This window comes from Desmodus rotundus, chromosome 2, assembly GCF_022682495.2.
Source record: "Desmodus rotundus isolate HL8 chromosome 2, HLdesRot8A.1, whole genome shotgun sequence".
NCBI classification, from domain to species: Eukaryota; Metazoa; Chordata; class Mammalia; order Chiroptera; family Phyllostomidae; genus Desmodus; species Desmodus rotundus.
Window position 1 is genome coordinate 103,920,997 of NC_071388.1, and position 72,089 is coordinate 103,993,085.

Genomic DNA, 72,089 nt, shown 5'->3' on the forward strand with positions numbered 1-72,089 from the left:
AACCAACTAAACTACCCGGCCAGGGCCTAGATCCTTCTTAAACATTCTGGCTCTTGGCTCTCTTGACACTTGACCTTAGTTTCTCCTACCTACGTAGTTTCTCCTATGTAGTTTCAAGGAGGTTGCACCTCCTTGACTGGGCCTCTTTATGTTAGTGATCTCCAGGCCTAGTTCTGGGCCCTTTTTTTTGTTTTTGTTTTAATTTATTGATTTTAGAGAGAGAAAAGGCAGGGGAGAGAGAGATGAGAGAAAAACATTGATTTGTTGTTCCACTCAGTCACACATTCATTGGTTGCTTCTTACATGTGCTGTGACTGGGGATTAAACCTGCAACCTTAGCACATCAGATCGATGCTCTACCAACTCACTACCTGGCCAGGACCTGGGCCACCTTCTTTTTCCCTAGGTGACCTTATTCTAATGGTACTAAAATGCACCTATAACCCTGGCAACTTCTCAAATTGCTAACTCCAGTCTACCTCTTCTTCAGACTCAGACTCACATACCCAACTTCCCATACTATACCTGAACTTGGAAGTATCACAACACAGCCAAAATGCTTTCTACCCACCAACCCTGCTTGATGTACCAGTCTTCCCGCCTCAGTAATGATACCACTACCTAGTCACCTGCTAGAAAACTTGTCATTCTTGGTTTCTCTTTCCTTCCTTCTTTCACATCTAATCCAACAGTCTTTTAATTCTACCTTCAAAATGCATCTCTAATTTATATACTGCTTCCCAGTGCCACTGCCACTGGTCAGGGCAAGCCATTTTGTACCTTGATCATCGCAATAGAACCCTGCTCTCTTCCAATCTACTCTCCGTATGAGCGGCTTCTCATTGCACTCGAGACACCAAGTCCCTTACTGGGGCCTAAGGGGGCCTTCTGTAACCTGGCTTTTACTCATTTTATGCCATTCCCTTAGCTCACTACACGTGACAGACATACTGGCCTTCTCTAAACACCTCAAAAATGTTCCTGCTCCACAGCCTTAGTATTTGTTTTTTGTTTGGAAGTTTTCGTCCTACTTTTAAACCATGGCCTTCTTTTCATCCTTCAAGCCTCCACCTAAATATTATTCCCTAATATCTTATTTAAAACAAAATTTTCTACTGGATCCTTAGTTTGTTCACAGTATTGGAATGATATCTGTACTTTTTCATTTGCTAATTGTATTTCTAGCTAAAAAGAAAGTTCCCAGGGGGCAGGGGCTGTGTCTGTTTTGCTCATCACACCTCTATCATTTGGCACATAGTGAGGCTAGTTAAGGCTAAGACAGGTACTCTGTTGCTGGAAGAATGGAAAGGGTGCCCTCTCAGCCCAATTTAGGTAGGATGCCACCCCATGACCAGTCTGTGTCGCCAGGAGACAGGTCTTGAAAGAAGATGGCACGTCCCATGAGGGCATGCTGCTGAAGCATGGAGATGAGGAATAGTTCCACCAGAGGAAGAGAAGCAGCACAAACTTGTCCTGAGGGGACTGTGAGCTGGACACCAATCCCAACTTCTTCTACACAATTTAATCCTATCTCCTGACTTTTCTCCCACTACTTTAATAATTATTCTTTTCCTTCACTTACTTGAGCCAAGGCCTCATTGCTGATTTGAAGAACTAGACACCTGAATTGTCCAAATAAGTCAAATATAGAATCTTACTTTCCTAACAAGGCCAGCAAACCCAATGATTTCATGACAATGAGACCAACATTTATAGAGAGCACTTACCATAAAGGTCCAACATACTACTGAGAGCGGAAAAGAAGCTAGCAGACATTACCCTCGACAACGGGACTATGAGCTGACTTATGCCAATGCTACTGTCTTAAACGTGAGAATATGAGGTGAGATTTCGAAACCTGGTTTGTATTAATATCCGGACTTGTCTCACAAAACAAAAATACAAAAAATACTGAAAAGTTTTTATTTTATTTCCAAGATCAAATATTACAACAGGAAATTTACATGTATTTATAAAAAATGCAGCAGTTGAATTTATAGATCAGAGGTTTCCTTGAGTTTGGTCCCTCTCTCAGCACAGTGAGCTGATGTCTTCAAAAGATTTACCGTCCCATTCCCCTCCTTCCCCCACCCCATTTGTCCCACCCCCTCTCCAGGTCAGGTTGCAGTATCAATATAGAGCAACTGGTTACAACACAGCAAGAATATTCACAATTTGGTACAGCCAAAACCAGAGGATCACCAACCGAGAAAAAGATCCTTATTTTAGAAATTTACCTATAGACTATGTGTATCTATAGATACATCACACCCAGTTATCTAAGATTTCCCTGGTTTTAGAGCAAGTGGAAGTTCCATTGAGTCTTAGCCAGCAGTCACAGCTCCGCATTATCTAATGGCATGTTTTTCTCCTCCTACAAGTTTAGATTTTCTATGGCCTCCTCCGTGTGTCTTCAAATTTAAGGCTTTCCCTAGCACCTTTATTATCACTTACTAGATATACAGGAGGGTCTCTAGTGTACCATGAACAAAAAAAAATCTAGTGAATGATCCAGCTCCTTACTCACTGGTCCCAAAGCCTTCTTCCCATTTTTGAGAAGAGCTGCAGAAACAAATGGTATCTCCTAGCACCACTGGATTAAAAGCCCAGAAAACTGAGAACTACATGTGCATTTTAGGGAGCACTTGCCAGAAACACTACAAATAGGAGCACTGTCTCTGGCCATTATCTTCTTGGACTCAATTAACAAAGTTTCGCTACAGATTAAATTTAGAGCCGTCTTGCATTCCGAATGCAAATCTAAGACCACCACTTTGTCCAGAGTGAGTTGAGTACACAAACATCCCAGGGAATCTCTAAATACTGTTAGGAACTGCTTGAGAAACACTTTAAAGCAAATACCCCAAGTTGACTTCACTCAAGTCCCCAACCCACCCCCATCCCTATCCCCGAATAAATTTCATTCCTTGATTAACCTTTCTCAGTAAGATGGGAAGTGAGGTTTGAAAAATGTTCAAAAAACACAACTAGTGAAGTCATGCCAGAACTGGACATCCCGGATGATTTAAAATGCATTGTGCAAACTGAACTCACAAAGCATGCACAGAGCCTACGAACGCTCCTGAGTTTCCATGAAACAGTCAATACCTACTCAAAAACAGACTTTTGTTTCTTAAAGGGTAAAAAAAAAAAAAAAGACACCAGATGCTTAAAAATTATTAACAATCAATCAAAAGGAAAACCATCCTAAGATTCTTACAGAAATGAATAAAATTTTGTCTAACAGATTCATGCCAAAGCTTGGATGGAAACTCTTCAAAGTCTAAGAATCATGTTAGCATAAACTGGTGCTCATCTCTCTAAACCTAAGACTAGTGGGTCATCTCATAGATTTACTGCTTCCCAGCAGGATTTTAAGTTGCCTCTCCCAACCGAAGGGACAAACCTAGGAAAGTAACAAGGCCCAAGTTCCAAAAGGGGTAAGATAAATGGCCCCTACTACAAGGTTACTACTCATTAACTAAAAAGTGGAGATCACACACTATTTTCATTCTAATCAGTAGGTAAAATGAGATTTTCTGGTGGTAGTGGTCACTCCATGTGAGGTTTAACTTACAGGGAAATAAATTATCAAAGTTGTAAAAGCATGTAATTAGTGTCAAAAACCTATTTATGTTTTGAATCACACCATTTAATTTATTGATAGTTTCCATTATTAAGAACACAGAAGCTTTGAGAAAACATACTATAAAACGATTTTGTTAAACAGCAACATATCCAACCGAGCACCAACATTTCAATGCCATTAACTTGAAATAGATCCTGGTGACATGTACTCTAAAGCCAGTATCTGTGACAGGAAAAAAAGCAGAATGGCAGGGATGGTTCCAGTCAAGAATCTCTCCCTTATCAGTTAAGATGCCCATACTGAATCTATTTTAACAAAGGAAACAAAAAAGATTTTAAGGAAGGGATAATTCATTTTCAGGTCAGAATTTATCTAATGATTTGAAATGTTTCCCATTTTATTTACCACATTTAATAAATGAATGATTCATGATAGTTCAGTTAGATTAATAGTTACTTTTAATGAAGATAAACTTTTTATGTTCACTTCAGCTTAGCTTGACTATTACTTGAAAACCCAAGTGACCATGTAAGGGATAAAAAATTCTTGGGGCATTCTGATCTCTGTAGAGGAAATATCATTAAGCAAACAACAAAACCTTGCTGTCTGTTGCAAAAGAATTAAGTACAGGCAACTTCCCATATTACTAGATTAATATATGACCGTTCTCAGGCAAAATACTACCCTTGGTATTTGTATCTCTATTCCTGCAAGTAAATGTGGTTATCTTTTAAAAATATTTTACAGAAATGCTAAACTGTTTGATTAATGTAGTTTATATTGGATTACCCAACTCTACTTTCAGATCATATGGCAAAGAAAGGCCTGTACCAAAAATCAGGTTTATGAAGATGACCGAGGTCCTAAGCAATACAAGAGCATTCTGTAGGCTAAAAATGGGGTAGGGGTATCATGGAGCTAGCCATTCTGTATTTGGAATAAAAGAACTCTTAAGTAGAGAGAAAATGAGCTATAGAAATTATGTTTGCCTCAAATTCTTCCTTTGTATATTCATTTATTAAAAAAATTTTTAATGTTACATATTAAAACTTAGAAATGAATTTCTTAAACACAGCCAATTTCATTAAAATTATGACTCATTTACAAAGAATGGATTAAAAGATTTTCTAATTAAGGGTCCCATATCATTATGTCCAATAGCTGGAACCACAAGTTCACCTCAATGGGAAAACCACCAAAGTCATCATGTCTCTGTGAAAAATGCTCTTTGTTCTAAGCTGCCTCTCTAGCAGGACTGACACACAGCTGAGTCAAAGACCAAAATAAACATCACTAAAAATAGCAAATTTCTCCTAACAGGAGAAATCAACATACTGGCTTGGTATTCTCTGTTGATTATTTGCAGCAATAAAGAACATTTTTGCCACTATTCTAAAATGTGTACAGTGTAATTAAGTTTTATGGCAAGACAATAACTGAAATGCTAAGCAAGGCAAATCAATAAAGTTGAATATTCACAGTACACAGCTGTCTTTAAGTAGCCTTTTCATCAAGGCTTATATTTTTGGAAAACTGCCGTGTTCATCAGAGGGTTGATTCTTCCACTCTTATTTACTCTTACAACATTACTTATTCATCACCCTGCATCCTATGATTTACTATTAACCACTTAAATGAGAGAGGGCGCGAAAGAGAGATTGATATAATGGAGATGCACTCTATGGGATAAGAAACCTTTTTAAAAGTCAGTTTAACTGGATCTAAAAAAGTTGTTTCTGCCAAAAGTAAGTAAATTTTACAACTCACACAAATCTATTTCCTAACAATTGCTCAGTACAGTGCTTTGTTTAAGCACACAGGTAAAATAAAATTTAACTCTGGTATCAGTGAAATATTTGGTTCTCCTTAATTACATTTTATTCATACTCAACAATGATTAGGAATACTGCATTAAGTTTTTTAAATTAATGACTTGTGTTTAAAAGATCTATAAATATTATCCTTTTTTTTTTTTTTTTGAGACTTCAGTCAAGTGAGGTTAGTTATTGGGCAAATGAAACCCGGACAGAGAAAAAGCGAAGGAAATGATCAGGAAGCAAACTTTTAATTAGCTTAGGGGTAATATATAATAAAGACGACTGGAAACATCAAGTTTTGGAGTGGAATGGGCCTCAGAGATAATTTAATTCAGCAGTCTACCATTTGTGGGTTCTGCATGGGGTCTGCAATTCCATATGCACACTTACATTTTCTCCATCTATAAAGTTAATGATATTAATTATTTCACAGTTCCCCACCCCTGCCAAAGTTTAAAATCACAAGTCCTTTTACTTGAACAGACAGAACTCTTGATCTAGTCCAGTTCACTGTTAACTAGCAGCAGAGCTGTTACACAAGTCTGCTTATACCTACAGACAGTGCCCCTTCTGCATATCATATATAATATGCATTTAATCTGTACCTGGGTCGAGAAATTAAATCTTTCCTTCACTTTTCAGTCACTAGTGGCTCCCTCTAGTATTTTCCTAAGTGTCCAGTGAGATCTCTGCTAGCTAAAATCTTTAGTCCTGGGATCAGTAATTCTTTCCTATTTGGGTATTGGGTATGCCTTACTGATGATAAATATAAGCCCTAAGTAGTTACAAAAGTTGGAACTAAAGAATACAGGTGAGTCAAAAGAAAATGTGAGCTACAGTATATGCCACTTTTCAGCTTCATATTTTTGTGAAGAACGTCCTAACTGAAGAAGCGTACACTAGTCTTTCTCCTTCCTCCGCGTGCACTGAAATGATAGCTGAGCTCCGGAAAGGCTAAGCATTTACCTGTTCTCCCATTACCTCATGTGTAGTGTGTTTCTCCAACTGGATAAAACAGGAAGGAACTAGATGTTAGATTTCAAGATGTTTGATTAAGGACTCAATAAATAACTGATTTATACAGTCAAGGAAGGAAAATTTTATACAATATTTAAAAACATATACATAAATGGGTTCAATAATTTGGTTATGGGTGGGATACAGAAAAGACAACTGTATCTTTTCTGAAAAGTGTTTTAAAAAAACATATCATTTTTATCCTTTTTACTTATTCTTGGCAAATAATGCCACATAGTTATTTTCCTTTCACATTTCTATCAGTCCATCATTTCAAGAAAAGAATAATTAGCCCCTCAAAATAATGTTGTAAATAAGAATTTATAGGCATAGCACATATCCCACAAGCTTTAGGGAAACGTAACCAAATGATACTTTACAGAGCCAAACAACAGGAAGACAACCTTTTGGGCTGATGTCCCTACTGTAGGAGACAACAGCATGTGCGTGAAAAGAACATGGACTCTCAAAATGCCAATTTTGATTCTGCCACTTACTGGCTGTGACATCCTGAAACAAGTTCTCTGAACTTCAATTCTTTCCTATCTATAAAACGGGGAAAATATGAATTTTGTAGAGTTCCAATAAAGGTTAAAGGAGAAAATGCACATCAGGTACCTAGCACATGCTAGTTATTCAAAATTAGTTCCCTGTTCTTCCCTCATTTGCCTTTTTTCTCTTTTCTGGTTCCTTCCTAAATCAATTTCAACAGAAGTTTCCTGTCACTTTTTTCCCCACTAGTTTTCATTTTATATCCCTGTATTTGTGTTGTCACTTACTCTCAAAATCTATCTTGTTCTTTTCCTCCCTTTTATAATCTTTCAAGCTGTTTCCATACCTACAAGGTACTTTTGATTATCTTACTAACCTCATTTAATCTATTCAATAAAACTTCTCCAAGAGCAAAGCAATTTGCAGAGGAAATAAGACAAATGAGAGGAAGTATACTCCCTAAGTGAATTAAATTCTTGAGTAAAGCAATATTCCTTATTCACTTTTCCCACGTACAATCCATAATCCTTCCTTCCCAGGACCTCTGTATCAAACCCAGGATAATTACACTCCTGCCTCAAAATAAAATCCTCTACATCTTGTACTCTGAACACCCCAGCTGTACTGAAGTTGACTCATGCCTCATCTCTTTAATATGTTTACTTAAATCACTTAATATATATACTTGGTCATTTCATAGCTGAAAAAGTCACTTTGGTTTTGCATAAATGGATATGCCAGGGCTGAGCTTATCCAAAAGAACTACATCCTATCATTAATGAACATGTTGTCTTGGGTTCTCTAGACATGTTTTATAGAGACACTAATAGGTAAAAGAATAAAACAGAGTCCTATAAAGAAAGCTCTAGACTTCACATTTTTGACAGATTTGGGCTTTAGCTGTGACTTGACTTTGCTGAGAAGAGATGGGTGCCATCACAGCACCAAAACTAGGCATAGCCTCACTTCTTACCCTGTACCTCCCTGAATTTTAGATTCTGACCTTGTTTACCACATCTTTTTTTTTACCTTCTAATGCATCTTTGACAGTATACAGCTCTATTCCTTAGATAGTAAGTCTACTAACCAAGTTCAGAAATACAACTGAGGAATCAACATGAAAACCATATTTCCTCAATAATTCAGAAGCTGCTAGTTAGCCTGAAGAGCCTATATTACTCAATCACCAATCTAAAGAGAGAACTTTGACTCAAGATATAAATGAAATTGTAATTATATAAATATATTTATAAATATTTATACAATTATATACTTATACATAAGCACTTACACAGACTTAGAAAAAATGTAAGAACATTAATCCAAAAGGACTCACTGAAGAATAAACAGAATTTTCCATGATTTCCTTGAGGAGAAATATTACTCGTTCCTTAGGGAGAGTCCCTCAAGATTCAACCATTAGAAACCATATTCTTTAATTGAGTACTAGCAACACATAAGCATCTTTTAAAAAAAATTCCCTAGTTACTAATTAAGTGACCTTAAAAGAGATGGGAACCTTAAGTTCTCTGAGCAATAGCAATGGATGTTCCTCAAGTAGATGAATCAATCAATCTGAATCCCCAATTGATGCAGTAGGTCCATCTTATATTACTGTTTTACAGCAAGTTAAAGTCTTGATTTTGCCACTAGAATCACCACTACCCTTTCAGAGGACTCTACTTAAAGCTCAAAGTAAGAACTGAGCATACAGTGAAGCTGGTGGGTCAAATAGTGTCATGTAGATTCAAGATGGCATCTTCCGAACAACACTGAAAAGAGCTTTCACTAACTACAATTTGAAGAAAACCCACACCTTAAGGCTACTGGCAATCTTCCCCACCTCACTAAATGTTGTCTTATGAGTTGAATTTAAAGGTCTTCACCCTAGACGGGCTTTCAGTTTTGATACCTTTTGCAAGAAAAAGCATGAGGAATTAAGCTCATTTAGTCACCAGAGCCTTTTAGAGACTGTTCCAACTAGGGGTAAGAATGAACTATTATTTCTAACCAAAGGAACATAGTTAGCTACTCTCAGCTGCATTCTTTGCTTCGACCCCCCGCCCCCAGGACATACGTAAGTATGCCTAAAGCACATAGGACAACCCATAACCACTGCGGTTCCAACTACAAGCCACTGTATTGCATGATCATTGAATAGCTGCCTTCTTTTAGATCACTTGGGGACCCAAACAATGGAAGGGCCAAAGGAACTAATATGCTGTACTGGCAAAAACAGCAAGCACCTTCCTATCCTAGTTACCACAATATGCTCACTAAAAGTCCATTCTAGGACTAGTAGGATCAATATGTTTATAAAGTAATAATGAAGAAAGCTGTCTCAGGCTAGGATATTAAAAGCCATCCCATGCTACTCACCCAACATTTAACACTCATTCTGCCAATAACACATCTCATGGAAATAATTCTAGCTGGGAGGATGGGAATCCTTTAAAAATTTTTTTTAAATATGATGAATAGTAATTATAAGGGATGCTTTCTCCATGTAAACAAAAGCCTGGTATTTTGTTACGTGATATTTCTTACAAGAACAATAAAACAAAACAAAACACGTGTTAAAGAATTTCTTCCCCCTACTAAAAATGGGGCTTACAAAAAACAGAGGTGGTTCTTATTCTGAATCTAGCCTTTCCTTTACCAAAGAAGTCTGAGGACTAACATTATCATTTGATCCCCTAAAAGTGCTGTGCAAGAGACCACTTATTGGAACACATAATTTCCTGCTGCCAGTACTGGGAGGCCTTATCCTTACATTTCCATTTGGTCACCAGATTACGTAAGAAAGCAAGAAAAACAAAGAAAGAAAGAAAGAAAAATAGGAAAAAGACGAAAATGGGAAAGGAGAGAAAAAAAGGTGGTAGAGGGTGAAAGAGACTGATTATAGGAGAGAGCAAGGAATAAAAGAGAAGGCAGGTGACTTGCTTGCCCAACTTTGGCTCTATGGTCCTATGAGCCAAAATGCATACTCAGTGACTTGGTATCTCACAGGAAAAGGGAAAAAAGGGGTAAGCTGAGAGAGGTCAGGCCATGGTGTTAATTTCTTTCCTGTACAAAGACAGTCTCTTGAGGACAAAGGCCTGCCTCTTGTAATGTAATGTCATAGTCCAGATGAGAGAGCTTCCTTCGAGGGAAGTTGGTGAGAAGTTCGAAACGTTCATTTGGATATCCTTTAGACTGGACATGCTTCACCAAAGCCTATGAAAAACAAAAGAAAGTCAAGGCTGTTAGATGGAAACAGAAAGAGCATATTAAAGAATTACATATATAATATTCATTTTAATCATATTAGATAAGATAATGAAGTTTAAGTTACTCTTTCAGAAAACCAAAGCTTACATAAGCCTTTGGAAGGGCCAACATAACCCTTGGGATGGGGAGATAATAAACCTGCATCCAATAATTTAGGGCCATTAAGTGTCACTGCAATATACAGGGTTATTAGTTTCCTCAATAAACAAACCCACTATCTATTTATAAAATTATTGTCCTCAGTTTTAAACATTTGATCAGTTTTACCTTCCTTCATTCTACCTATAGCCAATCTTGCCACCTGTGCACTAAATCCCTTCTTGTCTTCTCAGAAACCTTGCCACTACAGGTCGTCTCTGCTTTTACAGGTATCTTCAACATCTCCCTCTCCACAGGCGCTTCCCATCAGACTTAAACATGCTCAGTCTCTCCAATCATTTTTCTCCCTCTGATTACCCTCACCCACCTCTAGCTTCACAACCAAACTTCTCAAAAAAGTGGTATTTGCTCCATCCATTGTCTCATCTCACATTCCCTTCCAAATACTAGACCTGGGAGACAGTTTGGGTATCAGCACCAGCAGCCAGATCGATCTCACTTCAAAAATCAGACTGTCTCTAGCTAGAGAAAATGGCCAGGTACAAATACCTGACCCAAGGGGAATTCATTCATAGGCTAAACTAAGTTAGACTCATTCTCTTTTCCAGGAGTTGAAAAAGACAAAAGACAGACCCATCAGTTGTAGACTTTAGAGTGAAAGGTCCTCAGCATCACTATGATGATGGACAAACAAATGCCACCAGTATAGAGAGAGAAAAGTGGTGTGAAGCAGAGAATTACAAGAGGGAAACCAAACAAGCCCCATGACAGAAATACACAGATTTTTCTTGGTTCATAACCATTTTGCAGTTCCAGTTACTAGGAAGGTCAGAAGCCCCACTATAGTCTTAATTCCCCATTTCCGGATAAGATGTTACATGAAATGCAGCCATGAAATAAAAAAGCCCTGATTGGAATAGACCCTATGTGACTTAACTAAGATAATTAAGGAAGGAAATATATTAATTAAAATTAAGATTAACCTCAGTTAACTTTCCAGTTAAAGAATGAATACCTAATACTGATTTCAAAGAATCAAGCCAATTACACCAATTAATTAGTTTCGCTCTTTTAAGCAAGCATTTCCAATTAGATATACTTACTAGCAATTTAGCTTGCTCTGGAAGAGTGATCTGTTCCCTTTTTCCATCTGGATACCGTAACATCAGCTGTGCTTTTGGTCCTAGGGTAAAAAAACAAAACAAAACAAAACAAACAAACAAACAAAAAAACCAGAGGCTTAAGATAAAAGACTAATTTAAACAAATAAATACACCCCTTCAGTAATATTCAAGTTTCAAGTAAAGTAAGTCTAGAACATAACTCACCATTTATATCTGTGCCCTCTACAATTCCATCTGATTTTTCAGGTGACATCTCCAATATTTCTGAATCCATGGCTGGCAATCCTTGGTGGTTTGTGGTTGTTCCAGGCTCAGTTCTGGCTGGGGGCTCAGTCAGCAGCCTTCTGTTCTCTTCTTTTCTATGCCCCAAATCTTTGTGGGGAGACTTTCTGGACTTGGCAAGATTCTCTATTTCCTCCTCTTCATCAGAGCCACAAACAGATATGAATTCCTCACTGCCAGAAAAAAGTTCAGATTCAGATTCTTCATCTGAGCGGCTATCCTGTTTTGCCTGTGATGAATCAAAATGTGTCTCTTGCAAGGAGGCTCTGATGGCAGCTTCTAGCTGGCTGTCTTCACTTGCATCTATAAGGCTCTCCTGCAAGACGCAGTCATAAAACATGGGTGGAAAGAAAAAGAAAATAGTTATACCAAAAAATAGACAGTCAAGTCAAACAGGGCATAAGAAATATAATAGCTTGCCAGTACTACTTTCTACTAAATGTGTCTCTTCTACTAAATTTTCAGCTAGTTGAGGGCAATGACTTTGTCTTACACAGCCAAATTGGAATGGATAGTTTAAAAGCAAAAATAAAAACTGTCATACCACCTGGCATAATAATGTTGCAAGCATAGGGGAGTTTTCTGCTTCAAAATGGGTAAAATTAAGAAAATAGTTTATTGCCTGCCCAGAAAAAGGTAAGAATTAAGGTTTTAAAGATTTTTTAAAATTTTTATTTATTTTAGAGAGGGGAAGGGAGGGAGAAAGAGAGGGAGAGAAACACCGATGTGCGAGAGATATATCAATAGATCGATTAGCCTCTCACATGCCTCAAACTAGGGACCTGGCCTGCAGTCCAGGCATGTGCCCTGACTGGGAACTGAACCAGTGATCTTTAGATTCACAGGCCAGCACTCCATCCACTGAGCCACACCAGCTAGGGCTAAGGTTTTAAATATAAAGCTAAACATTAGCCTTTAAAATGACTATACAAAGGGGCATGTCTACCTTGCTCACTGTTATATTCTTCAATTAGCATCGTTTGCCACATATATCAATAAATAACTCAACAATTATAATTTTGCAAAAAAAACCTAACAGAACTCTAACTTTCAAAACACCATACAAAAAATTGGGAAAAACAACAACTATATTTGCCCAAGCTTAATTACAATAAGATTTTCATTGTGATCATGAGAAATGCAAATTTAATAGTTTCCCTTTTGATAAAATTCTTTTTTTTTTAAAGATTTTATTTATTTTTAGATAGAGGGGAAGGGAGGGAGAGGAGAGGGAAAGAAATATCAGTGTGTGGTTGCTTCTCGTGTGCCCCTCACCGGGGACCTGGCCCACAACCCAGGCGTGTGCCCTGACTGGAAATCGAACCAGTGACCATTTGGTTCGCAAGGTGACACTCAATCTACTGAGCCACACCAGCCAGGGCCCTTTTGATAAAGTTCTAATGTCACAGATTTCACTAAACTTATTCAATCACAATATATGGGTTGTTTGCCAAAGCAATCTTGAGAAAGAAGAACAAAACTGAAGGTGCCACACTCCCTGATTTCAAACTGTTTTACAAAGCTATAGTAATTAAACTGTACGTACTGGCATAAAAACAGACACACAGAACAATGGAAGAGAACTGAGACTCCAGAAATAAACCCATCCTTATATGGTCAATTAAACTATGACAAAGGAGGTAAGAATATACTAGTGGGGAAAAGACAGCCTCTTCAATAAATGGTGTTGGGAAAACTGGATATTCACGTACAAGAAAACAAAACTAGACTACTTTCTTGCATCATGTAAAAGAATAAACTCAAAATGGACTAAAAACTTAAATGTAGGACCTGATATATCTGATATAGGGTAATATCCAAAATATATAAAGAACTCACATATATCTCAACATCAAAAACACAAATAATCCAATTAAAAAATGAGCAGCAGACCTGAATAGGCAGACATCTCTCCAAAGAAGATACACAGAGAGCCAACAAACAAAAAAGATGCTCAGCATCACTAATCATCAGGGAAATGCAAATCAAAACCACAAAGAGATATCAACTCACACCTGTCAGAATGGCTACATCAAAAAGACAATGAAGAACAAGTGTCGGGAAGGATGTGGAGAAAAGGGAACCTTGGTGCCCTGTTGGTAGGATTATGAACTAGTGCAACTAATGTGAAAAATAGTCTGGCAGTTTGTCAAAAAAATTAAAAACAGAACTACTATGTGATCGAGGAATTCAACTTCTGTGTATTCATCCAAAAAAAAGAAGAAAAACACTAATTTGAAAAGATATATGCACCCTATAAGCACTGTTTCTAATAGCCAAGATATGGAAGCAACCTATGTGTCCATCAATAGACGAATGGATAAAGAAAATGTGGGACATACATAAAATGGAATACTACTCAGCCACAACAAAGAATAAAATCTTATCTTTTGTGACATGGATGGACCTAGAAAGTATTACGCTAAGTGAAATAAGTCAGTATAAAACAAATAGCATATGATTTCACTTATATGTGGAATCTTAAAAAAAAAAAAACTAAGCAGAAACAAACTCACACATACAGAGAACCAACTGACAGCTGCCAGAGGGGAATTGGGTAAAGTGCTGGGCAAAAATTAAGAAGTAACAAACTTCCACTTATAAAATAAGTCATAGGTATGTGATATACAGCACAGGGAATATAGTCAGTAATACCGCAATAACTGTATATGGTGACAGTTACTAGACTTACAGTGGTGATCACTTCATAATGTATATATAAATGTTAAATCAGTATATTACAAACCTGAAAACTAATGACATGTCAACTATAACTTTAAAATTGAAAAATAATAAAATAAAAACTAAACTTAAAAAGAAGCATTGTTTGAGTGGAAATTTAGATTCTAACTCAAACAAAACTATACAAAAAAAATTTGTAAGATAACCAAAACCACTAGATTTCTCATGATATTAAATAATTACTATTAATTTTTAAAGGGTGTGTTAATGGTATTGTGATTGTGTTTTAAAAAAGAGCCTTGCCCTGGCTGGTGTAGCTCAGTTGGTTGTGGAGTGTTGTTCCATGAATCGAAAGGTGGTGGGTTCGATTTCCAGTCTGGGCATGTACAAGAGGCAACCAACTGATGTTTCTTTCTTATATCGTGTTCTCGTTCTTTCTCCCTCCCTTCTATTCTCTCCAAAAATCAATAAGCATGTCCTCAGATGAGGAAAAAATAGTAATAAACTTAAAAAGAGTCTTTGTCTACAGAGAACAGGCTGACAGCTGACAGAGGAGAGGGGGTTTGGGGATTTTGAGAAAAGGGTAAAGGGATTAAGCAAAAAAAGAACAACTCAGACGCAGACAACAGCATGGTGATTACCAGAGGGAAACCAGGATGGGGTGAGGTAGAAGAGGGTAAAGGGGGGATAAATAGTGATGGAAAGAGACCTGGGGTGGTGAATACTATATACACATCATATATTATAGACTTGTACACCTGAAACCTATATTAACCAATGTCACCTCAATAAATTTAATAATTAAAAATAAATAAAACTTTTACTTGAAGGTCTGAAAAAGAGAGGCTTTGTCTTTTAAAGATACATGCCAAAGCATAATGAATGAAACAACAAATTCTGAGATTTGCTGTAAGATAATGTGAACAAGATGGGATAGGGATAAAACACTTGCTGATAATTACTAAAATGAGTTAATGGATACACAGAGGTTCAATAAATTCCTTGTAGTTTTGAATATCTTTAAAATTTTCCAAAATAAAAAGGTAAAAAGTGTATGAGTTGCTAACAACAAACAACAACAGAAACACTAAAAAAATCTCATTTTGGTTTTCACTATCTGCCAACACTACAGCAAGAAATAAAGTTAAGGTTAATTTATATCACACGCACACACAGAGCACGTACATGTGGCCATGTGACCTGCGATGGCTTAGGTGGATTGCAGGTTTGTAACAATGACACTGCACACAGCATATAACTTGATTTTAAAGACTGTCTCCATGGTAGACACTGCTGGCTTCCTAGCCAATATCCATTCTCCTGATTCCTTATAGAATCTTAAAATGTCTATAAAAGAAAACATGCCAAGCTAAAATAATCCACTTATCAGTTTCCCTCGCAGCTACAAAAACATTGTGGTATAGAGCTAAAGCAGCACTTACAAGGAAAGTGTAGAACTAAATGCCTATATTAGAAAAAAACGGTCTCAATTAATCCTTAAGTTTCTGTAATAAATTAAAAAGTACCCACAGAGAATAACGAAATAAAATTAAATCCAACTACAAAGAGGAAAAAAAAAATAGAAATCAATCAATGATGTAGAAAACAGAAGAAAAGTCAATGAAACCAAAGCTTTTAAATTAATAAAACTGATAGGCCTCTAGAGCCAGACTGTCAGAAAAAAAGAAGCCACAAATTACTATAACAGTATTGAGAGGTGACATCACTACAGATACTACAAGGAATTACAAGAAGATACAATAAACAAATTTAAGTCAATACATTCAGCCCCTCAGGTAAAGTGGACAAATCCTTAGAAAGATATAACCTGCCAAAGCTCACTAAATTAGAAATAGTATCTGAGTAGTCCTATGTCTATAATGAAATTGAATTTGTATTTTATAACCTCCAACAAAGAAAACTCTAGGCCTCGGTAGATTCACTGGTGAATGTCATCAAATATTAAGGAAGAAATAATGTCAATTCTACACAAACTCTTCCAGAAAACATAACAAGAGGAAACACTTCCCAATTTATTGTGAGGCCAACATTAACCTGATGCCAAAACCAGACAAAGGTTTACAAGGAAAACAAACAAAAATACAAAAAAACTACAAATAAGTTCTCTCATGAACATAGTCACAAAAGTTCTGGACAGAATTTTAGCAAATCAAACAATAATATATTAAGAAGTAATGCATCAATTTTAGCAGTAATGAAAAGGTAGGTTTAACATTAAAAAAACCAACCAATGAAATTCACTAAATACAGTAAATTATGTGATTTTCTCATAGATGTGGGAAACCATGACAAAATCCCCTTACAATAAACTCAGCAAACTAGGAACAGAAGGAAACTTCCCCAACCTGATAAAGTGTATCTATAAGAAACATACAGCTAGCATCAAATTCAATGGTGAAAGATAATACCTTCACCCCAGCAACAGAAGCAAGGATGTCTAGTATCTCACCACTTCTATTTAACTTTATACTTGAGGTCCTAAGTAAGAAAAAAAGGGCAAGAGATTGGAAAAGAAGACATAAAATAAGTCTATTTATGGAGAATACGACTGTTTCTATAGAAAGTTCAAAGGTATCTACAAAAAAGCAACTAGAACTAGTGAGTTTAGCAAGGTTGCTGGCTACAAGGTCAATATATAAAAACTACAAAATATTGCTGAGAAAAATTCAAGTCTAAAATAAATGAGATATAACATATGCCATGTTCACAGATCTGTAGGCTTAATATTGTTAGGATGTCATTTCTCTCAAAAATGATCCACTGAGTCAAAGCAATTTCAGTCAGAGTTCTAGTAGCTTTCTTTGTAGAAAGTGACAAGCTGATTCTAAAACTTACATGCAAAGGACCTGAAAAAAAAACAAAACAACTACAAAGTTATAGGACTTAACCATGAGGTAAATAAAGCTACAGTAATCATTAAGACAGTGAAATATTGATGTGATGAGAGATGTATCACTCACTGGAAAGAATAGAGTCCATCAACCCATGCCTATATGATCAATCTTTGACAAAGGTGCAAATGCAATTTAATAGGAAAAGGATAACATCTCCACAAATGATGCTGGAACAACTGTATACCCATAGGCAAACAAACAAAAAAGCCACTAGACCCTACCCTAACACCATATATAAAAATTAATTCAAGGAGGAACACTGACTTAAGAGCTAAAACTAAAACGATTTATTAGATAAGATTTTAAAAAGCACGGTATAAAAGTTGATAAATTGGATTTCATCAAAAACTTTTCATTTGCTCTTCAAGACACTATTATGTAATGAATAAACAAGCAACAGACTGGGAGAAAATATCTATAAACCATATATCCAAGAAAGGACTTAACATCTAGAATATAAAAAGAACCCATACAACTCAGTAAGACATGCAATCCAAAAGAAAGTAAGCCAGAGATCTGAATAGACAGTTGACCAAAAGAGAAAGCAAAAAACACATGCAGGTACCAACATCAAAATTTGTCAAATTTAAAATTATAAATGTGTTCAGTTTATTGCACAGTAACTATAAAGTTATAAAAAAGTTAAATATAATAAATTTAAGGCTAATTTATCACACACAAAACAAACAGATGTATCATATGACACACAATGGCTTGAACTGACTGCAGATGGCAACGCTATGTACCATGTAGGCTGATTTTAAAGAATGACACTATGACGGACACTGCTCATTTCCTCCCTCTCATTCAGTCTTCTCTGCTTCCTTATTAATAGAACTTTAACTGTGTTTGTGGAAGAAAATGTGTCCAACTAAAATAAGTAGAACTCTTATATGTGTTTATCTGTTTACTTTTGTAATAGAGGCACTAACACGTTCCTACTTTTCCACACTTGGATATGATACCTAGGAACAGAGCTGTGACCATGAAGACAAAAGCAAGTACTAAGGATGGAAGGGAAAAAATAGAGGAGGAACCTGGTTTCTTGATGACATACACAAAATCAATCCCTAAACTGCTTGCCTCTGGATCTGGAGTTCCATGAGAAAAAAGTAGATGTCTTCTTTAAGTTATTATTTGTTGATGTTTCTCTTGCACATAGTTGATCAAAATTTGTAAAAATCAAGAGAATTTAGTATAACAAGTGGAGTCTGAGATACTAGTTGCCCAAATCACTTCTATGTACTTGTCCAATTTTTATGATTCCACTCTTTTCCACTTAGTGCCTTAATTTTTATAAGACACCTGGTAGGGTTGTAAACTCAATTTATGTCGAAATTCAGTAATTCACAAACTCAGGCTCTGGTTTTTGGCAATATCAACCTGATGACTACAAAAGATAAGAAACTCTCTTAGGGCAATTATAGAAACTCTGGGGTTTGAATGCCTTAAAAAAGAATTCTACCTAAGTAAAACTTCTCTTAGCAATGGGAAAAAAACCCAAAACCAAACTGTCCATAGATGAAAGTGAAACAATGTTTTAGTTCTGCACTTTCATGTTCACCTAAATAAAACTGCTCTGAGTAATGGCGGGAGGGGAGAAAATTCTATACCACTCCTTGGCAAGCACCCACAGCCTTTTCTTAAATGGCCACATTATTCTAGGTGATTACTTAAGTAATTGTTTCATCACTGTATGATATGCACTTCAAAGTCTTACCTTTTAAAACTAATTTTATCCTCATTGCCAATCAAACCCTAACAGCTCCTACAGGCAATGTGAGATTCTAGTGTCATTTAGATCTCTTTATTTAGTTTGCAATTTGCAATTAATTTGCAATTAATCTTGATACCAATTCAAACAGGTATGCCTAATAATAGCGTATTATAGAAAGTAAGTACAAAAATAACCTCTGGGTGCCCTAGCTGGTATGGCTCAGTGGGTTGAGCATTGTCCTGCAAACTGAAAGGTCGCCAGTTCAATTCCCGATCCGGGCCTGGGTTGTAGGCCAGGTCTCCAGTTGGAGGCATGCAAGAAGCATCCAATCGATGTTTCTCTTCCTCTCTGTCACCCTCCCTTCCCCTCTCTCTAAAAATAAATAAATAAAATCAAAAGAAAGGAGCGAGAAAGAAAGGGAGAAAGGTAGGGAAGAAGGGAGAGAGGGAGCGAAGGAGAATAATCTCTGGGTGGGCCAGAGAGCCAGGTCCTAAAGCTATATAACTAGTAATAATGACCAACTATACCATGAGAGTTTTCTAGCAAAATGCCATTTTTACAACTACTTAGACCTGGATACACCAGCAATGCTGCCCTTGAAAGAGATGGATTCCTCCCTCTATCACTGGAGCTTGTCAAACCAGTTCTCCTCACTGCTACATCTTTACATTATTTACTTCTAAACCAAACTCTTAGGTCACATGCCTTTACCCTAGCTGCAAGGGAGACTGGGAATATGAATCTTTTGATTTCACTGAGAAGACAGAACCCTCATGTGGGAAATTATCAAATTATAAAGAAGGCATCTAAGATGTTGTACAGCCACAAATTATAACTGTCCAATGCTTACATCATTAGCTTTACCATCTTAGGTTCAAACCTTCTATACAAGATATCTATATACAATTACACTTAATTGCCCATCATCACTTCTTAGTCATACTTACTGAACGGGCACATTTTTTGGGGGGGCTGCTAGAAAGTCCATCCAGTTGCCCATGTTCACCCAGAAATCCTGTCACTTGGTCCAAGAAAGAAGATACATCTAACTGATGCCACTCTACTAGCTTCTGACCTAAAAATTAAAAACCAGGATATATAAATATAAGGAAATCAATATACCTCAACATTCTCATTAAGTATTACTTTCAATATTTGCATAATTAAAATTTTAGGAACACATATCCCTACCCCTTATCAGTTTAAGTTACATAACATTTTCATAATCTAAAGAATACATTAATTACAGCCAACCTAAGATTCCCAGCCATCAAACTTCTTTACCTGCTGCTATCACTTACTGCCATTTAGGAAGAAAATTCAAACAATGCAAAATCTTGATAAAACTCAATTCACTAATAATAAAACCGGCTCTACACTCTGTTTTCTGGTGGGATTACAGCTAGTACCAGAACAATCTTAGTATTTTAATAATACAGAACCTAAGGGGATCCCTTATAATATGACAAGAAAGATGTAAGTCATTTTTTTGAAAGAACAGAACTGTACAAATATAAAATACTATCATCTCCCAAAATTGTAAGAAACAGACTCCCTAAAACATTTCAGTAGATGTTTAAGTGATTCTAAAGGACATCAATAAAAACTTTCACCTAAATTATTACAAAGAATTCTGAAATAGGATCCAGAAAAATATTAAAGATAATTATTTAGGCAACTAAAAAATAAGTCATAGGTCAAATGCTGTAAGCTAATAAAAATCTTACCTGTCCGTGGATCCAAGATGGAAACATAGGGGAAATCCCCTAGCTTATAAAACTGTATGTATCTCTGCCCCTCCTCACTGTCATGATAAACCTGTTAAGTCATTGATATAAAAAAAAGTCATCCTCTAAAAAAAGTTCCAATTACATTCCTGCTATATACCAACAACAATTAACTCTCCAAATGTGCTAGGATCTCATTCCTACATTAAAGAGAAAATGAAGGTCATCTGGTGTGAACTCCCTCAACTTCCTGCCCTTAGTTCCTCTGAAAAATTATACATCAATTAATTTTTCCTCTATTCCCAATTCAGAAGAGATATTGCTCTTTCTGATCAAGTTAGTGTTCTTTCAGTTCAAGTTATCTGTCTACTTATATCATTCCTGACCTTTATATTATACATCTTAATAAATCACAACATATTAAGATGATTATCTGGAGTGGCAGAGATGTTCAGTCAATAGTCGCAAATTAAAAGGTTATCATTCAGAAAAAAATACTACTGAATTTAGGCCTGTAAAACATGAATAAATAAATTAATAACATTAACAATACTTTACAGTGGGGAAAAATTCATTCAGACATTTTTATTCCCTAAAATTTTTCATAAAATAAAAATTTGAGCAAGATTATCTAATCTTCACTTGATAATTTATATAAAAAGAAAGTAGAACCAGCATGACTAAGTCACAAGCCTAAGTACATATAGTTAAAAACTATCAAACTCAAGCTAAAATCCAAGTCTTAGTCAAATAAATGTTTTTCTATTACTGAGATCTACATTCGCACTGTCAATTATAGCAGCCACCATAACACGCGCTATTGCAGTACTTGAAATGTAGCTATTCTGAACTGAGTAAGTATATATGAACCAGATCTCGAAAACTTAACATATAAACAAAAAGATCAAGACATCTCATTAATATTTGATTAGTTTTATATTAGATATATTGATTTTAAAATATATTAAAATTAATTTCACCTGTTTCTTTTGACCCTTTTAAATGTGGTTTCGGGAAAACTTTTAATTACATGTGTGGTTCACAGTATATTCCTATTGAAATATTCCTATTGAAATATTCCAGTTTTACACTTTAACAAGATATTTAAGATCTTTGAAGATATGAGTATTAAATGGTTACACAGCTTGGTTCTTCTTTATCTCTTCCCTTGGGAGTTCTTCACTGCTGCCCCAATTTTCACTTGTCCTTACTATTTCAGCCATTATGGGTGGTTTTACTTTTTCATGTGCTATAATTTAACTCAGTTATTAACTTTTTTCCAGTTTATAGCTAAATTCCTCCTTCTCAACATCCCATACCACAAAAGTAAAATACTACTAAAACTTTGACTAACTCTCCTCACCTGCCAGAAAATGAAATGTTCCCGGATAATATTCTTCACAGCTTCATTGCTCCACACATCACGGTTGAGGCACTGGCAGGCAAAGTCTTGTACATTCTGAATGTTTATCATCAGCCACTTATTCTGCATCTGGCCACACTCTTTGGCCTGTAAGAGTAAAGTTACACAACACTTGTTAGAAGTAATTTCTTCTTGGTAACTGATATGTTTCAGAGTCCAGAAACTGTCATCTTTTCATTTAAATACTACTAAGTTTTTTTCCTCAAGTACAACATCTAGAGTTTTTGGTATCTATACATCAGTTGCTTGGGTATGTATAATTATACTGTCCACTTTCAAGCATTTTTCAAATATAAATAAACTGTTATTGTTATAATGGCTGGATTTTTATTGTACATTTAAACATCTGAAAAAAATTATACAAATATTTAAGGTCAACAAGTCATGTAATTCTATCACTTATCTCTTTCAATCCCTACCCAAAAATATACCATCTTTTTTTTCTTTTCTCCCCTCCTCGACATACCCCATCTTCTTTTTAATAGATATAACCAGTGTGTTATATCTTGTTGTTTTATGTTCTTCAACATCATATCTATCCACATTTCCAAATACCACATTCATCTCAATTATTAGGCATGTGCTATTTTATACAATCACCCTGAATATTTCTGTAAAAGCTGCTGAGGGTATTTTCTCTTAGGATTATTTTCCTAGGAGTGAATATTATCAGAATGAACTTTAAAAGACTCCCCAATTTATGGCACAAATATTAATCATGAGTGTGTACTTCTTTTTGCTTAAAAGTTCCTCATCACCATAAAAACCTAAAAATGTTGCTGAGTACAAAAAGACTGACAGAAAAGCAAATGAGCAAATGCTTCCTTAAACCTTTGCACAGGAACAATGAAATGAAAGCCATAGGTTTGAGTAATTTTAACTTGAAACAATATTCTTTTCCATATCAGTTTGACAGAGGAAAATCTTAGGAATCAATTAACTCAGGTTAATAACAGTTGACGAATATACATCATTTTGGAATTACTGGGCAATGTGAGACTATATTCTGCTTTAAAAAGGTTTACACAGTCTTACAGATACTGTTTTCCTATTTTGTATAAATCTCCCAGAGAAAATCACTTTCTAATATTCACTGTTGATTCCACTAGTTTCAAGTTCAGAACAGAAATATCCCTGTATTGAGCCAGAAAGCTGTATTTACAGAAAGCTGTATTTAACTAGTCAAAAGCTTATTTTATTTTTTTAAAGATTTTATTTATTTACTTCTAAAGAGAGGGAAGTGGAGGGAGAAAGAGAGGGAGAGAAACATCAATGTGTGGCTGCCTTGCACGCACTCTCAACTGGGGACCTGGCCGGCAACCTAGACATGTGTCCAGACTGGGAATTGAACTGGCGATCCTCTGGTTCACAGGCTGGCACTCAATCTACTGAGCCACACCAGCTAAGGTTCAAAACGCTTATTTTAAAGTATACAAATATAATAAATTATTCCTTGCTCCTAGGAAGTAACGACTTCTTTACCTATACCACGCACAAGGATTGAATAAATGGGTGATAAATGAGTAATTATACTGCCTTAACTGAAAAAGTATTTGGGAATAAAGAAAAAAATTAACATTTCTAGAGAAGCAAATTGGAGAGTACTTATCCCTGTTTAACAGGATAAATTTACAAAGGTCTGTCTAAACTACAGCACTGACAAGAACAAAACATATTAAGCCCAGAGTTTTAGCTATAGATAGTGGAATTATAGCAGTTACGAAAACACAAAAATCCCTGCTTTCATGAAGCATATATTGGGAAGAAACCTTGTATCAATGAGCACAAGAAACCAAAGACGCTATTAAAAAATTACTGCTAGAAGGAAGGGCCCAAAAAAGACATGAATTTTATGCAAAGCAACAATATTTGGAGGGAATATAAGAGGGTCTTACACAATCTCACTAAGTATACTAATTATGTGAGTCAAGGACTAGAGGTAAGAATGGACCATGGGACAAATAATGAACCTTCCCTCTTAGAATCTACTGGGTTATTCTGAATCAACATTTAAAAATCATTCATTATAGGGAGACCCAAGGATAAGCGTTGCTATACCAAATAGAGAGGTATGCGATATGCCTTGTATGTGACAAGGAGGAAACAATGGGAGACCAACAATTCTCCCAGTCCCAGACAGACCAGTGAAGTAAGAAAATGTAAGATACAGAGGAAAAAACATTTGTTTCAGTAATAAATACATAGGTATAAAGTCAAGAAGGAAATATATTAAGAAATGAACAGTACTTTTTAATGAAAAATATGACTATTATTTTTCTTACTCATTTTCTAATTTTTCTATATTTGCCAAATTGGTATAAAATTAAATATAAGCTATATACAGTTTATTTAGAAAAAGCTTATCTTACATATTTTGTTATTGAATCAGTTCTTTACATTTTTATTTTTTATTTTTAAAGAATTTATTTTTTTATTTTTTAGAGGGGGGAAGGGAGGGAAAAAGAGAAGGTGAGAAACATCAGTGTGTGGCTGCCTCTCACTTGCCCCCAACTGGGGACCTGGCCCACAACCCAGACATGTGCCCTGAGTGGGAATCTAGGGGGCAACCCCTCTTTGATTTGCAGGCCAGCACTCAATCCACTGAGCCACACCAGTCAGAGCTACATTTTTAGCTAAAGTACTTTTACTTGCCTTTATAGCAGGACTATTGAAATTAACAAAGTATTATTAGTAATTAGGACTAGGTGCTTGTAAAATTAAATGGCAACATATAAATATCAATTTCTTATGAAAACAGGGACTATTATGAAAACTGTTCTCATTCTTTCCATACAATGTACTCCAGATTATGCCATTGAATCATTTAACGAAGATTTAATGATGGTCAATTATGTGCCAAAAACTCTTCTAGGCATTAAATACAATGATGAATAAACTAAGTTCTAGTGTTCACAGAACTTACAGGCTAAATGGTCCCTTGCCCAGGCCAGATCATTCATCAACATTGTCTCTCGTTTGCGCACCAACTGGGAATCAAACCTACAACCTACATATGTGCCCTGACTGGGGATCAAACCTGCTACCTTTTGTTGCATGGGACAATGCTCCAACCAACTGAGCCATCTGGCCAGAGCGCAGAGATATTCTTTTAAAAGACATCAGGGACCCCTAGAAAGGTGGACAAAAGATACCTACAAACCTTTTAGGTATATCTCATATCATACTTATAATTATGCTAATTCCCTATACAATATGCTGAAAACAATTTTTTTCTTAGAAAAAAATGGCATTGACAATGCAAAAGGATTTATGGTTAAGCCTTAGAATTTCCAACTACTTACTGTTTCAAAGCTGCCTTTATGCATCAAATCAATGGGTGGCCGGAATAGATCTGCAAGGGTAGTTAGTTTCTTATCTATGGCTCCTCCATTTCTTAATTCCTGTTCTTGCCGAACTGCAACACAGGAGAATGAGAAAGTTTCAATTAATCATAAAATAAAAGGCATAAATCTTGCAATATAAAAAACATGTATCAATTGCAAGAACTGTTTAACCTCAAATGCAAATATTAAATGCTGATTCTGAAAACAATACAAAATGAATGAGTCTTAAGATCTGGTGGTGGCTTTCTGCCCAATGGTAAGGATAAAAACAGAAATTTATATAGAGACACAATCAAAATATTTCCTTCACATATTTGAAACTAACTTTTAGCATATGAGAAAACTTTCAACTCCATCTATCTAGCCCTGAAGGTGATCCTAATTTATCTGTTGTTTCTAGATATATTCCCAATCTTTAAAATTGGTAGGGCACAGGATTCCCTGGAAGACCTGGGTCAGTTTGGGTTCCCCTTCAACACTCTCCAAAGTTATAAGACCTAACTGTGCTTCAATAAGCTCATTGTAAATCAACTACAAAATCAAACACGGTCCATGAGTTTCTCTCTTTTTTTTTTTAATTTTTATTGTTATTCAATTACAGTTGTATGCCTTTTCTCCCCATCCCTCCACCCCACCCCAGGTGAACCCACCTCCCTCCCCCACCTCCACCCTCCCCCTTGGTTTTGTCCATGTGTCCTTTATAGTAGTTCCTGTAATCCCCTCTTCCCACTGTCATGAGTTTCTCATATATTCTCTAAACATAACTGTTCTCTCCTTTAAAATTCCATTGCTGAACCAGTACTAACTCCTCTAAAAGGGTAAGGTCAAGGTTCTCCTTCTAACTCATTCCACGGAAAGATACAAACCTATTCTAAATAACTATAGCCAAAATATTAATACAGGGGCTGCTTGGAGTGGTGTAGCTTTTTCTTCTGTTTTTCAATTCCCTTACAATAACCATTTTCATTGTGGTCTTTAATTGACAGATACCAGGATCTTGAGGCAAATCAGTTTTTTATTTGATGAGAGTATTTAAGTACCCATTCAAAAGCTGATTAAGTTTGTAAATTATCTGATTTTTACATTATCTCCATCTCTTATTCTATCAACAAGTAGGTTAGAATATGGAACAGCTCAGCTCTAGGGGAATTAATAACAATCTCAGACTAAATTCATAATTTTACTTTTTTTAACTATATTTTATTGATTATGCTATTACAGTTTTCCTAATTTTTCTCTTTATCCCCCCTCCATCCGGCACCCCCCAACCCTCCAGCATTACCCCCCACTCCTTAGTTCATGTCCATGGGTTGTATATATAAGTTCTTTGGTTCTTTGAGTTCTGTTTCCTATACCATTTTTGACCTCTCTCCATCTATTTAATGCCTACCTACCTACCAATTATGCTTCTTCTTTCCTGTACCTTTCACCCCTATTCCTCCCTTTCCCCTCCCCACTGAAAACCCTCCATGTAATACCCATCTCTCTGATTCTGTTCCTGTTCTAGTTGTTTGCTTAGTTTTTGTTTTCATTGTTTTTCTTTCATTTTTTCAGGTTCATTTGTTGATAGTTGTGAGTTTGTTGTTATTTTACTGTTTATTCTTTTCTTCCTTTTTAGATAAGCCCCTTTAATATCTCATATAACAATGGCTTGGTGATGATGAACTCCTTGAACTTGACCTTATCTGGGAAGCACTTTATCCAGCCCTTCCATTCTAAATGATAGCTTTGCTGGACAGAGTAATCATAGATGTAGGTCCTTGCCTTTTATGACTTAGAATAATTCTTCCAGCCCCTTCTTGCCTACAAGGTTTCCTTTGAGAAATCAGCTGACAGTCTTATGGGATCTCCTTTGTAGGTAACTCCTTCCTTTCCTCTTGCTGCTTTTAAGATTCTCTCTTTGTCTTTAATCTCAGGTAACTTAATGATGATGTGCCTTGGTGTGTTCTTCTTTGGGTCCAACTTCTTTGGGACTCTGTGGGCTTCCCGGACTTCCTAGAAATCTATTTCTTTCACCAGACTGGGGAAGTTTTCCTTCATTATTTTTTCAAATAAGTTTTCAATTTCTTGCTGTTGTTCTTCTCCTTCTGGCACCCCTATAATTTGGATATTGGAACGTTTCAAGTTGTTAAAGTGGTTCAAAAGTCTCTCTTCATCTTTTTGAATTCTTGTTTCTTTATTCTGTTCTGGTTAAATGTTTATTTCTTCCTTTTGTTCCAAACCGTTGATTTGAGTCCTGGTTTCCTTTCCATCACTGTTGGTTCCCTGAAAATTTTGCTTTATTTCATTTTGGATATCTTCCATTTGTTCTTTCATTTTGTGAGCAAGCTCAATCAGTTCCGTGAGCATTTTGACTACAGGGCTTTGAACTCTCCACCAGAGGGGTTGGCTATCTCCTCATCGCTTAGCTCTCTTTCTGAAGTTTTGCTCTGTTCTTTCATTTGGGCCATATATCTTTGTCTCAGCACACCTTGTAAGTTGTAACAGGGTGGGCCTTAGGTATTCACCCAGGCAGGGCAACCCTCCTTGCTGTGCTGTGGAGCTGTCTGTGGGGGAGGAGCCAAAGAGGGAACAATGCAGCTCACCTGCTTGTCTCTAGTGCACTTTCCATCGGACTCTCATGTGAGACTGGGAGTGTCTCCCAACCACCTTATTCCGTCAACTCCAAGTCTCAGTTTCTCCTTATGTCAACCCCGCCCTTGTGGTCCGCTGACTCGCTGGGGGTTCTCTCAGCCAGCCCTGCCTGTAGGGTCCACCTCCTTGCCTTGGTTTCTCTCCATCCGCCACCTTATCAGTCTGGTTGTTCTGTTTAACTGTTTCTTTAATTCCATGGTTGTCGGAGTTCCATGCGGTTTGATTTTCTGCCACTTCTGGTTGTTCATTGATTTTAGATTGGTTGTTATCCTCCTTTTGGTTGTGTGAGGAAACGAAGGGTTTCTACCCACACCTCCATCTTGGCCAGAACTCTCAAAATTTTACTTTTCAAAAAAATTTTATTTACCTCTAGTTGGTGTGGCTCGGTGGACTGAGTGCCAGCCTGTGAACCAAAGGGTCGTGGGTTCAACTTCCGGTCACAGCACATGCTTCGGTTGAGGGACAGATCCCCATAAGTGGGTGCACAAGAGGCAACCAACCATATATGTTTCTCTCTCCCTTTTTCTCCCTCCCTTCCCCTCCCTCTAAAAATAAAATATTTTTAAAAATGTATTGATTGATTTGAGAGAGAGGGGGAAGTGAGGTGGAGAGGGAAGGAGGAGAGCAGGAGAGAAAGAGAGATATGTGTGGGGAGAGAGAGAAACATCGATTTGTTGCTCTACCTGTCCATGCACTCACTGGTTGCCTCCTGTATGTGCCCTGACCAGGAACTGAACTCACAAACTTGCTGGACCAGGATATCACTCTAACCAACTAAGCTACCTGGCCAGGGCATAATTTTACTTTTTCAATAAGGTGAATCCTCAAAGTAATTAGACATCATATTAATAATCTTTTCTTTTTAAGACAAAGTATATGAAACAAACTAAGATCTTGACCTATAGGGAAGTTATGAGTGCTTTTCCACCTTGTGCTTTTATATGTGGGAGAGAGAGAGGGGAAAGGAAAGGAGAAGACAGAGAGAGGGAAGAGAGACAGACAGACAGAGAAAGAGGGGAGGAAAGAGGGAGGGGTGGGGGAAGAGAGAAAGAGAGAGAAACAGAAAAAGACATATAGAGGATAAACTAATCTGTAGATACCTACTAGTTTCAGTTTGAAAATCCCGGAAACCATCAAATATTGAACGTGCAGGCCGCCGTCTTTTAGGAGCTTTAGGGGGAAAAATAAAATTGATACAAAAATGTAAACATTAATTTTTAAACAATTCTAAAAACTTCCTTATCTGTAGTAATTCTTGTTTTGAAACATTTGTAGATTCATGGTGGTCTCCTTCAAAAAATAAAGCATTTTAAAACCTTCAAGTCATTCATACATAATTAACTCAACCATCTTCAGCCCAACCATCTTGTTTTACAAATGAGAAAATTAAGGCCCAGTTAAGGAGACTTGACCTAATTTGTGTAAAAGACAGGAAGAAAAGATTTTTAAGGATGACTCCCAAAGGAGATGAAGTTACAAATGTTGCCAATATCTAATTCAGGTCAACCTAAGGAATCGATTTTCAACCAGTGGGCCACAAGAATTTTTAAAACATGCAATACCTGACTATTTAGTAGGGGGCACTGACCTCTTTTCTCCCTTAGATTGTCAAATAAAAAATGACAACAGCCAACACAACAGCTGTCCTGTGTGAGTGAATCAAAATTATACCAATTTTTTTTTGTCGGCTCAGCAAAACATATTTTTTGGTGTGCCACAGTCTTAATAGTTTGTATGTGCCAGAAGATGCAAAAGGTTGAAAATCACTGTCCTAAGGGATCTGACTACCCTTTGGTACAACACTTTATAACTGAGCTCCAAACCATACGTGAAAACTACTTCTTAGTAAATGGATATACAATGTAAAATTAAATACCAAAATACATTTTTAATTTTGGAATAAAATATTTTTCCAGTTACATAATGGTTTAGTAACAGAAAAGTGAACAGAACCAAGGTCTTCTGATACTCCTGTACTATGTCTATTACCCAATTCTGAAGTATTTTACAGATGAAATCTAAAAAGCAATAGTCAAAATGTTATTTTCCTGTTTGTATGTGTTCTCAAACATAAAAAAATTTGCCAGATCGTTTATATATACATTTCAATAAATAAGGACATTTAATGACTCCCACTATGGGTAATAGTCATTAAGTTGGCTTATTGCATTCCTGGCTAACATGTAACCAGAACAATATTTCATGTTAATAAATATTAATAAATGTTGATTACTAGCAAGATTAGACAGAAGGTAAAAAAGTCACTGACCCCACATCAAAGCATCTATGCCAACAGCCTGTGTGTGTTATATAGAATAATTCTTTCTATCCAAGAACTATTAAGAGAAAAAAAATGAAGAACCACATGTAAAAAATCTCATTTTTACTTAAAGCATTATCTGGCCTTATATCATTTATGCACATATTTGTGTAAGTATTTATATTAAAAAAGCATAATATCCCTAGCAAAGGGATTTGGTTAAAAAAAAAGAAACTTCCATGTTTTAGTTTTGATTTTTTTAACTTAAATTGATTTTTGGTTGTATTGCATTTATTTAAATTAAAAGTTTTAGAAATTTAAATACTGCATCATTTCCCCCTTCTTCCATTCCTATATAAAGAATCGAGGAATGTTATTCTTTTCAATCCTGGAACTATTTTTAATCAAGAGGCCCTATTTCAAATGTATGTTTCTAGCAGGAATAATACAGTCTTTCAAGAATGTCTTCTTAAAACTCATTATCAGATACTTTTCAACCATAATAATGAAGGAAGTAAGAGTATGTTAGGATAAAACAGAATAGCTACCTAAGACAGCATGTTATTATTGGGCAGGAAGTTTTCATCCACTTTTAAATTGCCAACAGCCTGCTCCCCTCCCACTCTCCCTTTCTCCCCCAACCCACCCACTGCAATTTAGCCCTTCTTTATCAGACACTTGATCTCCTGGCTCTCTCTAGGAAGGATTCTCACTAGTTCCTCTTACTGCTAGCTAGCCTTCTACCTGACCCCTTTTATTTTGTGGGCTCAATAACCCATTCCCAATTGTTTCCTCTTTATTTATCCTACGTCTTCAGGAACCTCTCCAGAGCACACCACCTCTGGCACTAGAACCATTATTACTCCTGCCTACCTCTTCAGCATGTGGTTTCCTGACTCTTCCAGACCATCTGCTATAAACCAAACATCACTCCTCTGTACTCTCACTCTGTTGCCTACATAACAGGAGTGCTGGTCATTGAGGCTAAAGAGGCTACCCTACAAAGAGCTAAAAGGAGTTTCATAGTTAGGAGAGTAGGGCAGGTAGAGAAAAAAGTTTAGTGAGAAGAGTGACATTTTCACAAATCTCTTAACATCTGGCTTAAGAGAATATATCTGGATTTTCGGATGTGCTTCTGCATTCTGTTCTGCCATCTGCTGCTATTCCTTTAGTTCAAATATATAAAGAAAATTAAAATTCAATTTTGCATAAATACATAGTTGTAAAAAGGAGTATTTTAATAGTATCTTAAGATAATTGTGAATATTCTACTCTGATACTACACCAAAAATCATCCAGTGGAAGTTTCTTAAAGATAAGTTGAAATGTGGAATCTGAAATCCTATCGATGAACTTTTCATATGCTGCCCCATTAAAATCTATAGGTCTATGTGGTAGGCAGTCTCTAACATGGACCCCAATTATCCCTATCTTTCAAAATTCATAACTGTGTTTGAATAACTTGAGTATGAGCGGGATCAGATAGAATGTGGTTGAAGTCACAGGCCTGGATGGTATGTCACTTCTAATAATAGATTTAAAAAGATGGTGGCATCCTGGCTGGAGTGGCTCAGTGGATTGAGCTCTGGCCTGTGAACCAAAGGGTCACTGGTCCAATTCCCAGTCAGGGCACATGCTTGGGTTGTAGGCCAGGTCCTCAGTAGGGGGCTCGTGAGAGGCAACCACACATTGGGGAAACAAAACAGATGGTGGCTTGCATCTTGGGATGTCCCCTCTGGCACTCTCATTTGCTCTATGGTAAGGACCTGAAGTCTCCAACCAACAGCAACATGAGCAGGCTCAGAAAGAGAGATCCTCCTCTATTCAAGCTATAAGATGACTATAGCCCTGGCTGATACCTTGATTGCACCCTTGTGAGAGACCTTAACCAAAGGCACCTGGCTAAGCCACACCTGAATTCCTGATCCACAGAAACTGAGAAATAACAAATGTTTGTTGTTTCACAACACTCAATTTTGGAGCAATCTGTTACATAACAATACATATCTAATCTCTCTGTGCAATCCACCATAGGATATGAATAGATCTTTTACCCAAGCACAATTTTGTAATATCATGCATTGGCCTTTTGAAAATATTTGTTCAATGAATTATGCATACATTCCAAATATTGACCATTTCATTACATAATCTTTTAAAAATCACGATCTGTTAATGTCACCAATAATATCGTCGGAACGTGTTTAAGCAGTGACGTGTTATCAAGCTCACAATTGTGTATATAAACTTCCTAAAATTCCAATTTCTGCCCGAAAGCTTTTTTAAAAAAAATCACTGGTAACAAATAATATCAGTTGTTTGCCTTGAAGCAGTAACAGGTTTTTTCATTTTCAAAAAAATGTCTGCCACCCAGACCCATGTAGCTCAGTTGGTTGGACATCATTCCAAAAAGCAAAAGGTCATGCTTTCAATTCCAGTCAGGGCACATGCCTGCTGTGGCTTTGGTGCTCAGTTGGGGTGCATATGAGAGGCAACTGGTTGATGTTTCTCTCTCACATTGATGTTTCGATGTTTCTCTCCCTCTCTTTCTCCTTCCCTTCCCTTCTCTCTAAAAATAAACGAATAAATTTTCTTTTAAAAGTCTGCCAGATGCCTAGATCTAAATAACTATAAGCCTGTCTGAAAGAAAAAATAAACAAATGGGACTATATCAGACTAAGGTTTTGCATAGCAAAGGAAATCATCAATAAACAAAAAAGACAATCTACTGAACCTGTTAAGGGGTTAATGCCCAAATTTTATAAGGAACTCATACAACACCAAAATAAAAAACAGACAACCCAATTAAAAAATGGGCAGGACCTATGAATAGACACTTCTCCAGAGGACATACAGATGGCCAACAGACATATTAAAATAGGCTAAATATCGCTAATCATCAGAAAAATGCAAATTAAAACCACAATGTATCACCTCACAACCTGTCAGAATGGCTATCAACAATAAATCCACAGTCCTGGCTGGTGTGGATCAGTGGGTTGAGTGCCTGCCTGAGATCTGAAAGGTCACTGGTTATTCCCAGTCAAGGTACATACATGCATGGGTTGTGGGCCAGGTCCCCAGCTGGGGGGCGGGGCGGGGTGTGTGTGAGAAGCAACCAGTCCATGTTTCTCTAGCACACAGATGTTTCTCTCCCTCTCTTTCTCCATCCTTTACTCTCTCTCTAAAAAATAAGTGAAATCTTAAAAAAATAAAACAATAAATCCACAAACAGCAAGTACTGGTGAGGATGTGGAGAAAAGGGAACCCTCATGTACTCTTGTGGGAATGCAGATTGGGGCAGCCACTATGGAAACAGTATAGCGGCTCCTCAAAATTTAAAAAATGCAACTCACTTATTACCCAGCAATTCTATGTCTGGGTATACATCTGAAGAAACCCAAGACACTAATTCAAAAGAATATATGTACCCCTGTGTTCATTACAGTGTTATTTACAATAGTCAAGCTATGGAGGCAACCCAAATGACCATCAACAGCCAAGTGGATAAAAAAGCTTGTCGTGTGTACACACACACACACACACACACACAATGGAATATTACTCGGCCATAAAAAAAAAAAAGAAACCTTACCATTCGAGACAGCACAAATGGATTTAGAGGGTATTATGTTAAGTGAAATAAATCAGAGAAAGACAAATACCACCTAACTTTACTTACATGTGGTAACTAAGGAACAAAGTAAATGAACAAACAACAATAAAATAGACATACAGACACAGAGAACAGACTGATGGTTGCCAGAGGTAAGGAAGTTTGAGTAACTGGGTGAAAATGGTGAAGGGATTAAGAAGTACAAACTGGTAATTAAAAAATAGTTACAGAGACAAGAAGTTCAACACAGGGTATAATTCAGTAATACTATAATACCTATATATGTGGTGCCATGTGGGCACTGGAAATATTGGGGGGGAACACTTTGTAAAGTATGATTATCTAACCACTATGCTGTACACCTGAAACTAATACATAATACTGACTGTAAACTGTAACTGATAAATAAAATTCAAAATAAAAAAATGGAATAAATTTAAAAATATCTATAGCTTGTCAGCAACCTATCATATAAAAATAATGTTCCATTAAAAAAAGCAGCTATTTTACCTTGCAATTCAAACTACTGTATAAGAACTTTTCCTTAGCCCTTGACAGGTAGTTCAGTTGGTTAAAGTATCATCCTGATACGCTAAGGTTACAGGTTTGATCCCTGTTCAGGGCACATACAAGAATCAACCAATGAATGCATAAATAAGTGGAACAGCAAATCAATGTTTCTCTCCATCTATCTCTCTAAGATCAATCAATCAATCAATCAATCAAGGATTTTAAAGAACTTTTCCTTGGACTTCCGGCCAAGATGGAGGCATAGGTAGATACTCTCTGCTTCCTTGCATAACCAAAACAAGAACAGCAAATTTAAAAACAAATAGCAACCAGAACTGCCAGAAAATCAAACTGTATGAAAGTTCGACAACCAAGGAGTTAAAGAAGAAACATTCATCTACACTGGTAGGAGGGGTGGAGACAGCAGCTAGGCCAGAGAGGACATGTGGCATGGTAATGGAACAGGCAGGTGAAATGGCAGCTGGCATACTGAGGGGGTGGGGGGAGAGGGTGCAGGTTGCACATATGCATTTGGATAAACCAGGAGGAACAACTGGGGAGTGAGACAGACTGTGCAACCCAGGGTTCCAGTGTAGGAAACTATAGCCTCAGAACCTCTGGCTGTAAGAACCTATGGGGTTTGTGGTGGCAGAAGAAACTCCCAGCCTCAGAGGAGAGTTCGTTGGAGAGACCCACAGGGTCCTAGAACCATACACAAACCCACCTACCCATAAGTCAGCACCAGAAGGGCCCAATTTGTTTGTGGGTAGCAGGGGAAATGACTGAAAGCCAGCCAAGAGCTGATCAAGCAGCATTGTTCCCTCTCTGACCCCTCCCCTACATACAGCACCACAATACAGCAAAGTGGGTTGCCCTGTCCTGGTGAATACCTAAGGCTCTGCCCCTTATATGTAACAGGTGCACCAAAACAAAGAAATTTGGCCCAAATGAAAGAACAGATCGAAACTCCAGGAAAAAAAATAAGTGACGACGAGATAGCCAACCTATCAGATGCAGAGTTCAAAACACTGGTAATCTGGGCGCTCACAGAATTGGTTGAGTACAGATGCAATACAGAGAAAGAAGTGAAGGCTATGAGAAGTGAAATAAAGAAAAATATACAGGGAACCAACAGTGAAGAGAAGGAAACCAGGACTCAGATCAACAATTTGGACCAGAAGGGAGAAATAAACATCCAACTACAACAGAATGAATAAACAAGAATGCAAACAAATGAGGCCAGGCTTAGGAACCTCCAAGACAACTTTAAATGTTCCAACATCCGAATCATAGGGGTACCAGAAAGAAAAAAAGAGCAAGAAATTGAAAACTTACTTGAAAAAATAATGAAGGAAAACTTCCCTAATCTGGTGAAGGAAATAGACTCCCAGGAAGTCCAGCAACCCCCAAAGAAGTTGGACCCAAGAAGGAACATACCAAGACATATCATAATTAAGTTACTCAAGATTAAAGATAAGGAGGGAATCTTAAAAGCAGCAGGAGGAAAGGAGAGTTACCTACAAAGGAGTTCCCATATGGCTATCAACTGATTTCTCAAACCTTACAGGCAGTAAGGGGCTGGAAAGAAGTATTCCGAGTCATGAAAGGCAAGGACCTACATCCAAGATTACTCTATCCAGCAAAGCTATCATTTAGAATGGATGGGCAGATAAAGTGCTTCCTAGATAAGGTTAAGTTCAAGGAGTTTATCATCACCAAGCCATTATTATATGAAATGTTAAAGGGCTTATCTAAGAAATAGAAAAAGATTAAAAACTATGGACAGTAAAATGACAACAAACTAACAACTATCAACAACTGAACCTAAAATAAAAGAAAAAAGAAAAACAACGAAAACAAAAACTAAGCAAACTAGAACAGGAACAGAATCAGAAAAATGGAAGTTTTTGGTGGGGAAAGGGAAGGCAAGAATAGGTGGGAAAGGTACAGGGAAAAAGAAGCATAATTGGTGGGCATAAAATAGATGGCGAGAAGTTAAGAATGGTATAGGAAACAGAGAAATCAAAGAACTTATATGGACAACCCATGGACATGAACGAGAGGGGTGGGGAATGCAGGAGGGTTGGGGATGTAGGACAGAGAGGGGATAAAGGGGGAAAAACTGGGAAAACTGTAATAGATAATCAATAAAATACTTTTTAAAAAATCATACTTTAATACTGTCCTAGAAAGAAATAGTTCTCTAAAAACCTTTCTTAGGTCATAACAAGTCTAATAATGACAGTTCAGACTGACTCCCTAACTGTATAAAGTGATTCTCATCCTCCTAATGTATATCAAACAAAAGATAAGATGAGGATAGTGGGAGTTCAAATGGGAACTCTTTTGTCTTTGTTCAACAGTAAAATAGCACAGAATCTATTTCCTGTAGTCTTCTCCACTCAAAGATCCTGCCTTCTTCCTTGCAATAAAGAAAACATAAATCTTACAAGGGCGTTACTCCACAGCTCTAAAGATATCTGTAACATTTATATTTTAAAAAATTATTTGCTTTATTACTTCTAGTGTATTAACATAACTGGCTGAATCGAACAATGCAGAAAGCACACAATATACTTCAATATTCAGATCTTACAGTTTTCTTCCTTCTACATCTATGTCTGAATTTAGATGGTATATTCTTTTATTTCTTGCTACAATAAAACCCAAAGCTAAAGTTAAAGATCAACCTTAAAAAAATACTCTCAATTAAGGTGCTTTTTCAAATCAAAAGATATCATTTAGATAAAACTAACAAACAAAACAGAAACAGGCTCATAGATACAGAGAACAGACTGACAGCTGTCAGAGGAAGGGGGTGGGGGCTATGTGAAAAAGGTAAAGGAATTAAGAAAAAAAAAAACCCTCACAGACATAGACAACAGTATGGTGATTACCAGAGGGAAAGTGGGGAAAGGGAGGAAAGGGTAAAGGTGGGATAAATAGAGGTGGAAGGATACATGACTTGGGGTGATGAATGCACAATATACAGATGATATATTATAGAACTGTACCCCTGAAACCTGTATTACTTTATTAAACAATGTCACCAATAAATTCAATTAAGAAAAGGATATGGTTTATATAATTTTCTTCATCCCTCTCTTACAACTTATTTGTTCTCCTTTAGTCTAGTTTACCAGTAAAACTTTTTATAGGCCTATTTCCCTGCATTACTGTTCTCAATATGTACAATGTACATATTTCTATGCATTTGTCTGTCCAACTAGATTGTCTTCTACTTTTACATATATCTATTAACACCTAAAATATTTGGCTCACAAAAAGTGTTTATTAAATTGAAATGATAAATTTTCTTTAAATCTGATTACATTTTTTTGCATGGATTAGGTATCACCTTCTCCGTTGGTCAAAATAGTAAAACCGTGCCTAGATATTAAGAAATAGTGAAAGTAAGGCATATCACAACACTAAGAATATGGGGGTCAGGTAGGTATCCAGAACACAAAAATAACTGGAGTCTTTTCTCTAGTGATATAGGCTGATTGGTTTCCATTATAAGGTAGCAGTTTCAAATTTTCCTCCCTTTGGCCTTCTGCAGCAAATATCAACTCTTTAGTCTGGTTCACTCCTTGGAACAACCAATTGTGCAACTTTCCTGAGAACAGTACAAAAGATAAGAATTGACTATACACTTGAAGTAACAATCTGAGCAAGCCTTCACATCTTTTGATAGTTTCATTAAAATCCTATAGGTAAAAACAAAGTCAAATAAAGCTAAGGAAAAAGGAGAACTTACCACCAAACAAAGGTTCTGGTTCCACCAATATTTCCTGCTTTTGAGGAATTGGGGCACGAACTTCTTCTCTATTCAAAAAAAAGTGGGAAAATACCAAAATGAAAAGTGTTTTTTGCTACCTGTTCTTTCTGTAACTATTGTGAGTGCATTCAAATTAGTAAGTAATGAACACCAGACTTAATTTTCAGGAACCACAGTGATGAGTAATGTTTCCATATAGAAATCAACTGGAATTAAAAGTACATGGTAATTCAAATGATTCATGAAGAAAGAGAACAAAGTATTTCTCCTTCCCACTCAAGTTCCCTGCTCTAAATTCTTTAAAAAAAAAAAAAAAAAAAATGGTGGGTTCATTAATTAAAAAAATATATCAGGCCTTAGCTAGAGTGTCATCCTAATACAACACGGTTGTGGGTTCCATCCCCGCTCAGGATATGTACAAGAATCAACCAATGGCCCCAACTGGTGTGGCTCAGTTGGTTGGATATCATTCTGAAAACAAAAAGGTCAATGGTTCGATTCCCAGTCAGGGCACATGCCTCAGTTGTAGGTTTGGTCCCCAGTTAAGGCACGTACAAAAGGCAGCCAGCCAATTGATGTTTCTCTCTCCCATTGATGTTTCTCTCCCTCTTCCTCTCCCTCCCTTCCCCTCTAAGATAAAATTTAAAAAAATAAAAAAGAACCCACGGATGAATGCATATATAAATGGAACAAGTCGATGTTTATCCCTCTCCCTTTCTAAAAATCAATCAATAAAAATATTTTTAAATAAAAAATTTAAAAATTAAGCAAAAAATTAACTGAAAAATATTGGCTTAATAAAAGCACTTTTACTACCACATCAAATAATTACACGGATATATTAAAATAAGCTTAATGAAAGATAAAGTGAATTTTATGCTAGTTATGAGGATGGCTAACATAGGTATTACCCTGGATTATTTATTAAATAGACCCTACTATACAGAAAAGAAAAAATAATTACTCAATTTTTAAAATTTATTTTTAGAGAGAAGGGAAGGGAGGGAGAAAGGGTGGGAGAGAAACATCAATTGGTTACCTCTCACATGACCCCAACCTGGGACCTGGCCTGCAACCCAGGCATGTGTTCTGGCCAGGAATCAAACCTGTGACCTTTCTGCTTATAGGACGATGCCCAACTCACTGAGCCACACCAGTCAGGGCAATTACTCATCTTTTAAAAGCCTATAAACTCTTCAAAGTTTACATCTAGAGAGTTTACTAATAATCCATGTCTTCCAGTAAAAAAACAAAACCATAAAACCCTCATTTCAATACACTGTAAAAATGGTGTTATATTCCTTTAAATATCAGGTTATTTTACAGTTTTAACTCAAATTTAAATTCTGCTAATGAATGTTCATAGTAAATACTAGGTTCCAAATTTATTATCTTCCTGCTTATAATGTTAATTTAAGTTAGGCCCTATTTTTACCTTTCAGGTGTTTCTAATAGTAATAACTGAACTTAAGGCACTGTTTTTTGATATCTAAGAGTCAGAACTCCAAAATATAGTTCATGAAATAAAGTATAAACATTCATTTGTCAACAAGAACTAACATCCAGTAATCAAATAGCTAAACAAAGAAATATATAGTAAGACTAATACCTGAAGGATAAAAAATAATTCAAAATTGCCCTGGCTGGTATGGCTCAGTGGATTTAGTGCCAGCCTGCAAACCAAAGGGTCACTGGTTCAATTCCCAGTCAGCACACATGCTGGGGATGCAGGGCGTGGGAGAGGCAACCACACATTGCTGTTTCTCTCCCTCTCTTTCTCCTTCCCTTCCCCTCTGTCTAAAAATAAAATAAAACCTTAAAAAAAAAAATTCAAAATTATATTAAGTACTCTTTCCTACTAAGTATCAGTCTAGTCACCGCTTAAACACAGAATTTCAATAATCTGAAGGAATAGACACTGTGTCTGGAAGAGGAAGCTCTATTAATCCTCTTTCATCAAAGAAAAACAGGCCATTATCTTAAGAAAAGTAAGATTCTAAAAGATATCTTTTACCTAAATAAATCTTACCATTATTGGTATACCTCGCTTTTACATTTATATATAATTATCTCAATCAGCAGTAGTCCCTATACAGAAAGAATTGATTACTACATATTTGAGGGTATCTTTTCCAAGATTTTTACCTACCAAGATGGAAGAACGAAACCGAAAAGGTGAATTGTAAAGAGTGAAAATTATAGTTTAGAAATTAGGAACCACTATCAAATGTTAACTAATTAATAATACAAATAATATAAGTCATATTATAATGTAATTCAGGCCCTGACTGGTGTAGCTTAGTTGGTTGACTGTCATCCCACAAAGAGAAAGGTTATGGGTTTGATTTCTGGTCAGGCCACATGCCTGGGTTTCAGGTTCTGTCCCTGGTTGAGGTGAGTACAAGAGGCAACCAATCGATGTTTCTCTCACATTGATGTTTCTCTCCCTCTCTACCCTTCCCCTCTCTAAAAATAAAAAAATATTTTTAAAAAATTATAATGGAATTCAGTAGGGAAAGATATTCACATATAAAAACTATTTTTAAACAATTTAAAAAACAGCCCTGGCTGATGTGGCTCAGTGGATTGAGTGTGGGCTGCGAACAGGGAAGTCAACGGTTCGATTTCTGGTCGGGGCACATGCCTGGGTTGCGGGCCGGGTCCCCAGTGGGGGCCATATGAGAGTCAACCACATGTTGATGTTTCTCTCCCACTCTTTTTCTCTCCCTTCCCCTCTCTCTAAAGATAAATAAATAAAATTAAAAAAAAAAAAACAATTTAAAAAACATGTTTTATACAGGGTGGACAGATAGGTTCTCCCAAATCTACTGTGAATACCTGTTATTCAAGTTTCTGTAAAGTAAATCGTAAATCATGTTTTCATAATGATTTACATGCTATGTTGATACAGAATGAGATACGTACATGGCCAACATTGACAAGAAAAAACTTTACAAAATATTAACAATGATCTCTAAAATTCATGCTTCATGTGGAAACAATATTACTCTAGAATATGGATCTATATCAATAAAAGAGGCAAGAGTGTCCTGAATGTTATTTGGCCTCTTAAATCTATGTCTAATTTAGTAAAAATAAAATCCATGTCTTTGGCCTATCCCTATTTAAGGGGATTCCTCTATTTTGTATTTCATGTTAAAAACAATTGAGTGATAAAGGACTATAAGTATTAAAGTATTACTTAAGAACTTTTAAATTTTGGTTTATTTTATTTTTTTAAAGATTTTTATTTATTTTTAGAAGAGGGGAAGGGAGGGAGGAAAAGAGAGACAGAAACATCAATATGTGGCTGCCTCCCTCCTCCCCCACACTGGGGACCTGGGTGGCAACCCAGGTAAGTGCCCCCATTGGGAATCGAACTGGTGACCGCCCCCCAGTTCGCAGGCTGGCACTCAATCCACTGAGCCACACCAGCCAGAGCTAAATTTTGTGGGGTTTTTTAAACAAGAACAATCAATGGTTTTCCTTTGAGTAATGTTCATTTCTAATATTTTCCAAAGACTGCTGGAATTTTGCCCAAAAGATACTCATTTCAAACTCTCATTGGTATCAGATAAAAAGGGCAAAAAAGAACAATCTGCTTACCATTTATTATTATTCTCTATACAGTACAATTTCATATACTGCAGGTGCTTCTAATAATTAACTACATGTTTAACTATTTAAGCTATAAAGGACTAGAATTATTTTCAAAAATTTTTCACGGCTGCAAGTTTAATCCCTGGTCAGGACACATATAAGACTCAATTATTGAATGTATGAATAAGTAAAACAAGTTACTTGATGTTTCTCTCTCTTCCTCTTTCTCTCTAAAATCAATTTAAAAAATTTTTTTTATGACAATGAAAAATGGGACAATGTAAGAAAATCTAGCATTGGGAAATCTGATCCTTTTTGGGCTTCACTTCCCTATCTGCTATTTAACTGCTGTGTACCTTGGCAAAATGACTATCCCTTTACTTCCTCATCTGTAAAATGTAGATAAGGCCATCCTCCAGGGTTCTTTTGAGGATTAAATAACAGACATGACAGTGCCTTAGTGAATTTAGAGTATGTAAGTATAAAAATTTCCATTTGACACTTTTTCAGATACTTTTAACTTATAATTTTCTTCAAAAACAGAAAATTAACCTGACAAAAATGTAACTACTTGATTTAGGCAGGAGGTTGCTCCTAATAAGAAGTAATAAATTCAATCCTGGCTGGTGTGGAGCGCCAGCCTGCAAACCAAAGGGTCAATCGTTCTATTCCCAGTCAGGGCACATGCCTGGGTTGCTGGCCAAGTCAGGTCCCCAGTGGGGGGGGCACTCGAGAGGCAACTGCATACTGATGTTTCTCCCTCTTTCTCCCTCCCTTCCCCTCCATCTAAAATAAATAAATAAATATATATTTTTTAAAGAAATAATAAATTCATACTCTGTGTGTGGTCTAACGGTGGAGACACTTGCTGAACTGGTACTGGGCTCTTCAGCGATTCCACCACCATCCAAAAACATGGTGACTGCCATCTCCAGATTATTGTTGCAGGCTTCAAGCATATGTTTCCCTACACTTTCACTTGCACCTGAAATATATAAAAAAAAAATAATAAAAAAAAGGAAAAATATTTTTTAAAAGACACCTTCTTATATTCAGTTCTAATAAGAATACAGAATTCCCAAGCAAATTAATACATTTTCCCTTTAAGACTGAATGACTTTAGGCCCTGGCTGAGTAGCTCAGTTGGTATCATCCTGATACGCCAAGGTTGTGGGTTTGATCACTGGTTAGGGCAGGGCACATACAAGAATCAGGCAATGAATGCAAAAATAAGTGAAACAACACATCAGTGTTTTTCTCTCTCCCTTCCTCTCTCTAAGAAAATCAATTTATCAAATGAATGATTTTTAAAAAACTATTTAAACTTCTGCACTGTTGCTATAACATGAATATATACAGAGCTAGAAAATTAACAGCTTTAAAGATTTTATTTATTTATTTTTAGAGAGAGGGGAAGGGAAGGAGAAAGACAGGGAGAGAAACCTAAGTGTGGTTGCCTCTCATGTGCCCCACACCGGTGCATGAGAGGCCTACAACCCAGACATGTGCCCTGCTGGGAACGGAACCAGTCAGTGACTCTTCGGTTCACAGGCCGGCACTCAATCCCCTGAGCCACACCAGTCAGGGTGAAAAGCAGCCACTTTAAAATAGTAGTCTTCCAGAGGGGAGGGAATTTAAGGGGAAAAGGGTGAAGGGTCTGTAGGAACAATTTTAAAAGACAAAAATAAATAAATAAATAAAATAGTCTTCATAATAAAACAAAAACTAAATAAAGCATTTATTTGACTTTTCTTTAAATGGACTATGTTAATAAGCAAAAAAAAGATAAAAATGAAAGACTACATTCTAGAAAGTTGGAAATTGTTAGGAACAATGCATTTCATTTCTATTTTAAAAAAGGCATTTTTCATAACAGAGGGAGAGAAGTGAGATAGAACATTTTTGTCAAAGATATAACTAAGTCAAAACCTCATAAGAAATGTCAAATCTTAATCACTTAAAACTGCCCCTATCAGCCCTGGCTGGTGTGGCTCAGTGGATTGAGCATCAGCCTTGTAACCAAAGGGTCACTGGTTGAATTCCCAGTCAGGGCACATGTGGGCCAGGTCCTGGGTGGGGGTCATGCAAGAGGCAATCACACATTGATGTTTCTCTCCCTGTCTTTCTTCCTTCCTTCCCCTCTGTCTAAAAATACATAAATAAAATCTTTTTTAAAAAACTGCCCTTGTCACACATTTATGCATGTGTAAGACCAGCAGTTTGTTAGATGCAATATAAATTAGTAAAGCCTTTTAGGAAAACAATTTTACAGCACGTATCAAGAAACAAAAATACTCATTCCTTTTTTGATCCAGTAATTTGGGCTTCTAGTCAAAGGAAGACTTATTCTTTTACTCTTTACTCTACATAAAATAATACACGCATATACTGCTTCTCAGCCTTTTGGCTAAGATCAAGTGTAGTATCTGTTCTTAACAGTTTAATATCTGATACATCCTCTATCTGAGGACATTATATTAAATGGATTTTTGGAGCTGGGAGATGGAATAGGAGCTTGCTCCATCCACTCCGCGCATTGACGTGGTATTGCAGTACCCCTGGGAATGGTGCACTGAAAATAAATAAATAAACAAACACACAAAAACATGTCCATGTATATATGCAGTAAACTTCAGTTAATATGAAAAATTGAAAACATAAATGTTCAATAGTAGAATCTGAATTACAGAATCTACTTGATGAAACACTTTGTGGTCATTAAAAAGTAGCACGGGCTTTCCATTTGGGATGATTCCTTCTACGTGAATGATGTCCCTTACAATCGACTTCACTGAGGTCTGTTGGTTGTGTGTGTGTTTTGCGAGGTGGAGGATGAAGGGAGGAGGGCATCTGAAAGACAGTTTCACTGAATACGTGTTCTATTTTTTTGAGGCTGACAGCTATTTTCTCTCAGTACATTGAAGACAGCATTCCAATGTCCTCTGGCTTCTGTTGCTGCTAGGAAATCAGATGCTTAGGAAAAATACTTGTATAGCAATCTGCTGTTTCTCTCCAGTTGCTTTTAAGATCTTCTGTCTTTGGTCTTCTGCAGTTTCACTCTAATCTGTCAAGGCTTGGGATTCACTAGACTTCCACCATATGTAAGAACTGTTATCTTTTTTTAATTTAATTTTATTTATTTATTTTTAAAGAGAGGGGAAGGGAAGGAGACAGAGAGGGAGAGAAACATCAATCAGTTGCCTCTCCTACACACCCCAACCGGGGACCCAATCTGCAACCCAGGCATGTGCCCTAACCGGGACTCAAACTGGGAATCAAACCATTGCAGGATCAAGTCCAACTGAGCTACACTGGTCAGGGGCTTTTTTTTTTTAATACTCACCCAAGGATATGTTTTTTGTTAATTTTAGAGAGACAGGAAGGGAAAGAGGGAAGAGGAAAATCGAGAGAAACAGTGGCCTCCCATACATGCACCAACTGGCGATTGAACACGCAACCTTTTGGTATACAGGGACAACACTCTAGCCAACTGAGCCACCTAGCCAGGATAAGAACTGTTATCTTTTATCAATTCTGAAAAATTCTCAGCCTTTTCTACTTAACAATTACCTTACTCCTCCAGTCACACTTATTTCCTTCTGAAACTCCAATTAGACGTGTGTTACAACTCTTCACTCTAGGCTGGGACAATCTGTTTTTTATCTGCTCACTGATTTTTAATTTCAGCTAATTTTCATAATTAGAAGTTCTATTTTTGATTTGTTCCTAATCTGCTTGATCATGATTCAGAAACCCTACTTCATACTCCTATTTCAGTACTAATTATACTTATTGGAGTTACTAAGATAAAATATAAACTTTCTGCAATCTCTAGGGGGCCATTGTATTGTTTCTGCTGGCTGTTGCTTACTGTGGCATGGTTCTTTGTGCATTTTGTCATTTTTTTTTACTGAGATCTCATGTGTCTTAGAATTTTAATCTGTAGATTTTTGAATCCTGGGTTGAAGGATTCCTCAGAGGATATGATTTGATAGATTTTGTAAGGCATCTGTGGGTACCAGCAAACAGGGACCATTTCAAATACATTCTTGACTTGAAGTTTTATAAGACCACATGGGAAATGTAACCCTGTATGAACTGTTATAAGTTTTCAGTGAAGACCTCTCCTGTCACTCCCCAACTACCACAGCTGAAACAATAAAGTCAACTTCATGAAGGGGCAGAGATCTTCTTTCAGACTCCTCTCCTTAGGAAGGCCACAGGCTTTGTTTCCTGTTTCTTCTGCCCTATCACACTATCAAAAGAGGTCAACTCACTCCAGTTTAGGCAGATTACATCAGGATGAAGGCTTGCTTTAAATCTAGCCAATATTTGCATTCTCAATTTCATTTCATTTTTAGTCTCTATGTAGTTCTTACTTTCTTGCCAGCCCAATGATACATTCTGAAAAAAAAAAATTTAATACCTATTTTATTCAGGATTTTTTTCTCAGCAGGAGGGTTATCTATGATACCTCTCTAGTTTAACCATACTGCCAGAAAGGGAATTGCTGACTCTACTCTTAACATCTCTTATGTGTTTTCTCTACTACTATGTCCAAGGCTTTAAAGCACACCCTTAATATGTCTTACTTGGATTATTACAATGGGTTCCTAACTGATCTTCCACCTGGCTGCTGTCATTATGTTCCAAAATACATGTCTGACTGTATCACATCCCAGTTTAAAATTCTTTAATGACTTTCTGATACCTACAAAGTCCTCATGATATGGAAAGCCTTTGGGATCGGGTCTCAGCTTATCTCTCTGGCTTTGCCTCTCCTTTTCCCCATCCCATACAATTTAGTATAGTCAGACTGAATTACATGCTTGGAATACCCTTATCCTCCTCATCCCTCTCTTCTACTTCAGCTGGTTGATGCATGGTCAACAATCACCCTAAGTGTTACTGCGTCAACTTGTTTACTAAGCATTCTCTACACTACCTCCCAATTCCTATCCCTCTGACACTGACCCTCTGATACTACTCAGCAGTAAATGTTGGTTTACTTTCCACTTCTCCAAAAGAGAAACTTTTTATTTGATTTCATTTAATTTTTTTCCATCACCTGTACCCTCTTCCACCATCTCACCCCACCCCCACAATCACCACATCATTGTCCATGTCCATGAGTTCTAACACAGGGATTGGTTTTTGTCTTGGTATCCCCAATATCTAGCATGTATGCTTGCATGTGATCAGTGTCTAATAAACTGACTTAGAGCTACCTCATAGTATTTCAGCTCACCAAGGAAGGGCCAGGCTTCAGTCAAAACAACTCTTCTATATCCTTTGAATTTTATACTGTGTGCATATATTCATGTTTTAAATTTCATTTATAAAGCAATATGGTTATACTCTGAAAATCACAAACAGCAAATGGGTACTTAGGATAAATGGAGTTAAGATAAAATTTCCAAGAAGAGCATCACATACAAATTTTAGAAGTGCTGTATTTCAATGTAAAATGGAAATCACATGCTCCAAAACACTGTCAAGATGACACAGGAGCTATAGCTTTGTCAGATATATGACGAAGACATATCTATGATGCTAGTGAACAAAATTATTTCATGAAATATGAGTAGAAAATCATTAATATACACTATTATGATTTAATACAAAATCAATAAAAAAATTTTCAAAAAACATATCAGTGCATTTCACTTAAATCTCCAGAAAACATACATATTTGTGTTGGCCAAAAAATCTTTTCTGAGGAATTGGACAAATAAATAATTGCCTTTTATTTAGGGTTTGCCTTATATCTGGGTATACAAGTCCAGAAAAAGTCCAACCATTGTTAATATAACAAGGACAGTTTGCACAACACGGATGTAACCTGGCAGCCAAGGAGAATGGACTGGAGTACACGTGCATGAACAATGAGAACTGGGGGTAGTAGACGCTATTGAGTATGTGTACTGTGTGGCTATTGCATTCAAAATGACTGAGCAAGTAAAGTGACAAATCTGCATCCAATTTTGTGTTAAGCTTGAACATTCCTCCACGGAAACTATTTGGATGATTCAGAAGGCTGCAGCTATGGGTAACTGGTGATTGGCAGCTTCATCATGATAATGCACCCACTCATGCATCACATCTTGTGCAGAGTTTTTTGGCAAAACATCAAATCACCCAGGGGACTCAGTCTCCCCTATAGCCGAGATTTGGCACTCTATGACTTCTGGCTTTTTCCAAAACTAAAATCACCTTTGAAAGGGAAGAGATTTCAGACCATTTAGCAGATTCAGGAAAATATGACCAGCAGCTAATGGTGACTGGGAGAACTGTATGAGGTACCAAGGTGCCTACTTTCGTGTATCTTCTTCAAGAAATGCCTCTATTTTTCATATTACATGGCTGGACACTTTCTGGACAGACCTAGTATATGGTAATTTAATTTACATAGGGCCAGGATTGTTTTTTTCCTTTAAAGGGGCTACATATGGTATATTAAATTAAATTGTGGGCCAGGTCCCCAGTTGGGGGTGTGCTAGAGGCAACCAATCGATGTTTCTCTCACACATTGATGTTTTTCTCTCCCTCTCTTCCTCCCTTCCCCTCACTAAAAAAAAAGAAAGAAAGAAAGAAATGTAATCTCAAAAACAAATACAAACTTTTTGAGAGTATAAAAATTAATAAAGGGAAACCTCACTAAAATGGAATTGGGAAGCCAGAATGGGGAGCTCTCACACAGTACCACTCCATGTCAATTACAGGAAAAATTCAATTACAGACCCCAACAAAAGAAACCTTCAACAAGAAAAAATGAATTATAGGCCCAACAAGAAAAGATGTACATCGCATCTCCTACAAGAAATCAATTGTCACAGAAACTCTTCATTCAAGGAATGAAAAACCTTCATGTCCTTGAACTGTCATCTCCCTGAACTATTATTTATTGCTTTTCTCCAATGGACTTTCAAAACAACCCTCCCATCTTTCTCCTTTTTCTCTATATCTTTACTCTCCTTTGTTTGTTGGACTTGCCTGTGGCTTTTGCTATAACTTGCTTGTCCCAAATTGCAATTCTTTGCTGTTCCCAAATAAACCCGTATTTGCTGGTAAAATAACTTTTATTTTTAAGGTCAACAAAGGGAAGGAGGAGCTCACATATCACACCAACCAACTTTATGTTAGGTAATTAGATACAAACTCTTGAGAAAAAACAACAAAAATCTGATGAATAATTTCAAGATTCATATTATTATTTCTCATAAAACCTGAGGTTTTCATTGCTTCCCTAGTATTTTTACACCATGTCCAGTTATATACTGTGTGGTATTATTATACTTCTTAAATGCCAGTCTAAAAATTCAGTGTCTATTGTACTCCACCATTTTAATTTACTTACCTACCCAGAAGATTCTCAAAGTTAAAAGGTTCGTATAGGCAGACTACTCTGGTAGTTTGTTCTAGCAGAGGGATGCATACTCCAACACTGGAGCTTTCAGGATGGTGACCTATAAGAGCTTTCAAACGGGGGAAAGGGGACGATCTACCTATGAGGATTACTTGAAAGGGAAGTACATGCTAAATCCTAGCTAGACTGGAGAAGACAGTTTTAGAGAGGGGCCCAAGAAGCAAAGTACACCATTAATTTTCTTACATAAAGGCAAATTATCTAAGCCATCTGTACTTGTAAAATCAGTCATTCTTAAGTATATCACTTGCATCACCTAGTGTATCACTTTAGAAACAGAAGATAACTGAAAGATAATTAAAGGTACCAGTGGTTCTTAAGATCCAGAAGTAGAGACATTTAGTAATGTGAAGGACTATTTTTGGTGTTTCATGAATTAGGGATAGGGGTACTACTGGCATTCAGTGGAGAGAAGCTGGGGGTGCTGCATTAGTTTGAAAATTGACCCCCCTCCCCCAAAGACTACACATGCCCTCATTATAGACTTCTGGCCACCAGAGCTATGAGAGAATGTGTGTTAAGTCATGCAGTTTGTTACAGCAGCCACAGAAAACTAATATAAATGCAAAATCTTCTGCAATGGATGGAACAGTCCTACACAACAAAAAGTGTCCCTGCCAACAGATCAGTAACACACCCACTGTGCTAAACAGAGGAATATGAAGAAGTGAAGGTTAACTGAGAGGACAGAAGAAAAGGAAGTCTAAATGATATAGGGGGAAGGAACAATGATAGTTACAAGTTTCATCTATATCCTAAGAGGTAATAATAATTTCTGATGGGTCAGCTGAAAAATTTGAACTTCTCTCTTATTATATTCAGAATAAAGAACATATCTTTCTAAGGGGTGGGGGCTAATAAAATAAGTTTGCAGATTTAAACTACATGAAAACTTCCTTAAATGGGCTTATTTTGAGGTCCCAATATTGTAAGTAGCAACAGAATAGCTTAATCCAACCCCATGTTCTTAGTTTGTTCAAGCTGCTATAATAAAAATAGCATAGACTGGATAGTTCAGACATCAAACATATATTTTTCACAGTTCTGGAGGCCGGGGAGTCCAAGATAAAGGCTCCAGCAGATTTGGTGTATGGTATAGACCCTTTTCTGCTTCGCAGACAGCCATCTTCTCACTGTGTTCTCACATGGCAGGAGACACAAGAGAACTCTCTGGGTGCTCTTTTTTAAGGACACTGAATAGAGCTCATGTGACACTGAATCACCTCTCAAAGGCCCCCACACGTCCTGATACCATCACATTAGGCATTAATGTTTTTATTTTTATTTACTGATTTGAGAGAGAGAAAAGGGAGAGGGTAGAAGGGACAGAAAGAGCGAGAGAGAGAGAGACAGAGACACGGAAAGACAGAAACATCGATTTGTTGTTCCTCTTGTTTGGTTGATTCTTCTATGTCCCCTTACCGGTGATCAAACTGCAAAGATAGCCCAAAACCTGTAATAAAGTCCATGTCTCCACCACAACTGGAAGAACCAATATTTAGTAGTACCTTATGCCTAGTCTCTACACTACTTTGAGTAGCAAGAGGATAGACTCTTCACTAACTATCAAGGAACCAAATTATGGCAGTCACAGAATTGGAAAGAAGGAAGGAAGGAAGGAAAAAAAATCCTTCTACAGACCTCTCCTTGACCCAGAGGGATAGACCACTGAAATGATAGGGACACAAAGAAGTTACTTTTTTGTGTCCCTACATTTCCCCCAGAAATGATAACGCAGTAGCCTAGACTGCCCATTAAAGAAATGGGAGTGGGTGAGAGTTTTAAGAGATAAGGTGAACGTTTAACCTCCTCATCAGTCTCCCATCTTGGAGTTGTTAAGCATTCAGAACAGAAAACATTAGAAGAAAACAAAACCATATATGTAGAAAACTAAATTTATTAAGTATAAAAGGAATGAAATGATTAATTTAGGGGAATGAAGTGACTAGTTAAACAATGCTAATTTTTGTTAGACCAACAAAAGGAGCCTATAGTGAGGTAAGTAATAACATGGAGGAAAATGTATGAGCCTGGGAGTAAAGACACCAGCGTTCTAGTTCCTGTTCCACATTTAACTAGACCAGTGCAGAACAGCTATCCATTACTGGCCCATGACAAGATAAAACAGAAATTCCAGTGTAAGAATTTAGAAACTTTTACAGCAATTTGACAGAGTAACTTTATGTCTGTTGAATCTAATAATAAAAAGTTGAGGCTTGAAAGATTTATGGATGGCAAATTATCATATGAAAAAATGACCAATATCATTAATCACTAGGGAAATGCAAATTAAAACCACAATGTGCCATACCATTACACACCTATTAAAATGGCTACAAAAAATTTAAAACACCAAACAGACAATTGGAATTCTCATACATTGCTGATGGGAATACAAAACAGTAGTGACTTTGGAAAACTGGCAATTTCTTAGTTATACACCTATCACATGATCCAATAATCCCATTCATATGTATTTATCCAAAGGGAGACAAAACAGTCTTATACACTAATGTTTTTAACAGCTTTATTTATAATTCCCCAAACTGGAAATAACACAATTAGCGAATCATTTAATGAATGGATAAACAAACATGGTATACTATTCGCCAATAAAAAGAACTACTCAAACCACAACAACATGAATGAATTTCAAATACAGTATGCTAAGTGAAAGAAACCAGACTCAGAAGATTAAATACTGTGTTTCATTTACATCACATCTGGAAAAGAAAAACTATTAATAGACCAAAAGATTAGGCTACAGGTGGGGAGAGGAACTGACTACAAAGGGGTCGGAGGAATTTTTTGAGAATGATAGAACTGTTGTACATCTTGCGGTTACATGATTGTATGTGCTTATCAAAACTTTTAAGTATACACTAAAAAGAGTCGATTTTATTGTATGTACATTCTTAATTTTTAAAGATTTGGACTTATATTTACATTGTTATTTTTATTTTATTTTCAAGCAATTTGAATTGTTTTTTATGGAAGTTTTGGTATATGAAGATCGAATGTTTAAAAAATTCTTATTGATTGGTTTTTAGAAAGAGAGGAAGAGAGGAAGAGAGAAAAAGAAACACTGATTTGTTCCACTTCTTATGCATTCACTGGTTGATTACTGTATGTGCCCTGACCTGGAATCAAACCCAAAACTTTGGTGTAGCAGGATAATGCTCTAACTGACTGAGCTACCCAGATAGGGCCTTAAATTTCTTTTTAAAGGTCCTTTCGTACATATAAAGTTGAGAAGGACTAACCTAAGTCACTTTTCTTCTCTTGGCCTTTAATTTCTCATTTGATTAACTCAAAAAATGACTCATAATAGTTTCTAAGAAACCATCAAGCTCTAATCAAAAAAAAATGAAACAAAAAACACCCTCCATATATATGACTATCCAATGATTTCTGGCTTCCTAAAGTGCCTACATATTTGAGGTAGTTCCGTACTGCCAATGTTGGAAGTACCATCACACTCTCCTGGGTTTCCTCCTCCATCTTTGGTTTATCTTTGCAGTCTGTCAGATGTTAGTGTTCCTTCAGCTTTGTGTTTTGGAGCCTATTATTTTCTCATACAACACCTCCCCTGGCAAGCTACCTTCGACTTTTCTTTTTTTTTGATATATTTATTGATTATGCTATTACAGTTGTCCCATTTCCGCCCCTTCACTCAACTCCATCCTGCCCACCCCCTCCCTCCAACATTTCCCCCCTATAGTTCATGTCCATGGGTCTTACTTATAAGTTCTTTGGCTTCTACAGTTCCTACACTATTCTTACCCCCCCCCCGTCTATTTTCCACCTATCATTTATGCTACTTATTCTCTGTACCTTCCCCCCTCCCCCTCCCACTCCCCTATTGACAACCCTCCATGTGAGCTCCATTTCTGTGGTTCTGTTTCTGTTCTAGTTGTTTGCTTAGTTTTCTTTTGTTTTGGTTTTAGGTGTGGTTGTTCATAACTGTGAGTTTGCTGTCATTTTTACTGTTCATATTTTTTATCTTCTTTTTCTCAGATAAGTCCCTTTAACATTTCACATAATAATGGCTTGGTGATGATGAACTCCTTTAACTTGACCTTATCTGAGAAGCACTTTATCTGCCCTTTCATTCTAAATGATAGCTTTGCTGGATACAGTAATCTTGGATGTAGGCCCTTGCCTTTCATGACTTGGAATACTTCTTGCCAGTTCCTTCTTGTCTGTAAGGTCTCTTTGGAGAAATCAGCCAACAGTCTTATGGGAACCCCTTTGTAGGTAACTGTCTCCTTTTCTCTTGCTGCTTTTAAGGTTGTCTCCTTATCTTTAATCTTGGGTAATTTAATTATGATGTGCCTCGGTGTGTTCCTCCTTGGGTCCAGCTTCTTTGGGACTGTCTGAGCTTCCTGGACTTCCTGGAAGTCTATTTCCTTTGCCAGACTGGGGAAGTTCTCCTTCATTATTTGTTCAAATAAGTTTTCAATTTCTTGCTTTTCCTCTTCTCCTTCTGGCACCCCTATAATTCGGATGTTGGAACGTTTCAAGATGACCTGGAGGTTCCTAACCCTCTCCTCATTTTTTTGAATTCTTGTTTCTTCATTCTCTTCTGGTTGGATGTTTCTTTCTTCCTTCTGGTCCACACCATTGATTTGAGTCCCAGTTTCTTTCCCATCACTATTGGTTCCCTGTACATTTTCCTTTGTTTTTCTTAGCGTAGCCTTCATTTTTACATCTAATTTGTACCCAAATTCAACCAATTCTGTGAGCTTCCTGATTACCAGTGTTTTGAACTGTGCATCTGATAGGTTGGCTATCTCTTCGTTGCTTAGTTGTATTTTTTCTGGAGCTTTGATCAGTTCTTTCATTTGGGCCATTTTTTTTTTGTCTTGGCGCGCCTGTTACATAAAGGGGTGGAACCTTAGGCGTTCACCAGGGCGGGGTAATGCTGGTCACTGCACTGTGACGCCGTCTGTGGGGGAGGGGCCGAGAGGGAGCAACGGAGCTTGCTCCACTCTCTGCCGGGTTTCAGTCACTCCCTCCACTACTCACAATCAAATTGGGCCCCTCTGGTGCTGGTTCCCAAGTGGGTGGGCTTATGCACACTCTAGGCCCCCGTGGGTCTCTCCAACGACCTCTCCTGTGAGGCTGGGAGTCTCTCCTGCTGCCGCCCCAACCCCCATGGGCGTTTTCAATCAGAGGTTTGAGGCTTTATTTCCCTGCGCTGGAGCCCTGGGCTGAGCGGTCTGCTTCCCTCCCTGCCATTGGGCCGGGTTTATCTATGCGCGAATGTGGGGCCGCAGGTGCTACCTGCCACTCTGCCTCTCCGAGGCTCTGAGTCCAGCCCTCTCAGTTTATCTGCGCAAATGTGGGGCCGCGGGGTCTGCTAGTGGTCAGAGTGCCTGCCCCGTTCGTCCCACACTCTGCCAGTCTCGGTCCCACCAGGCCAAGCGAGTCCCCTCCGCCCCGGTCTCCACCCCTCCTACCGGTCTGGATGTATGTTTCTTTTTTATCTACTTGGTGTCGGGACTTCCTTGCCGTTAGATTTTCTGTCAGTTCTGGTTGTGCGAGGAGGCGCAGTGTTTCTACCTACGCCGCCATCTTGGTTCTCCTGCCATCCACTTTTAAAGTTTCAACAGCCACCAATATGACTGATTCCTCAGATGTCACTCCTTCTAGACCCAAATATTTATTTGCTTATTGAACAGCTCCAATTACAAGTCCCACAGGCAACAACTCATTTAACACTGAATTAATCATCTTCTCCCCACCCCAACCTCTACTATCCCACACCTTCACAAATAGCAGCATTACCTACCTAGATGTCCAGAACAGAATCCTAAGCTTGGTTCTAACTCCTCTAACTTCTTCCCATGTGTTTCAGAGCCCACTTCTCTGCCACTGATTCATTTCAGGACACCAGCTGTCTGTCTTTCCTGTACTAATACAACAGTCTTCTACTGATCACTATGTCTGCCTTTTCTCCACTATGGCCAAGTAGCTTTTTAAAAAAAAATCCAAATCTGATTATGTCACTTCTCGTAATTAAAACTGCACTGATTCCCACTACACTCAGAATAAATTCAAGTTTATTTTTAACATGGGTTACAAGGCCCTTTCTAATATGACGCTCAATTCACCTATTCAGCTCTATTTACTGCATCTCCCACAAGCTATGCACTATTCATTTGAAATTATCAATTCCCTAAACCTACTGTCTTTGCTTTCTTGTCTCTGTATGGGTATGTCTGTCCCTACTTCCTCCAGGCCTTCACATACATCCCTCCTGCTAGAAACATTTCTCCTCTAGGTTTTAGCTAAGAAATTATTTCTTCTGAGAAGCCTTTCTTGACCTCCCACTTTTGTGCTCCATAATACATCTTCTCACTGTACTACAATACTGATATATGTGGCTGTATTCACGTTAAATTTCAAGCTTTTGAGCTATACACCCTGTCCTGCTCATGGCATTATCCCCTGGATCTGAACAATACATGGCACATAGCAACCTATCAATAAATACTGCATGCATTATTAAGATTCCATTCAAATTCAAAAAAAATTATTACCTCCCTAAATTTCTGTTCAAATATCATTATCACCTTTTGAAATAGTCCTTAAAATTCCAAGAGTTTTCTTTTGATATCTAGACACTTGGAACCACCTTTCCTGAGACAAAACTTGAATATATTTTAATACCCAAGAGAAATGTATTGTAAAAAAAGACTGTGAATAGGAATCAACCAAAAAACCAAATACTACACACACCAGTTTCTAATTTCTATAACAAATATGCATTCATTCAACAACTTTAGAGAAATATTAAATTAAGGTCTCTTTTACAACTGAGGTTCTATACTCTCATTAAGTATATGAATGCCTTCTGTGCACAAAGCTTTAGAATCCTATACTAACAAGCTCTTGTCTTCTCAGAGTACTCTCTATTCCCTCACATTCTGTCCTTACCTTCTGAATGACTACTTATTTTTACCGATTCTAGTGTCTATGTATCTCTTATCTTAATAATTATTCTGATGACATCCGTACATTTTGTATATGTATGGCTAAATGTCAGCCCAAGTTGCTGTTAACGGGTAATGCCATAGTTTTAACCATTTTTTTAAATTGTACTTATGGAATTACCTTCAGACCCAGCAGCATATTCTTTCCTCATATTTTGGGAATTGACATGACCTTTTTTATTGACTTTTGATTTTTTAAAAAATTTTTATTGTTATTCAATTACAGTCGTATGCCTTTTCTCCCCATCCCTCCACCCCACCCCAGCCAAACCCACCTCCCTCCCCCTTGATTTTGTCCATGTGTCCTTTAGAGTAGTTCCTGTAATCTCCTCTCCTCACTGTCCCCTCCCCACTCCCCCCTGGCTATTGTTAGATTGTTCTTAACTTCAATGTCTCTGGTTATATTTTGTTTGCTTTTTTCTTCTGTTGATTATGTTCCAGTTAAAGGTGAGATCATATGGTATTTGTCCCTCACCATCTGGCTTATTTCACTTAGCAAAATGCTCTCCAGTTCCATCCATGTTGTGTGGGCCATATGAAAAGATGCCCAGCATCACTAGCCATCAGAGAGATGCAAATTAAAACCACAATGAGATACCATCTCACACCAGTCAGAGTGGCCAACACAGACTTTTGATTTTTAAAAAATTAAATTTGTTGGAGTGACACCGGTTAGTAAGATCATACAGCTTTTCAAATGTACATTTCTATGATACAGGATCTGTATATCGCATTATCAGCAGTCTTTCAAGGCCATGTATGATGAACATCAAGGGAGATCAAATAGTAACATAAAATGTAGTAGACTATAAAGTAACAGGACTGGTTTTCTATGCAACTTCAAATGATTCTAACAGCATCCATGGTAAAGGTATATAACTTCTCAATGTGATTACCTCAAAAAAACCATCATTTCCCTTACCTACCTGCTTATCAAAGAGTTTGAGCATGGAAAAAATATTTCTCACATAATGTCAACTAAAAATTTCAGAATTCTATAATAAAAAAGAAAAAAACACAAATATTAAAAAAATTTCTGGCATTCTAAATTATGTATACTATGATCCACAATGTATTTAAAAAATAAAAATATGTAAACAAGAATTGGAAAATATAAAATAAAAAATATTGTTGTGGCCCTGGCCGGTGTGGCTCAGTTGGTTGGAGCATCATCCCATAACCAAAAGGTTGCAAGTTCAATTCCCTGTTGGGGCGCATGCCTGGGTTGCAGGTTTGATCCCCAGTCAGGGCACCATGATCCTGATCCCCATCTGTGCGTGTGTGGGAGGCAACCAGTTGATGCTTCTCTCTCTCATAGATGTTTCTCTCTCCCTTCCTCTCTCTCTAAAAGCAATGAAAAAGAAAATGTCCTCAGGTGAGTATAAAAATATATATAATTGTTATGAGAATGGAATAGTTTTTATTTTTTTCAAAAGTATTACATGCCCTGGCCAGGTGATTCGGTTGGCTGGAGGACTCCCCACCAATCCTCCAAAGGTTGCAGGTTCCATCCCCTGTAAGGGCACACACCCAGGCTGTGGGTTTGATCTCCACTGCTGAGCTTGCAGGAGGCAACTGATCAATGTCTCTCAAATCGATGTTTCTTTCTCTCTTTCCCTTCCTCTCTTTCTATCCCACAACCCCCCTCAAGTCAATAAACATATCCTTCAGGGAGAATTTTAAAAAAGTATTTCATGTTGTGGTAGCTTTTTAATTTTTTAAAAGTCAGTCATTACTTCATACACATATATAGAGATCTGTTCTACTTAGTAAGAAGACTTAAAACTCTTCAAATTTTCTATTTCTAAATGCCACAAAAAAAGTTAAGACTCACATTTTTAAAAATACATTGCTTTTACCAGAATGCTGAGCTTCCAGATAAGTAAAATACAGGTAAGTAAAATGTTCTGAAATCAGAGCATAAGCTCTTCAGGTCAGTTTAATTCATCCAAACAATGAACAAATAAATATCAAATATACTTTTATCATAAATACTACAATTTAAAAAATATGTGGACACAACCCCAAATTTTATTTTTAGGATACATGAAAAAGACTAATGAGGCCTATCATGTTTCTAATAGTTAATCACTAATTGTTAAAAAAATCATAAAACTTAATAGAAATTCATAATACATTAAGAACAATCTACAGTATTTTCTCTTTTACAGACTTTCAGATACCATGGTCTACTGAGGGTCTCCAACTTGATTCTGAAATAGGCCTGTGACCAAGAAGTCAGACATGTAGGCTAGGAGACAGAAACAGAATTAAAGCAAGTGAGTGAGTTACTTTATCTCACCAGACTCTGGGTTTTGTCTGTATCTAATAAAAATGTTGTGCCAGAAGAAATAATGTGAGGTTAAAACAATCTGAGTTACTGAAGGGGTGGTAGTTAGCATAAAAACTGAAATTAAACTGATGGCATCTTAAACCACCTCTAAAAAACCTCAACCAAAGAGATTAATAATATTCAATATCTGATTCACTACAGACTCTTCTACATAAACATAATCAACGTTATTAACTTACATACACAAGAATGTTCTAATTTTCCCAATAACAGTGATCTGCTTAGCCATTGGGAAATGCATTACATCTTTAACATAACAATCCAATCACCAAAGTTTAAAAATATTAAGAAAAGTTATTATACTCCTCATCCCAATTTAATTACAAAATTTTACTTCACCAACTTTGATGTGATGTTTCATGCCCAGAAGCTAATGCACCAAACCAAACATCTATCTATTATTGCAGCGCAAAAAATAAAAACAGCTTTAATTATAAAACAACATTCATATAACCTGCAGTAGTTAAAACAGTGTAAAATTTTACTTAACCAGATCTTGCACGTCAAATACTACATACATTAACAGTGGAACTGTTGTTGTCGGCAGCTAACAAATTACCAGACAGGGTATAGATTTGCTGAGAGAACTAACATTCTGACCTCCTTCCAAAATGACAGACTAGAACGGCAAAATTACACTCGGCACATGGAGTACACTTCTCTCAAATCACTCCACAGAGAGCATCATTTGCTCCGCCCTCTAATAACTCATGCAAAAAAAAGTTCAGCACCATCAGAGAGAAACAAGTCAGAGAATTCACAGAATGGCTTAGGGCCTGCCTTTCCTCCAGACGGTTAGAGGTTCTGCATGTGCCCTTCGCATAAGTCCAAAGAAAAAGAAAAACTGAGGGTTTGGGGGACATGACATCCAGAAAGTGGTTTTCTCTCAAGAAGTTTCTGCCGCCATCCCTATGTTATCAGCAGGAGGCCCCGGCGCCATGGTCTCAGTCTATGATTTTATTATGGGGAGGTGGGACACGCCACCCAGGATTCTTCCAGGCCTTCCCTACTAAGATAGGGGGTCCCCGTCATTCTTCTCTTAAAACCTCAGTCTTGAAGGTAGTCCTCAGCACCCCTCCCCCCATTTCTGGCGCCCTATCCCGCGGGATCCGTCAAGGCGCTGCCGAACCCACCAGCCTCGCGGTTAAGGCGGGAGGGCCCGAACACGCCAGGGCCACGGCTTAGGCTTCAAGGGGCCCAGAAAAGGGAAGGGCAGGCCAGGGACAGGGGGAGAATGCCCAGGCTGAGGAAGATAGGAAGAAGGTGGTCAGGGGATGCACTGCACTCCATCGATGCACGGAGAAGAGATGTTGAAGGAGGGCGGTGGCCTGGGTGCGGCCCCCCCACCTCTGCCGCCCCCAGGTCCCTGGGCGGACGGGCGCGAATGGGCTCGGGCCGGGTCTGGGTTGACAGGAGGTGGAGGGTGTCCCTCCACACTACAGGGAGACCAAGATCGAGGGTTTGGGGTGTGCGAGGGGGTGCAGTCTGCCGCCTGAACCCGGACACCCGACGCCGTCGTTGCCTCTTCCTCAGGAGAGAGGACGGGAGCTGTGGGTAAAGCCCGAGGGAGTAATGCATGAAGGTAAAGGGAGGACTGGGGCAAACCGGCCGCCCGCTGCAGACCCCACTCTCCACCTTCCGGTAACCGCGTCTCTTACCGGTGATGGCGATGAACTGCTGAATTAACCCCTTCAGCGCCGAGGACGCCGCGGAGCCGCCGTGGGCAGCCATCTTACCGCCGCTGCCGCCGCCGCCGCGGAACAACAACACAGACACACACGGACCGCCCTCCCCCACCTCGCCGCGCGGTTTGCGCAGGCTCATTGACCCCAAGCTCCGCCCCTCAAGCCCCGCCCCCCAGCGATGGTTCGCACATGCGCGCTTGTAGACCGGTCGGAGAGCGGTTTTTCGTGTTGGCTGTTCGAGTGCTCCCTGTGGCCGCATCCTTCTCTGCAACCTCTGGTGCCCTGTGCTCCAAACTCCAATGCCATTCGGTTTCCAATTTCCGAAGGAAACTTCGGGCTCGGTAGGTAGTAGGCTCTTCACGTTTAAGTTGCATAAACCCAACTGGCGCTGATAGGTTTTTTGCGGGGGGGGGGGGGGGTGCAGCTCTGCTAGGTTTCCTGTAGCTCCCATCAAAATACAAATTCTACATAGTTGCACCAAAGCGACTTTCACACCTGCTTCCCAATCTCTAAACTAATTGCTAGATAACCTAGTGTGGCAAACCATCCAACAGAAGTAAAATACCAGAATCCTTCGTGCCAATGAAGCACTGGGTGCAGAATATGACACATGGTAGATTTTAATAAACTGTTGTTTAATCCACTTTCTTTCAGTAAATTTGTCAGAATATGCCTCCCCTCAAGGTTTCACTTAGTTTTCTCACAAAACTTGATGAGGTGCCATTTATGTATAAAGAATATGTGCATATGTATATACAGTAGAGGAAAGAAATGTATAGAAAGGAACTGGAAAGGTGTCTTCAAAACGATAATGGATACCCCTAGAAAGGAAGGCAATAGGAGGATGGTGAAAGGGGATTTTGAGGGGCGTTTTATCCTTTATTTTTAAGCAAAGGCAATATTAGTATTTTACTTACATTTTTTTTCTACCCCTTTTGGCTTTGTCCACGTGTCCTTTATACATGTTCCTTGATGACCCTTCATTCTTCCCCCCACCCCACCCCCGTTATCCCCTCCCACCTCCTCTCTGGTCACTGTCAGTTTGCTCTTTATTTAAATGTCTCTGGTTATATGTTGCTTGCTTGTTTGTTTTGTTGATTAGGTTCCTGTTAATGGTGAAATCTTACGGTATTTCTCTTTCACCATCTGGCTTATTTCACTTTGCATAATGCTCTCCAGATCCATCCATGCTGTTACAAAGGGTATAAGCTCCTTCTTTTTTTCTGCTGCATAGTATTCCATTGTGTAAATGTACCATTGTTTTTTGATCTACTCATTTATTGATGGGCACTTAGGTTAGTTCCAGCATTTGGCTGTGGTAAATTGTGCTGCTATGAACATTGGGGTGCATCGGTTCTTTTGAATTGGTATTTCAGTATTCCTAGGGTATACTTCCAGCAGTGGAATTTCCAGGTCAAAAGGCAGTTCCATTTTTAGTTTTCTGAGGAAATTCCATACTGTTTCCCACAGTGGTTGCACCAGTCTGCATTCCCACCCACAGTGTACTAGGGTTCTCTTTTCTCCACAACCTCTCTAGCACTTATTGTTTGTTGATTTGTTTATGACAGACATTCTGACCAGTGTGAAGTGGTATCTCATTGTGGTTTTAATTTGCGTCTCTCTGATAGCTAGTGATGCTGAGCATCCTTTCATATGTCTCTGGGCCCTCTGTATGTCCTCCTTGGAGAAGTGTCTGTTCAGGTCCTTTGCCCATTTTTTAATTGGGTTGTTTGTCTTCATGGAGTGGAGTTGTGTGAATTCTTTATATACTTTGGAGATCAAACCCTTGTCCAGGGTATCATTGGCAAATATATTTTCCCATACGGTTGGTTCCTTTTTCATTTTACTGATGTTTTCTTTAGCTGTGCAGAAGTTTTTTATTTTGATGAAGTCCCATTTGTCTTTATCCTTTATTTTTAAGCAAAGGTAATATTAGTATTTTACTTATATAATTTGAAATATTTTTATTTTTTAATTTTATTTTAATTTTAAACATTTTAAAAAACAGTTATGGGGTACACTCAACTCTGATGATCCCCCACCTTGAGATTAAAGTTAGAAAGACTGAATTTAGGTTCTAGCCTCCCACCCCCCACCCACATATTTTGCATCTACATAGGGAAATGGTGCAATAAAAGACGGGATAAGTCATCTGGATTTATCCTAAGAGTCTGTAAATGTGCTGTGGGGGTGAAAAAGAGATAACCAAATCAAGGTAACTAGGGTTAGTAGTTTCGGAAGATATGATTGGTGTGTAAGAAAGCAGACTCCTGATCAAGAGCATTGTCAGTTAAATGACAAAGATAGATCAGGCACCAACTTTCAGGTTGCTGCAGTGGGTCTAGGAATCCCAAGGACCAGTCATGAATTTGGGAAGCTGTTTGGTTCACGTTGACACAGAAATGCAGAAAGGGGGGGGGACCAGAGCAAAAAGCAGTATAATCTCTTCCTTCCTAAAGGCTTTAATCCCACAAACTGTGTTACTGTAGCCAACTATGCAAAATCAGGCTCCAAATAAAATGGTATCATACCACCGACTACAAAAACTAGATGCAGTTATCACTGCACCTACATTAAATGGATAGACTAACAACAAGACCTGTAGGTTTATTTCCAAGGTCTTAAAATTTAAAAATATAGTAGTATGATTTTTACATTAATCTTGTAAAAAATGACAAAGACTGTGGCACTTGCAACTCTGGAAATTTTAGAAATTAAAAAAGCTAAACGAAAATGAGGCTGGAAATTAATAATAAAACCATGCAAAGATTTTTTTGATTATTAAAAATACATAAAAGACTTTAGAATCACCAAGAAATATATCTAAATACATACCTTACCCTAGATCATGGAAAATACATTAAAAAAAAACATGTATTATAATCAGAAAAGAAATTAAACTGCAAAAATATTATACTTTGAATAATGAACAATTGAAGTTTTCTTTATTTTTTATACTTTTTTTCATGGAAAATTGAAGTGTTAGATAACAAAGAACACATATCCCAAAACTAAACATCAGTTACTATTTGAATTATTTCACTAATTTTCTCTAGGATTTTGTTTTTAATTCTATTTCTAGTTTTAAGATTCCCTGTCTCAAAACAGTTTGTAATGTATTACTGTAATTTAATGGAATGACAGAGTAGATGAGCTAGAACGGGTATTTAAGATAATCTGATTAAACATTTGTACTTTGCTATGACTCTTCTGAGATTCAGAGAGTTAGAAAGAGTTGTTTAAGGTCATACAATGATAGGGCAGAGCCTGGAATCCAAATACAATGGTACCTTGATACTCATCATTAACGTGACTAGTGCTGAAACCGATGAGTACCAAGCAAGCGCTGAGTGCTGAAACAATTTTTTCTTGTCAAAATGCAGTGAGTACAGGGTTTGACAAATTCTAAAGCCTATAAGTACTGAGGTATGACTATACCTTGAATCCTAGATAAATGTACTTGTAATTTTTTTTTTAATTTTAAAATATTTTATTTATTTATTTTTAGAGAAAGGGGAAGGGAGGGAGAAAGAGGGAGAGAAACATCAATGTGTGGTTGCCTCTGGAGCGCCCCCTGACTGGGATCCTGGCCTGCAACCCAGGCATGTGCCCTGACTGGGAATCAAACTGGCGACCCTTCAGTTTGCAGGCCGGAACCCAATCCACCAAGCCACACTGGCCAAGGCATTGTACTTGTAATTTAAAATGGCACTATTTCTTTTGTTTAAAAGAAGAGATAATTAGATTACATAGTTTTAAAAATCCATCTATATGCTGTTGACACAAGATATACCTAAACATAAGGATAAGGAAAAGTTGAAGGGAAGAGTAAAAAAGATATATAGAGGTAGTATTAAAGAAATGAAATTTGGAGTAGCTTTCAGACAAAATAGAACTTCTATTTTTAAAAACTATTTTATTTATTTATTTTTAGAGAGAGGAGAAAGGAGAAAAACATTGATAAGTTGCCTCTCTTACTTGCCTCAACTGGGACTGGACCTGCAACCCAGGCATGTGACCTAATTGGGGAATCAAACCAGCAACTTTTTGCTCGGCAGGATGATGCCCAACCAACTGAGCCACACTGGTCAGGGCTAGACCAAATAGACTTGAAAGCAAAATGTATCACTAGAAATAAAGAGGGTCACTATATAATGACAAAAAGAACAAATTACGAAGAAGATGAAATAATTGTAAACCTGTATATATTTGACAACATAGTTTCAAGTATATATAAAGAAAAAGTAATGTTTAAAGAAGAAATTTGACAGATACACAATTATATAAGCCCCTTCTCTCAGGCAAAAGTAGTAAAGATATAGAAAATACTTATTTTATTTAAGCACATGTGGAACAAAATAAAAATTGACCATAAACCAAGTCTCAACAAATATCAGAGTCATTATAATATAGAGCATATTCTCAAAATAAAGATCAGTTAAATTAGAAATTAGTTTAAAAAGAATAACTTTTAAAAACTCATACAAGACTTGGAAAGTTGAAAACAAACTTCTAAACTAAAGGACCAAAGACAAAATAAAAATGGTGTATCATTACGAGTCCCAACAGGTAATAATGATCATTCAAATGATGTATAACGGAACAAATTTTAAAGGTGTGGGAAAGATGTATGGGAATCAAGGGACAGTGGAGGATTTGTGACTAGTAGTAGTAGGATAGTCACAACCTCTGGGTCCAAAGGGACAAGGAGAGAGGAATTACTACAAACAATCTAACAATGGTCTGCTTCTTATAAAAGGGCCTTCACATTCTTCGAACTTTGGGTTTGTAGTAACTCCTTTCTCCTTGTCCCTTTGGATCCAGAGGTTGTGGAATGGGGAGGGGACAGTGGGGAGAGGAGATTACAGGAACTACTATAAAGGACACATGGACAAAATCAAGGGGGAGGGTGGAGGTGGGGGAGGCAGGTGGGTTTGGCTGGAGTGGGGTGGAGGGATGGGAAGAAAAAGCATACAACTGTAATTGAATAACAATAAAATTTTTTTTTAATTAACAAACACCTTAAAATTTAAAAAAAGAAAAAAAAAAAAGAAGCAGACCTTCTGTCGGGATATAATCAGCTTGAGCAATCTCCCAGAGAAGAGACCAAAGAAATAAATACTCTGACCTTGCTCCTGTTCTCTGTCATTTTCTGTCAGAAATCCCCACTGGCAGAACCCAACCAGAAGGCATGGGGCACAGTAGCCTATTGATACAGTCTGTACAGTATCAATAGGCTACTCTAGTCTGTACAGTCAGCCTGTGGAGCAGAACGAAGAGGAAATGAGTAGATCTGGAAGGGCAAAGGGAAGTTGACAGGCACAAATGGAAAGTGAAAAATATTTAAAACTGAAAGGTCATGGAAATACATATCAAAATTTTGGAATGATTTTTTAACAGTATCTAAAGGAAAAATATGTAAATGTAAATGTTTATATTAGAAAAGACTAGAAAATGAGTAGCTCAATCAAGAAGTTAAATACAAAAGAAAGGATTCATAAAACCAAAAGCTGGTTCTCTGAAATAATGAAGTAAAATTTAAATCCTTTGATTAACTAGATTAAGAAAAAGAAAAAGACAATATTAAGAATGAAGAAAGGGAGATAGCAGATACAGCAGTGATTTTAAAACTAAGAATATTACGAACAATTTTATGCCAATGAATAAGGAAATAGATAAATGTCCATTTCCTGGAAAAACATAATTTACCAAAACTGACTCAACTATGAGTAGACTTATGATGATTAATGAAATTGAATCCACCACACAAACAACCACACCCAGATGGTTTTATAGGTGATTGCTACAAGAGAAAAAAATTAAGAAACAGATGATCCCAAATGTATACAAATTATTTCTGAGAAAGAAACAAAGAGGGGGGGAAGCTCTTTCTATGAGGCTAGAATAACCTTAATATCAAAACCAAGCAAAACAGTAAATGGAAACCCAGCCTTATTTAAGGTTACTGAAACAAAAATGTTAAGCTAAACCAAAATTTAGAAATCTAGTTACACACTTACACATACATACATACATGTATACACTTATTTTTAATTGGATTTATCTCTGGAATGCAGGGATGAAGAGCCTTAAATGTAATGCACTGATGGTAGAACAAATTAAATAAGAGAAACCATTTGATCTATTTGATGAGATACAGAAAAATCAATGATACATATCAATATGTCTTCAACAAAACAACAAAAAACTCTTGACAGTCTAAGTAGAGAAAGAAATTTTTTTAACCTAGAAATGGTATGTACTAAAAACAGAGTAAAAAGCATTATACTTAATAATAAAACATTTAAAGTCAAGAATAAGATAAGTATGAACTCTATCACTACTTCTATTTAACAATATAATAGAAGTCTTAGCCTTAGCAGTAAGGCAAGAAAGAATATATAAAATAATTTTAAAATAAGAACAAAATTATTGTAGACTATGTGATTATTAAATAGAAAATCTAAGAGAAGCAGCAGACCAATTTTGGAACCAATAAAAGAGTTCTGGTACATTTCTGAATATGAAACCAATATATATATTTAAAAACTGCATTCCGAAACAAAAGCAGCAGATAGTTTGCAACTGTAATTTTAAAAATATCTCATTCCTGTCCTGGCTGGTGTGGCTTGGTTGGAGTGTCATCCCATGGACCAGAGGGTCGTGGGTTTGATTTCCTGGTCAGGACAATCCCCAGTTGCGGCGCGTGTGAGAGGAAAGCCAATCGGTATTTCTCTCTCCTACCTCTCTCTCTTCCTCTCTCTCTCTCTCTCTCTCCCCCCCACTTCCTCTGTCTCTAAAAGCAATGAAAAAATGTCCTCGAGTGAGAATAAAAAAGATTTTAAAATATCTCGTTCACAATAGCAACTGAAGTGCAAAATGCCTAAGCATAGATTTAATAAAATGTACTAGGTCTTGTGAAGAAATGATAAAATTTCATTGATAGGTATTAAATGAAGAAATCTTAATATAAAGATGCTGTGTGTGTGTGTGTATATATATATATATATAATTTAAAGTAATTCCAGTAAGAATCCCACAGAGTTTCTTGAGATTTTAATGCGATTTTTAAATTCAGGACCAAAGAAAAGATCATCAATAGTCAAGACACTTTTGAAGTAGAATGGGGTGGTAGTTTTGCCCTGCTAGATATCTAGAATTATTATAAAGGGAGAGTAACTGAGACTGTGTGGTATTGGTGGGGCATAGACAAACAGAATACAGAATAGAGAGTCCAGAGACGGACACAGACATATATGGACACTGACAACGGTGACAGTGCAAATCATTGCAGGAAGAGACGGGCTGATGTATCTATGACCCCGGAGCCAAATAAGATTAGATCCAGACTCCATATGGTGTACAGAAATAAATTACAGATTTATTAAAGACTTAAATAAGAACAGCAAAACTTTACAACTTTCAGAAGAGAGTATAGGGGTTTACCTTCTAATGACTTCAACTTAAGGAGGCAATTTCATATGCTTGGTGCTGCAAGGGGCACCACTGACCTAAAACTCAAGGTTGATGGAGAACCCTGATGTTGCGGATCAGGAAAGTCCTAACCAAGAAAGAGAAAGATTTCTTAAGGAAGATATAAAATCACAACTATTAAGGCAAAAAGTAATAAATGTGACTACATTAAAATTAGAAATGTCCACTATATAAGGAGTGAGACTGGGATTTGAACCGAAACAAAAATGAGCTAATAAGTATTTGAAAAGTGGTATGCTTAGCAACTATAAAAAAATAATCCAAAGGATAAAAATATCTCCATTATGCCCTGGCTGGTGTGGCTCAGTGGATTGAGTGCCAGCCTGGGAACCAAAGGGTCACTGGTTTGATTCCCAGTCTAGGGCCCATGCCTGGGTTGTGGGCCAGGTCCCTAGTAGGGGGCGTGGGAGAGGCAACCACATATTGATGTTTCTCCACCCCCCATCCCCTCCCTAAAAATAAATAAGTAAAATCTTTTTAAAAGAAAGGATTAAAAAAATATCTCCATTATTTTTTTCAGAGTCTTTCAGGTGGACCCAGTATTACTGCCACCAAAATGGTGTTCTACATTGTGGGACAGGCATTAACTTGTTTAGGGAACAAGTTAATTTTACATCAGGAAACCCCACCTTATCTGGCGTTAATACGAAAAGTTATGGCAAGATCTATGCCCTCTCCCACAGGGCTCCAGCTCTGGTTCTCTCTTGCCTTGCCCTTACCTCAGCTGTGTCCTAAGCTGATAGCAAGATAGCTCCAGTACTTCCAAGCATCACATTCAGATCCAATAACATCCCGAGGAAGAAGAGCTAAATTATCTCTTGGGCCAAGTCTTTTTTATTTAACTGAGAAGGAAACAAGCAAATGTTTCTAGGAGTCCCTAGGGAGACTGTCCTTCAAACTTCAGCTGTTTGAATTGATCACAGTTCTGTTCCTGTCAAGTAATATAAACATAACTAGTTTAGTAAAGCATATGGCTTTGTAGAGGAAGGCACCTCCCTAAGTTTGATGCTTTGAAGAAGAAAGAAGGTGAGGTGGGGGGCAGGGAGAGGAGGAATGGGTGTTAATTAGGCGATCGGAATCTGCCCCATTCATAAAGCTTCACTCTGAATAGGATGAAATATTCCTTTACTTTGTTTTGATTCTACCTTTACCTGGAATACTTAATCTTTTTAGTTCCTGATAACTTTCATAAAGTGGTATAAGAGTATGTTAGTCACTGGCAACTTCTATCTCCCAATATGAGATTTAAAAATTGGTATTTTGGTTTAGGATTAGAGTTTTTCGTTCCTTTGGTTTTTGCTATTTCCAGAATGTTATATAAACGACATTATACAGGATGTACCCTTTTGAGTCTGCCTTCTTATACTTAGCATAATGCATTTAAAATGTGCCCCTGTTGCCCTGACCCATGTAGCTCGGTTGGTTGGGTGTTGTTCCACAAAGCAAATGGTCGCCAGTTTGATTCCTGGTCAGGGCACATGCTTGGGCTGCGGAATCGAGGCACGTGTACGAAAGGCCATCAGTGGATGCTTCTCTCTCATCTGTGTTCCTCTCTCTTCTCCCTCCCTCCCCCCCCACAAATAAATGAAATCTTTAAAAATATAATAAAATTTGTGCTTGTTGTTGCACGTATCAGTATTTCATTCTTTTTCATTGCTGAGTAGGCTTCCATTATACAGATGTCCCGCATTCTCTTTACCCATCATTCGCCAGTTGTTTCCAGTTAGGGGCAATTATGAATAAAGCTGCTGTAAACTCATGTACAAGTTTTGTGTGAATGTAAGCTTTCACTTCTCTCGGGAAAATACCTACACGTGGAATTTCTGGGTCATATGGTGAATGTATATTTAACTCTACAAGAAGCTGATAAACTGTCCACGGATTTAAAATTTTCAATTTTGGGAAGATGTCTGGCAATTATCACCTTAACTGAGTGATCAAACTTATATTATTAAGAATGAGACAACCTGATATTTTATATTCCTAGTGTGATGTGTTTCCCTGAATCTAATTAAGCTTTTGTCTAGGGGTGTCCAAACTTTTGGCATCTCTGGGCCACACTAGAAGAAGAGTTGTCCTGGGCTGCACATTAAATATACTGTGACACATAATCACAAAAACATCTCATAATGTTTTAAGTAAATTTACAATTTTGTGTTGGGCCAAATTCAAAGCCACCCTGAGCCTCATGCGGCCCTGAGGCCGCAGGTTGGACACCCCTGCTTACAGTGTGACTGCATTTGGAGTTAGGGACTTTAAAGAGGTGATGAAGTTAAAACCAAGCCCTTAAAGTGGGCTGTATTCCAATCTGACTGGTGTCTTTATAAGAGGAGGAAAAGGAGACACCAGGGATGCACATATGCAGAGGAAAGACCATGTGAAGACAGAGAAGAGTGGCTGTCTACAAGCAAAGGTGAGAGCCCTCAGAATTAAACCAAACCTGCTGACACCTTGATCTTGGACTTCTAACCCCCAAAACTGTGGAAAAAATAAATAATCTGTTGTTTAAGCCACCCAGTCTGTAGTAGTTTGTAATGGCATGCTTAGCAAGCTAATTCAACTCCCCACCTTGTTTGTCACTGGCCTTTGACTTCTTTACTTCACCACCCAAGGGGCTGTGAAAATTGTAGCTCAAGTTTGCCAGATTTGGCGTATGCCCTTAGAGGGGAGAATTCAGTGCTCCCGTTTCCTTGCAGAGATTCCACATTCTCTTTGACTTTGACCCAATAATTCCTTACAATCTTGCCATCTTTTTGATGGTTTTAAGAAGTTTTGTTTGTTTTAAAATAATCCAGCATTTTTAGTTATTTTCTGTGGGACAGTCTATCAAAACACCTCCCTCCACAGATCAGCTTTGCTGGAACTGCAGCTGTGCTACGGTGAGGAGGTAATGTGCCATTATGTCAACAATTATGTCTCCCAATAATGGAAGACTTCAAAAAGGATAGAGGGAGGGAGGTAGAGAGAAGGGTGGGAGAGAAGAGGAGAGAGGGAGGCGAGTGGAAAAAGAGGAGGGGAGAGAGTAGCAGAGAAGGAGTGAGAGTGAGAGAAGAAAGCAATGTCAAGAAATAACAGATCAGACGTAAGAGACGAAGAAGAAGGAAAAGTGAGGGACAACCTCAGGTCTTCAAGTCTAGAAAGACAATTGTGGTTTCTGTCAAAGAAGTCTAGAATAAAGGTGAGTTTTCAGAGAATGACCACAAATGCAGTTTAGAGCAGCGATTTTCAATGGTTTTCAACTCATAGCACACATAAACTAATTACTAAAATTCTGCAGCACACCAAAAACTACTTTTCACTGATCTGACAAAACATATATATATAATTTTGATTTATTTGCAAAATAAATAATAATAGTAATACTAATTACCTACCCTTTTTGTTCCAAAGTGACTTTTTAAAGAATTAGGTGTCTGTACTTGCATGTAAGGATTTCTGGTACCAAAAAGTAACCATTTAGAAACAACCCTATTATAGGACGTGAGCGGTAACTGCAACTCTGTGGTATGACCTGTATATTTATTGTTCAAGACAGGGCATTCACACCTGACAGCTATTGATGTGTTGGCTGTTATCATTACTTAAAAAAAATTGACAACCTAAGGGAAAAGAGGTCAGTGCCCCCAATTAAACTTTTCCAGAGACTCCCAGCAAATTTCTGCATTTTTGCTCATTGACCATGATCGTGTTTTAAGGCATAATTGCAAAGAAAATTACTTCTCCTCCCAAAGTCTCTAAACTTCATGAATATTGGGACCCGGGTATTTATCCGCAGGACAGGAACTCGCTCTTACAAAGCAGCTCAGCACTGTGTTCATGATATTAGCTGTGGTGGTTTTTAAAAATACCTACAAATTCTTTGACATGTTTTCCTTTAAAAAATGGTACCTAATTCGTCTCCTCTCTGGTGTGGGCCAGATTTAATGACTTCCAGTTAAAATAATGTGACAGAGTGACGGCATGAGACTTCCCAAACGAGGTCATAAAAGGTATTGCAGTTTCTACCTTGTTCCTTCCTGGATCACTTGCTCTGGAGAGAACCAGTTGCTGTGCCCTGAGGACACTTAGACCTCTGTGCAAGGAACTGAGATTTCCTGCCAACAGCCAGCTCTGACTCGCCAGTCCCAGTCAAGTCTTCACATGGCATCTTCTCTGTAACCTGCTAAGAGCCGTAACCAGAACCAGCCAGCTAAGCCACTCCAGAATTCCTGACCCACAAAAATTATGTGAGATA

At 37.4% G+C, this 72,089-nt stretch overlaps 1 protein-coding gene and 1 non-coding gene across 4 annotated transcripts; one reads left to right on the forward strand and one right to left on the reverse strand.

The window, feature by feature from the left end:
* Positions 1-1,909: 1,909 nt before the first annotated feature.
* Positions 1,910-60,473, reverse strand: UBXN7 (UBX domain protein 7). 3 transcript variants are annotated; one of them, XM_024577948.4, is made up of 11 exons: positions 60,335-60,473; positions 42,737-42,884; positions 38,279-38,346; positions 29,237-29,302; positions 25,457-25,569; positions 22,095-22,241; positions 20,732-20,822; positions 19,952-20,079; positions 11,613-12,006; positions 11,388-11,467; positions 1,910-10,131 (listed from the first exon to the last, which is right to left on the reverse strand). In XM_024577948.4, the coding sequence occupies exons 1-11, from the start codon at positions 60,405-60,407 to the stop codon at positions 9,970-9,972; spliced, it is 1,470 nt and encodes a 489-aa protein (XP_024433716.1). In that variant the 5' UTR covers positions 60,408-60,473; the 3' UTR covers positions 1,910-9,969. The 3 variants fall into 3 exon arrangements, with proteins under 3 accessions (XP_024433716.1, XP_071076743.1, XP_045041762.1); XM_071220642.1 differs by lacking the exon at positions 29,237-29,302; XM_045185827.3 differs by lacking the exon at positions 11,388-11,467.
* LOC112320730 (U2 spliceosomal RNA) lies at positions 44,287-44,477 on the forward strand. Its single transcript, XR_002976441.1, has one exon. It is a non-coding gene; the product is annotated as a U2 spliceosomal RNA (small nuclear RNA).
* Positions 60,474-72,089: the final 11,616 nt, after the last annotated feature.

Bases quoted from the DNA above. Each gene is read 5' to 3' on its own strand.
- UBXN7 (XM_024577948.4), bottom strand. From the start codon at position 60,407: ATGGCTGCCCACGGCGGCTCCGCGGCGTCCTCGGCGCTGAAGGGGTTA. The intron at 25,570-29,236 runs GTAGGTATCTAC...CCTGTGTTGCAG, and splicing joins GGATTTTCAAACTGAAACTA to TTCGGCAAGAACAGGAATTA. The intron at 22,242-25,456 runs GTAAGTAGTTGG...TTACTCTTACAG, and splicing joins ATAAAGGCAGCTTTGAAACA to GCCAAAGAGTGTGGCCAGAT.